General features: G+C 39.2%; 3 long non-coding RNA genes across 5 annotated transcripts; 2 read left to right on the plus strand and 1 right to left on the minus strand.

Moving 5' to 3' along the window:
• Positions 1-23,136: 23,136 nt before the first annotated feature.
• On the minus strand, positions 23,137-26,991 carry LOC128632661 (uncharacterized). 2 transcript variants are annotated; one of them, XR_008396187.1, is made up of 3 exons: positions 26,528-26,991; positions 25,695-25,861; positions 23,137-23,656 (listed from the first exon to the last, which is right to left on the minus strand). It is a non-coding gene; the product is annotated as an uncharacterized LOC128632661 (long non-coding RNA). The 2 variants fall into 2 exon arrangements; XR_008396186.1 differs by having other exon boundaries at positions 23,139-23,656; positions 25,695-25,840; positions 26,528-26,979.
• A 2,317-nt stretch (positions 26,992-29,308) lies between these two features.
• Positions 29,309-34,743, plus strand: LOC128632662 (uncharacterized). Its single transcript, XR_008396188.1, has 5 exons — positions 29,309-29,601; positions 30,104-32,596; positions 33,095-33,379; positions 33,504-33,695; positions 34,659-34,743. It is a non-coding gene; the product is annotated as an uncharacterized LOC128632662 (long non-coding RNA).
• Positions 34,744-34,959: 216 nt separating this feature from the next.
• On the plus strand, positions 34,960-39,819 carry LOC108261308 (uncharacterized). 2 transcript variants are annotated; one of them, XR_008396189.1, is made up of 5 exons: positions 34,960-35,346; positions 37,518-37,645; positions 37,762-37,849; positions 38,658-38,786; positions 39,154-39,819. It is a non-coding gene; the product is annotated as an uncharacterized LOC108261308 (long non-coding RNA). The 2 variants fall into 2 exon arrangements; XR_001811438.3 differs by lacking the exons at positions 34,960-35,346; positions 37,518-37,645; positions 37,762-37,849 and adding an exon at positions 37,868-37,927.
• Positions 39,820-54,866: the final 15,047 nt, after the last annotated feature.

A 54,866-nucleotide genomic window follows, 5' to 3' on the forward strand; every position in this document is an offset into this window, starting at 1 on the left:
AGCTATCAGAGATAACAGAAATCACATCATATAACTGATGCATGTACAAAGAGACTTAACTGTTCTTTCGCTAGGATTGAATTCGTTCTATTCATACTTTATGTATGGGTTTTCTGTATGAAATTTTATGGTAAACGAGTGCTTCAGTTAAATAATGAGCGTTGTAGATCTTAAAAAAAAAAATATCGGATCATGACACTTCTAGTCGATAGTCAAATGAAACTGTTTTATTTTTTTAATTAATTTTTTTAAATTGAATGTTTAAGGATATTGCTGTTTGATTTTCTTTGTTAAAGTCGTTTCACCTTTTGTGATGTGACACACAGTGTAGTGCAACTGCTTCTATGTGATTTTTGTCACAGTATATCCTTTTACGGTCTAAGCATACGGCATAAGATAATTTCAGATTTACTGCCTCAGTCTACAGATTACCATTACTTCTTGTTCTGAAGCACTCACTTTAAATCATGTGTGTAGAGGTGGTTGTGATCCTGTTAGCCAACCGTAAGGATAAATACGATTGCGTGAAGAAGTACCTGTGTGTGGACTGTCCCACTCCAAGCCAGTGTGTGGTGGCTCGCACCCTCAGCAGACCTCAGACCCTCATGACCATAGCCACAAAGATCTCCTTGCAGATGAGCTGCAAGATGAAGGAGAGCCGTGGAGCGTCGAGATCCCGTACGGTTCTGTTCTTCAAGCACTGGGAGTTTTTCAAGTAACTGAAATATATCCGGCATTGGGATTTCAACTACAACCAAATCATCACTAAAAGCATATCTGATCTTGTAACTGATCAACAGTGGCACCTCTAACCCTGATGTTATTCTATTAACATTGTTTTAGTGACTTCTCCTGCTCTTTCAGTTGAAGCACCTGATGATGTTGGTATCGATGCTACCATGACAGTGCCGCAGGAAAGAGATCCATCGGTGCACTGGTGGCCAGCCAGCCTCAACCCTGGCATGTCCAGGTACTTAAAGCATGACTTGTGTGTGGACTCTGTAAACAGCTTAAGAGGTTGTGTTTAATGAACTAGATTTTAGATTTGAACTTTTCCACCAGTCTTCAGAAGAGAGGGCATTACCCTTTGTGGTTCATCGTAACTTTAGGAGAGAGAAAAAGTACAATACGTTCTTTTAAAATGATTAAAATGGTTCTCTTAATCTCACACACTGTTCTCTGTATTTCCATTTCCTTCCGGTTGAAGGACAGAATCACAATTTTTAGTCTGAATCCTCTGAACGTTGTTTTCCTCGCTGCTACCGCCACCTTCATCTTCCTCATAAAGGGTCTGGGCCATGCTCTGTATGCTATGTGCTCTGTATGCTATGTGCCACTGCTCTGTAACCATGAAGCACCGTCCTTCTCTCAGGTGGTTTTCAAAGTGTGCAGGGTATGAAATGCCTCTGGGAGGAACATCATGCTCACAAATGACCTCGTTACACTGCAGTCTCTTTGAATTCCGACTTTACACTCAGGATGAAATACTCACGCTGCAGTCTGATGGAACGTTGGAGAAAAGCGAGCAATTTTAGAATTGTCGCTTCATTTAAGAAGTGCATTAAGACATGGCTTTTTGTTTTGATTTCTTTTCCTCAGCTGCGCTGAAGGCCTACTTCAAATACAACGAATGTTTGCCGTCACGCATCGTGGTGTGGGCGACGGCGTGCTGCTGAGCGTAGTCGACTACAAAGTGCCTCAGTTCACGCAGTCCATCAAGGCCATGGGTGAAGATTACGCGTCTTTCTGATCGCAGCTTCAGGTTGCGTTCGGTGTGTTTTAAACGCTGATGGCTTGATTTGTCAGGTACAACTTCTTCCACGTGAGTCACAAAGCGCGCTTCGGCGTGTGGCCCCCACTCACTACAACACATGGTGTACGACAGCAGTGTCCTCAAACCAGACCACATGCAGAGACTCCCTACAAACTCTGCCACATGTATTACAACTGGCAGGTAAAAGCCACACACACACACACACACACACGTGTTCATACAAGCCCGCTTTCTACACAACCCCAGATCATGCTGATTGATGATGTAAGGATTGAGGATGTGGTCATTTTCTTAATCGCACGTCTATCATTAGAGAATCCGCATCGTGTGATCAAAAACGGAGAACGCGCATGAATTTGTTATAGAATTTGTCCAAGATTTTATTGGAATGTTTCGTACAGTGTTGACGATCTAAATAGCTTAATTTAGCTTAAAACCATGTAATTGCAGGGTTAAGATACGAGCTATACGAGATCAAGCCTGCGATCGGAGCGTCCGTATACTCGATGTTTACAAAACCGCAAGAACGGAAGCGAAATGCTATCGTCAAACAGTCAGTTAATGTATTGTTCTGATGGCTGAAGGAAATTTTACTTAACGGTTCTATCTTAAGGGTGAGCTGAGGTTGTGTATAATTAGTTTAGTAGAGAGAGAGTGAGTGATGTAGAAAAAGGAAATAAAGAATTAACAGGTGTTGTGAATTGAGGATGTGTAGAAAAAGTATATTTAAAGCAGATGAATGAATGTATTAGAAGCCGGGAAAGGTGAGGTTTCCTTCACGTGTTTCCTGGAGGATGCAGTAGAGTGTGTGTGTGTGTGTGTGTATGTTTGTATACATGTATACGGTTGTGTGTAGTTTTAGAAACATCTGGGACTTGAATTTTCAGTGTGCACATGATAGATGTGCTATATAATGTAATTTAGAAACAGGTGGATTTCACGAATATTTTACACTAAATATGAAACTTATTCACTTCGACTGAACATTAAATGAATCTCAGAACTGAGACAGTATTAAACAGTCAGTAACAGAGGCCCCTGTGAGAATCAGAACCTCAGGTTTAATCAGTGTTGTGGAATGTGATATGATCAAATCAACAAGTTAGTATATTTTACTTGTACTCAGCACTTTCCTTTAACTGGAGCTGAAACTTGTTGTTAAAGCGTTTTTGGCCTTTTGTCAACCTACAGTTCTCTGTTCACGTTTTCCTACAAAATGTCACCTCCTGTAATAACACGAGCACTGCTTTTTATTTATTTAAATATTTTACATATACGGATTATATACTTTATGTACGTTTACAAAAGGCTGATGTAGATTTAAAACGCTCTGAAAGTTTTCACCAAAGGAACAGAAATTATTATTAATTTTTTAAACCGTTTTATGATGCTCGTGAGTGTGGCTCTGTGACATTTAACACCTTCAGCAAGACTTTAACGCGAACACGCTTTAAACCGGTATTTCCCGTCGCAGCACGCGCACAGGTTTGTTTAAGATTAGCACGCGCACACTTATAATATCGTCACTACAGAGCCCATGGAAATTAATGCTACTTTTAAATGGTTTTACTCTTCACCTTATAAATCTGAATTTCCTGCAGACGATACTAAAGTGAATGCATTTCTTCAAGACCTTTGTAACCCTGTTATTGATTTGAATACTGCCATGCAACTGGACTCCCCACTCTCTCTTGAAGAAATTTGAAATTCAGTTAAAACTATGCAGTGTAACAAAGCTCCTGGCCCGGACGGGTTCCGATTGAATTGTTTAAAAGCATCTATTGGAAAATTAGCTCCACTGCTTTTATCTGTGTTCAACGAATCCTTGGAATGTGGGTCTTTGCCTCCAGCTCTCACAAGCCACGATAGCTCTCCTTCTTAAGGAGGGTAAGGATCCGTCCTCCTGCGGTTCTTATAGGCCGCTGTCTCTGCTTAATGCAGATGTAAAGGTGTTGGTGAAAGTAATGGCATCTCGTTTAGAGAACGTTATCCTTATATCTGAAGAGCAAACTTCTTTTATAAAGGGACATCAGTTGTTTTTCAATACCCGTACGCTCTTTAAATTATTCAAAGCATTCGGCTGAGATTGTGATTTCTTTAGATGCTGAAAAAGCATTTGACAGGGTTGAGTGGGTTCAATCCACATCAGAGAGGAATGATTTCTAGGATTTATGATTTTATTCTGCGTTAGGTAGTGAGGCAAGTACCAAATTAAGAATGCGTGGGAAATGGAGTTAGGAGTACAGATAAGTGAGGAGTGTTGGGAACGTGCTATTGGTAGGATACAGTCTACCACTTCCTGTGCTCGTCTTGGACTCATCCAGTTCAAAGTTTTACACAGAGTCCATCTGTCTAAGTCGAGACTTTCTGTAATATATCCAGAAGTAGAGGACAAGTGTGATAAATGCCATGGCTCTCCCTGTCATCTTGGCCATATGTTTTTTCTTTGCCCTGATCTCCATGGTTTTTGGACTGGTTTCTTTACCATCATGTCCACTATTCTCAGAGTAGATTTAAAACCTTGCATTCCATTGCTACATTTGGGATTCCTGATGCCTCAGTTCTATTACGCTGTGTACAAAAAGATATTATCACTTTCACATCCCTAATAGCAAGACGTTCCTGCGACTGGTTCATGTAAATAACTCGTACAGTCAGGCAGGTGTTGGTTGTTTAAAGAAACCTTTAACAAAAAACAAAATAAAAATCAGCTCCTCAATCTTCCACCTCCTTCTGAAAACACACAGATGAAATAGAAATCACACGCTGCAAGGACACAGCCAGGTTCTCTTTTACACACACCTGAGAGGAGATAAACCAGCTGAACTTTCTAATCTTACATTAAACATCCAACAAGCAGCTTTCGGGTCACAGTGAGATATTAATGACAAGTTCCTGTAACGCTTCTTCTGCGCTAAACTCGAACTGAGGGGATGACGCCATCTCAAACTAAAACACTTCTATCTACATGCTACAGTGCAGAAGAGTTACTCTGACCGGGGTGGAGTATTTCAGTGTAGTACCTTCTGATCGGCGATCAGCCTGCCATCATGCAGCTCACCTTCCGTCAGCTTCTCTGGCTGCACGTTAAATGCAGTCAGTGAAACGGTGCGTAATGAACCTGTAGAGAGAGAGAATGACAGTGAATAGTTCAGATGTTACTTGAACACATCTGTGATCTGAGTGCCTTGACCTCAGACATGATCTGCCTGCGAGGTAGGAACTGTGAGGTTAAACGCTGTGACTGTAAATACACTTGAACAGGTGTTGACTACAAGTGTGCGCTTACCCTATGCGCTGAAGTTGCTGCCTTAGATCACGGATGATTGCAATCAGAGTCGCTCGTCTCTGCGCCTGAGCTGCCAACACCTACAGGAACACAGCTGCTGGAATAACATATTGATCCTATTGATCAGATGGTTACGTCTCGCCAACACCTACAGGAACACACAGATCTTTTAAACTCACGCATGTTGTTTTACATCTAAACCGTTATCCATGGACAGAACACACACTCTCCCCAAACAATATAAACACAGTAAAATAAAACTCAAGTGATCGAGTCACCGATGAATCGTTAGCAGAGTGGTTGAACGTAGTTAAAAAAAAAAAAAGGACAAGTTTTAATTAGCTGAATTGTGCATCCTTACTGCCGGGTCTGGAGCTGCAGCCTGTTGGCCGTGCCCTACGCCACGGTATGGCGCATTTCCTTCACCCTGTCCTCCTTCTCGACTGCACATGAAGTGTGAGTTTAAACACTGTGACTGTAAATAAACACTGAAACAGGTGTTGACTTACCCTAACTGAACTTCCAGCCTTAGACTATTGATCCGAGCGATCAGAGCCGCACGTCTCGCCCGCTGAGCTGCCAACAACTACAGGAACACACGGGTCTTTTAAACTCACGCACTTCGTTTTACATCTCCATCAGAAGACGCAGTAGGCCTAATCAAAGGCCAGATAGAGTCATCTAGTCCAGATACCTTGTTGTTCACTATTGACTGAACAACAATAAACAAATAAATATTATTTTAATTCATTTAAGATCTGTTGCACTTTTATTATTATTATTATTATTATATTATTATTATTATTATTATTAAATTATTCAACTGTTGGTTAAAGGCGCAAAAAAAGGAATCCACAATGCAATTAATGATTAACCACTTTAAATCGAATACATGTATTTTCTAGTATTTCCCCCAGAAGTTTATGTAAAATAAATAAAAGCTTCTCATTGTTGCCAGATTGAACAATCGAGTGCAATTTGAAACGTTTTTTTTCTTCTGTGCATTAATTAGTTCATTATCAATTTAATCACAGTTTGCTGATTTATTCCTAAATAATTTATTACTAAAATAAAAAAGGAAATCCAGTAGGCAGTGATGTCAATAATTAATACATTTAATATTAAAATTATATAAAACTATTTTAGTATTTTCCTCCAGATATTGTACACTTAAAAAGTAAAAGACAAAGAAAACACAGCTTCTCATTGTTGCCAGATTGAGAGACTGAATGCAAATTACATATAATAATTTTATTAGCTCATTATTTGGTTATACTTTGTTCTGATTTATTCCCAATGGAAAGGAATTTCCCTGCTGAAAAAACAAAACAAAAATCAATCACAACAAAACCCTCATAGAATCTGTAATGTCCCTGTAGGTCTGCTGGTAATTTGTTGCTTTGGTGGCATGTTGTGTCTAGTGGATACCATTAAGAACCAATAATGGCACTGGTTTTAATGGTTAACAAATTAACACGCGTTCTCCGTTTTTGATCACACGATGCGGATTCTCTAATGATAGACGTGCGATTAAAGAAAATGACCACATCCTCAATCCTTACATCATCAATCAGCATGATCCGGGTTGTGTAGAAAGCGGGCTTGTATGAACACAGTGTGTGGTGTGTGTGTGAGTGATGTGGGTCCACGCTGCTGAAGTGCACTTTGTGACTCACGATGAAGTCGTACCTGACAAATCAAGCCACAGCGTTTTAAACACACCGAACGCAACCTGAAGCTGCGATCAGAAAGACCGCCAGAGAAAGAGAAAAGATGAAACTATGCCTGAACACACCACTCGGGTCACGTGACTTCGCCGTCGATGACCGTTCCGGAGGAGGGTTGCTATCATCAGGATTTTCATTATCGATTTTATCAACTATTATGGATTAGTTGTTGCAGCTCTATTTACAACACATTATACTAAGAATTGTGTGGTATTTGAAGATGTATGTTCAAGAATGCAGTTAATACCCATTGCAGTTCTTTATACTTCGGGGTTATTACTCGGATTATAATGTATTTGAGTGAGGACATTTATCACCTGTGTGCTTTTTCTGCATTGTTATTAGTGTATGTACTGTATGATTTAGTAAATAATCATTAGCCACGTTGTGAAGCTGTGCAGTAGCTGATGTGAAAGTACATTTTATGTGGTGGCGAGGTGGAAATATGATCCATACGTATTATGAATGAGATAAGAATGATCTGAGACAACTTCAGACTGTGGAGTGTTACAATATTTTCTATATTTAATCCGTACTATGAGGTCAAGAGTGTGACCACCATTATGAGTAGGTCCGATTACGTTCTGATTGACCTCTACTGAATCTAAGATGGACACAACCGCTGTTCTCAGAGGGTCTTCTGGTTTATCAAGTGAATACTAAAATCACACGACGATTAATGCTTTATCTACAGACACAACCAGGTTTGAGATAAAGTCTGTAAATTCACTAAGAAATTCAGCATATGGCCCTGGGGGTCTGTAAATAATAATTAGAGGAATTGACTTATTTTTGTGGCTACATAAGTTATGCTGGTATAAAGAATTTCAAAAGAATTAAATTTATGACTAGTTTTTGTGTGACGACTAGATTTTGACTATGGATGAGACCAACACCTCCTCCTCTACCAGTTGAACGAGGCTGATGTACATAACTGTATCCAGGAGGACTGGCTTCATTTAAAGCTATGTACTCGTTTGGTTTAATCCAAGTTTCCGTTAAACACATTAATTACATTCCTGATCAGTAATGATGTCGTTAACAATAAGAGCCTTAGACGCAAGAGATCTAATGTTTAATAGTCCTAGCTTCAGATTAAAGGTGCTGGATGTGCATTCAGTATGATCTAATTTTAGGTTAATTAGGTTACTAAAACAAACATTCTGAAATTGTCTATGTATTTGTATAGCTCGGGAACAGACACAGTCTCTATAGTATGTACTACAGGTGTTGGACTATTAATTGAACATTGCTTATGATGAACGTTGTTATTGTAGATGATGTGCTTACTGTAGTCACTTGGTGTGTAGCGTCTTGGAGATGTTGTCAGACAGCAGTTCCGCTCCGAGGCTGCTGGAGTGCAGGCCATCAGGACAAACAACCTAGGACGCTCAGAACAGATTCCAGTTATTACAAACAGCAGATTCTGTTCATTACACTGTGAGGGAAATTATTCATTTTTACTTTGAAATAGTTTTGTTCTTGTTCTGTTTCATTCTCATGTGAGGATAACGACTCAGAAGGCCATGTGATGTCACTGAGATCAGAATGTTTATCTGCTTAAAGAGACACAAACATGTTCTTCTGTTCAATGTTCGTCTAAACATCATCTAAGATCCTAAAACAAAGCCTGTTTGAACTGCCTCAAACTGCTTCTTATCGGTACACAGAATGATGTCATGCTCTGAGTTTCGTGTGTGTGTGTGTATGTATGTTTATATATATATATATATATATATATATATTATATATATATATATAATATATATATATATATATATATTATAGTAGTGGTTAGTACAAGGACTTCAGAGCGCTTTCATTATTCTATCCTGCTTTATTCTATCCTGTATTAACCGTCTGAGAGAGGGGGCGTCGCTGCAGGGGTCCCGGCTCAGGAGTATGGGGGCGCTTGCAGGTCTTTAGTTTATTTATCGAAAACATTGGATTTGGTGTCACAAGGATCGCCAGCACGTTTGCATGCCATGGCTCGAGCTGCTCTCTTAGTGCAGATCACTGGGAAATTGCTCTCACACATTGATCTTACACTCATCACACCAGGTCACTTCTATTTTGAATTAGATCCACATGCAACACGACAGCTCATCAAAGAACAGGATATGAAGTTATTCTATGTCACCCAAAATTTAATATTAAACCTAATTAGTGTGTCTAATACACCAACTGTAGTGTTGTATTGCCTAATTAATTCTGTGGAGCCAGTCACTGAGAACACTCACGATTGCCTAGCCGAAATTCATATTTCTCGAGTTAAAGTTTGAACTTTTTAGACGTTCCATCTGGAAGATTTTGTGAGCACCCTGTTCTGCCAATTGGCCGAATTAAAAGCTATCACTACAGAGTGCGAACTGGTTACGGTAGAATTGCTAATATATACACTGACTCTGATTATGCCCATGGATAGCGTCATCCGTTTGGAGCTGTTTGAATGCAGTGAGGTTTTAGTAAAAGTGCTGGAACGCCACTTTAACATACCGAGCAAATAGTTTAATTGAATTCTGATTGTACCTACTGCACTTCTCACTGTATGAATTTCAGATGCACATGGTTTTAAACAGTGCGCGAGGGGGTTATGGGAAAAGATAAAACAGCAAGAGGACTGGTCTCTGTACTTACAGGCAATTATGGATAATTATTATTATTTTTTTAAACTTCCAGGCAATGGTGAATAATAACCTGAGTGTGAAATTTATGCTCAAAACAATGTCAGAAAGGGAAAATCAGTATCGACAGGGCTCATATCAATGCTAGAAGGACCGTTTAAGCACCTGGTGATAGACAGGTTTAGCAGATGGAGGGAGGCAATACAATCAGCAGACTAAACTGCTGGAACAATGATTCAATTTTTAACCAGAGAGGTAATTCCTAGAGACGGCATACCATCTCAGATTAGCTCTGACAATGGCTCAGCGTTCGTTTAAAAAACAGTGTTACAGTAACTGTGATTAAATTAAAATTTTGATGTGTTTATCACCCTTAGTCACAGGGAATAGTGGAAAAGGTAAGTGGTACCTTTAAGGCTAAGTTTAACGCAATTTGTGCTGACTCTGAACTCTTTTCGGTAGATGCTCTACCTCCTGCACTAATGACCTATCGCATGCAGACTAACAGAAATATGCATCTAACACCGCATGAAATGCCTATGGGCCAACCCATGTCTGTGTCATACCTGAGAGGTCCTTATGAAGAACTGCTGCTGAAGTAATTACAGATGGAACTAAGAGCATATATGCGATAACTAACTGCTATGTATGAAGCTATCTATTCACAGGACCAGAGCTGGGGACTGAGAGAGGAGACAGAAGTTCCTTGTCCTGTGACTCCTGGAGAACAGGTGTACCTAGTGGTATTCCAGCCCAGAAGGGAAAGGCCGTACAAAGTGAGCACTTAGATTAAGACCTAGGAGAAAGGAAGATCAGCTGATCGAAGGGGACGATCCAGTGGTTGACATTGCAGAAGAAAGAACAAGACAAGACGTGAGAGAGGGTCTAAATGAAGATAAAGGAGAATGGCAGTCTCAGGTGATGGCAAAGAAGAAGGTCTGTCAGGGGTCGTACCAACAGAGCAGGAGGAAAGAAGGGCTCCTGCTGCTGAGAGCGGTTCTGACGAGCCTGATACACCTGCTGAAGGAGAAAGAGGCCCAAGCAGACGTTCTTTACAGGACAACTTTTCCATAATTGACTTTTCAGCCCTTGACTAGTCTCCAAAACAGTACTGAACTAGAACTGAATGAGACAATCAGTGAGCCAGATTGGAACTCTGATCGGCTGCAACAGGATGGAACAGATTCCAGTTCCTCCTGTGAGGACGAAGAAGTAGTATGATGAGCCATGCCATGGGTGTAAGTGCTAGTTTGACCTCTCCTCAAGGGTGGTCCCCGCGATATGCAAAGTATCTGGGTCGAAGACAAACATTAACACATCCCCTGAAAAAGGATGTGATGGAGTTTTTATTTTTTGCTTTTTCCATTTTTCTATTTTTAAATTTTTACATTTTCTATTACAATATAAAGTGTGATTAAGAGACAGGGTGATCACTGTCATGATTAATCAAACTGAGAAAATTTGATTCGTATTCATGTTTATTAGTCTATACTTGTATCAGCTATATGTGCTTAATCAACTGTGTACTCTACATAACGATGACAACCACAGGCAAGTGCTGAACCAAACGCATGCTCACGCTTACAAACAATGTCTTGATTTTTGTGGGTAGGGAAAGAGACAGAATCTTTACTCCTTTCTAGCCAATGGGAGATGTTTGTTTCTGGTCTCCAGAGAGTGGTTTCAGGATTTGGTCATTGGTAGAAGGCTGACGTGGTCATACATTGATCACTAGTTAGTGTAAATGAAGGGACTGGATTGTGAGATTACTCTCTCTAGCTAGATGGGGCTTAGTTAGCCCCAGAGGGGGAGAATATATGGAAAATATCTGAAGTGCAAACAATATGTGTAACTGACATCTGGATATGTTAATGAAGTGAATTCAATATGTAACCAACATTTAGAATTATTACTTGAGCATTATCATATAATCAATATTGGTTAAAAAACATAATCTATATGTATAATCAATGGTTAGAAGCATAATCTAAATCCATAGAACAATGTTTGATCAGGTTATATTCTGAGTGGATTTGAGTGGAATGAACTCTGTGTTTCAGTGCACAACAATTGTTCTTCTGTATTAGCTGTCTCCTGTCTCCACAGCAATAAAAATTGGCAGTAGATATTCGCATGCGTGAGTAAATAACTTTGAGGCAGATACAAAGTAGGGATTAAAAGAGATTAGAGAAATTAGAGAGGGCCTCGGGAAAGGAGGTAGATATCAGCGGGGAAAACCGATAGAGACAGACAGATGCTCATTGAGGCCTAAGAAGGGAGTCAAGGTAAAGACACACAAGCCTGTGTGAAACCTTTTTTTGTAAAAGAAACCTTGTGCTCATGAAACCTTTTCAATAAAAACAACTAACTGCGCATGTTCCACAAATTTAAGATAACGCATAGACATGAATATTTAATTGTGGCAAAAGAAGATTGGTCTATTTTCAACGAGGAAAAGCAAAACCTTACCTACAGAGACTATGCTGTGGAGATAGGTATATAAAGACATGTTTGTGTATGCATAATCCGGACACTCTGCAGACTGTCACACTTTATTGATTTCCAATAAAGTTTATTTACTTTTTGACATCTACTAAACTCTCTGTCTCTGAAGTTTTTGACCTAGGCTAAAAGGTTGATTTTATTCACGACACTCGCAGGCCACAATGGGTTCTACAATTTGACAGAGGGGCCGGGCCAGGAACAGACGGATGGAGTGTTTGTGTGAACTAATATAAATGACATGTAAAAGCCATTACATGAAAGGATTTGGCCTTTAACAGGTAGCAAAGCATGAATATGCAAGGCTCATTGTACCAATTGTTTTTGAAAATGCATCAATTTGATAACACAGTAGAGAAACCCGCATCCAGTTTCAGAGGGAACAGTGTTGTTGATCTCCCTTTTTTGCCAGTGCATCAACTCTGGAGTTAGTTTTGTTGTGGCAATTCTCAGGATAGATCCGAGGTGTTGGTCAGTTAACCTGGATCTGTGAGGGGCTTTGTTGATGTTCATGACGCTGAATGTCTGCTCACATACATAGGTCGAGCCAAACCATGTCAGCATCTTCTGTGCCGTCCTCTGGAGGTTTGGAAACGTCCTCTTCATTAAGTGAAGCATAAAAGTCATTCAGTTTAAGAGAGTTGAACTTCTCCTTTAAGACGGATAGTCAGACTGAAGATCGATCAGTACCAATTGCAGCTCCTGTGGTGCTGTTTCAGGGTCTTGTGACAGGGGACAGGACACCAGCTGAACCGACGGCAGAATTCTCTGTGCAGGTCGCCCAGTGATCTGTATTTCTTCACGTTTCGGGACGCCTCTTTCTCCATGGCTAGTGTGGGGGAATGAGAAGAGAGATTTGTTTGAAATTTGACTGGAGAATAAAGTCAGCTTGGATTTGAAGGCTCTAACATTTGTGTACATGTCGTGCACAAACTGCTCTTTCCCCTGTAGCTTGACGTTCAGCTCATTCGTGTGTGTCCACAGCAAACGCAAAGTCAGCAAAGCCAGTTGTTGTCGCTTAGCTCAGGAAATTCGTCGGATTTCCAAAATAACTCCAAAAATGCGATAACTTCCTCTTTTAGCTCCCACACTCGTTGAAACACTTTTCCCAAACTTAACCAGCGGACACGAGAGTGGTAGAGGAGTCCTGGTGATCCGCATCAGTTTCCTCCAGGAACGTAAGAAACTGACGATGCTGAAGTCCCCTTGCTCGTATAAAGTTAACAAGTTTTATGACCGGATTCACGACATGATTAAGCTGCAATATAGACTTACACAGAGATTCCTGATGAATTCAGAGATTCCAGTGAAGGAAAATAACATCCTGCTCAGGGTTTTCCTCCTTCACTTTGTCCTGGATTCTTTTCAACACCCCAACGTTTTTTCCAGTTAAATTTGCGGATCCATCCGTGGTGACATTGGCAAGTTTACTCCAAGGTATCTTCATTCTCTCGATGACAGCAGACACCTGGTTATACAAGTCCTCTCCCCGTCTTTTTCCTTTCAGGGACTCCATGGTCAAAAACTCCTCCGTTATCTCAAAACTGTCGTTAATCCCTCAGGATAAAATTAGGAGCTGAGCAGTGTCTTTTATGTCGTTACTTTCATCCAGTGCTCGTGAATATAACTTAAAGACTCCGCCTTTTTGTTCAATTCGCTGGTGATATCTTCGTCAATTAGTTCCACACGGCGAGTCACAGTCCTGTGTGATGAACTGATTTTTTCAAAATTGCCTTTGCTCTCCGGACACAGGAGACCTGCTGTCTCTACCATGCATTCTTTCAAAAACTCGCCTTCGGAGAAAGGCTTGCTAGCCTTTGCTAATTTGAATGCCAGCAAAACACTTTCCTTGGTACTTGACTCCTGAATCGCAGCTTGTCGGTGAAAATTTTTTTGCTGAGTCTGTAAATTATCCATCAACCTCTGAGCCGTAGCCGCCCGTTCTTGCGTTGACTGCTTGCTAGCATAGTTGGCATGCTTCGTGGCAAAGTGACGGCTTGATATTGTATTCTTTGAAAACCGCAACAGTTTCTTGGCATATCAGGCATACAACCATTGATCGGACTTCAGTGGAAAAATATTTTGTTGTCCACTCCTTATTAAACACTCGGCACTCACTGTCCACTTTTCTTTTCTTTGGTCCACTCATTTTTACAGAAGGGCTCAAAGGGCAAAGCGAAAAAGTGAAGTAGAGAGTAATACACCACACTGAGGTTTAATAATATAATTTGGACAAGTTCGGATTAAAGCCGGATTAAAAATCCCAACGGGCCGTATATGGCCCTCAGGCCGTAGTTTGCCCATGCCTGTCTAAACATACATGCATCGACAGCTCTGTGTCAATAACACGATTTCCTACCACAAAAACGTGAGCGACTGCAAGCAAATATGACTCATTTGATCTACAGCTACTGTGCGGCTAGAAAGTTTAACGTTTACAGTTTTCTGTATTTCTCCATACATTTGACCTGAAACCTGATCAGATCTTCATCTAAGTCCTTAAACTAGGTAAAAGAGAACCCGGTTAACAACAGATGCAAAAAAAAAAAAAACAGTAGTTTTTACAGTTATTTATTAAGCAAAAATGATCCAGAGTTAAATATCTTTGTAGGAGAAGGAATGTGAAGTCTAGGAGTACGAGTTCATTTAAATGGGGCTGATTGAAGTCAGGCGTTTCAATCAAGGGAATGGCAATTAGGCCCGCCCATGTTTCAAGGACATTAACTTGGGTCTTCACCTTCAAAGTCTGGTCTTCACCTCACAGGTTTATGGAAGTGTGCCTTGCCTCGATCAAAGGACATTCCTGAGGACCTCAGAAAAAGAGAGTTGTCAATGCTCACCGGCTTGGAAAGGATTACAGAGCCATTTCTAAAGAGTTTGGCTTCCACCAATCCACTGTGAGGTAAATGACATACAGATGCAGGAAATTCAGCACCACTGTTACTCTCCCAAGGACTGGGCGTCCAGCAAAAAAGATTACTCCAAGGGTGTGGTGAGTAATATCACAGTAAGTCATATAGGACCCCAGGGTAACATCTGAGAACCTACAGGCCACTACTTTCCATAAAAGAACACTGCTGCCTGTCTGAAGTTTGCTCACAACCATGTGGAAATGCCAGGAGCCTACTGGAAGAATGTTCTGTGGACAGATGAGTCCAAAATAGAACTTCTTGCTTTAATTGAAAATCATTGTTCGATACAAACCGAAAATAGCATCCCAACATAAGAACTTCATCCCAACCGTGAAGCATGGGGGTGGCAGCATTATGGTTTGGGGCTCCTTTGGGTCCGAACCAGCTGGCGATTATTGATGGACCTATGAATCCTAGATTGTACCAGGAGAATGTCAGGGTATCTGTCTGTGAACTCAAGCTTAACAGTAAGTGGGCCTTGCAGCAGAGACAACAACCTTAAGCACACAAGTACGTCTACAGAGAAATGGTTAAAGCAGAAGAAATTGAACATTTTGGAATGGCCAAGTCAGACCTTAACCCAATAGAAATGTTGTGGAGGACCTAAAAAGAGCAGTTCGTGCAAAGAAGTCTGCCGGCATCATTGAGTTGAAGCAGGAGGAGTGAGCCAAAATTCCTCAAACCCATTGTGCAGGATTGAGTGAGTCATCGGAAATGTTTGCTTCAAGTTATTGCTGCTCGAACGTCTCACACCGGTTACTGAAATCAAAAGTTTACATACTTTTTTCAGCAAAGGTGTTTAATGTTGGGTAATTGTGCTCAGTGAATAAATGTGAAAACTATAATGCATTTGTTTAATTGGGTTCTCTTTATCTAGTTTTAGGGCTTGGATGGAAGTTCTGTTCACATTTCAGGTCAAATGAATTTAATTTTATACTTGTTTGCATTCTTTTTTGATTTTGGCTATACAATCATCATATTTTTATCTTTCATATATTTTCTGGATTGTTCTGGTAAAGTCTTTAAATTGCTGCTCCTGAAATCAAAACTGGTGTTTCGAGATGTTTTTGTATCTGTTATGGCCTCCAATACCATAGTTAAAAAAAAAATTAAAAAGTCACTTCTGGGGAAAAATGATACAATATTAATGCTTCAGCATGCACCAGACTTGTGTTTGTCCAATTAAATGCTCTCTAGAATGTGTAGGAATGTGTGGGTCTTGAGGCGGGTCTTGCTCAACAGTAGCAGCTCATTAGCATCAATGTTCTTCAGAGCTGGGCGTATCCCAAACACTGTTAGCTGTTGTGTAACACTTCAACATGCCACCACTCTTATTTCCTGTTTCAAAAAGAAATACGTCGTCATACAGAATCAAATCACAGCTCTCAAAGTTGTTTTGTGGGGACTGTAAAGTAAAAAAAATGAGCGCATTGTTCATCTTCCTTTAAAAGGTGCAATAATTTTATTTATTTATTTATTTTTCACTTGTACAAATAACCTTGGAGATATGTAAAACATGATAAAAATAATGGATTAAGTTGTGGCCTTAGCAAAAGTGCATCAAGTCACTTAGAAAACCTGTTTAAAAAAAGACTTCTGGTCTGGAAAGCTTGTTTGTGTTTGGATGTGCCTCCTGTCAATCATTTTAGAGACACTCTATGGGCAACCATAGATCCTGGGCTGGAGCTTTGTGAACATGAGCGGGAAACATTCAAATGTCAAAGTTACTATTCCATCAGCTCTGCATGACATGACATTAATTAAATGTGCTAGAGCTCTGCTTCTCTGCACTTCTCCTTACAGTTTAGTCATTATGATGTAGTTCAACGCTACAAAAGGTTTGAGCAAACAGTAATGCCCTTCCTCAAACTGGGTTGCCTTGCAGAATGTTGTCAAGTTGCCTGGTAACTTTTAGATTAAATATCCGTGCAGTTAAAAGGACGTTAAACGGTTTTGTCCCTGTGAGCCTTTACTCTTTCAATTTTGACTCCAGCATGAGCCAGTCTAGTGTTTCTGACAACAGCTGAGTACCAGTAACAAGTAACAATAGTCTTCACAACACTGACACTGCAAATCTGCAGTTTGACCAAGCATGTGGCCTGAACGACTGCGAGTTCAAATCCTGTTTGGTTCCCGAAGATCCATAATCACTAATATCCCTCCAACTATGTGCTAAACGTTCATCACCTGTCAGTTACTTTGAAACAAAAAGTTTCTGCTGAATATATGGTTTGTACAGTATGTAAGATGTACCTTTTTATAAGTCCTGATTCTTTTTTTATTTTAAAGTGCACCTATTATATTTAAAAGTTTCAAAAATCAAAGCGAACGACAAACGGGTTTATTAACCCACAAAAGAAGGAACCGATTCTCAAGAGCTGAAACGAGTCGTTAGTAATTCCAGACTTACTTCCTGTACTAACCTACATAGGTTTGTAATAAAAATCCCTGGATCTGGTCTTCATCGGCTGCTCGGGAACAGACTGAGCTGAAACTCGTTATGGTAGTGGGCGTTTCCTTTTCGACACGCTGACAGCGGTAGACCAATCACAACAGACTGGGACACCTGACCAATCAGAACAGCGTATGCTCTCTGAAAGGAGGACTTTAGAGTGAATCTTTTAGAATGAATCATTTAACGGGTCGTTTTTGACGCTGGGTTGAAAAAAGGTAATGTTGCAATTTAAATCATGATGACATTAAACCCTCACCCTATATATATATATATATATAACCTTGGATGCATATAAATCTATTGTACAAGACCTTTTTATAACAAAATTAGGCACGTTTCAAAGCCATAATGGGTGCGGTTTAATTTTCTGTAAGATCAACTCATACAGTAATGATGGCTTGAAGGGAATTGCAGGTTTATATTCACAGGCTCATAAAAAGTATGATGTATTGTTCTTTAATTATTGTAGGGCTGCAACTAACGATTATTTTTATAATTGATTAATCGGACGATTATTTTTTCTTATTAATCTGATTTTTTTTTTAACTAAACTTTTTTTTCAATTAGATTTTGTTTATTATAATAAAATAAACCCCCAATACCCTCAGGGTATTTGTGTTTGGACTTTTAAAAAAATGCAAAAGGCACATACAGTTTTACTAATATAATCTTTCATTTTTACATTTAAACCTTTCAAATGTTGGTCATTTGTCTACAGTTTGTCCAGTTTTAAGCAGCAAAACTTTAAATAATACCCAAACTATAAATAATCAAAAACAAAGGTAAAAATTTTGTTTTAGTGCATGGGGGATTTCTCCTCCGAACAAATTCACTCATGGAGAGCTGTTTCTTTCTGAAATAAATAAATTAAAAAAACAGCAATTGAGTATGCAAGAAGCAATTTATATGTAAATTAATATTTTCATTGTTTAGAATGTTAATTGCTGATGGCAACCGTGATTAATATAAGAAATCTAAATAATATATAATTAATACAATTTTTGTTAAATTTCTTTTACACAGACATGCTGTACTTCAGATGTGACAATATAAACCAAAAATATCTCAAATATAAATTCATTCTGTTAATGTATATAACATAGTAGAGCCGCAGTAGATGGCATTTGAAACACAGATCAAAGTTAACTGTAGCAGACACACAGAGAAACGCAGCAAGCTAACAGGCTTGTTTAAAAGGACAGGAACAATTATACACTAACACATAAGCATTCGATGAAAACCACTACAGTGACTACAAAATCTTTTACTGCTGCTGTTATCAGCTGCCTTTACATTCACTGCTTGACTTTGTTCACACCGTGTTTAACTGAACCTGTTTCTGTGGTAGCGCGATTTTAATCCATCAATATGCTGCACAACCTGATGCTCGAGACAAAATACATCTAGTGTGACTGTCCCGAAGTTAGTAAACAAAGCTTTTTACACAATAGCATGGAATTAAACTAGACTATACCATTTTCACATCTTCATATAATGTGGATATACTCAGGTTTTTGCTTACCGTGCTGATGTTCCACCTTCGTCCGTGACACCAACGTGTTTTCGTTTCATGTGCTCGTACATCACTGTGGTAGTCCCGCGTCACACAAACTCCACTTTGAAGAACATGCACATTACCATCTTCTTTGCTGCATTTAATGTAAAATGCTCCCACGCCTTAGATGACTTGGGATGCACACTTTTTTTTACCGCCAGGTTATCTGTTTTGCACCTGTGTTTTCATGAAAGCGACATCATACGTAAACGCCACCCGTGACGTCAGCAGACTAATTAATCGATAATGGCATTCATTGCCGAAGGTTTTCATAATTGATTATTATCGATTAGTTGTTGCACATGCCAATCAGCCTACCATGCATGTGTTTGGACTGGGGGAGGAAACCGGAGTACCCGGAGGAAACCCCCGCAGCAAGGTCCATCGAGGAAAGGAATTCCATATTATAAGCTGATGTTTTCCGACTTCACTAACAAATTTAAAGATCTAAACATCGATTGGGTGGAAGACTCGAGCAAAGAAATATATCTTTTAATTGTTGATCGAGTTTATAGTAACCCTGTGGCTTTCAGAAATTTGGAGGAAGACCAAAACAAAGAATGTCTCCAAAACTTACAGAATAAAATCCTATCGGAACACCTGAGAGATACAACTTGTTTAGTCGCTGTAAGAAGGCTCCCAGTAAGAGCCAGTGTTAAATGGAGCTGTTTTGTAAAAACCAGTAGATGCCTGATGCCTAACTGTAATGAAGAGGAAACACTCGAACATTTCCTGTTAGAGTGTTATCGCTTTAAAGAAACATGGGCTAAATTAAAAATCGTTGGTCTCAATATAGAAATAAATATGAACTCAATTTTCTATGGCATTTTTAAAGAAAATTGTAGCAAGACTCAGCATGACTTCATTTGGTTCATAATATGTTTGACTAAATCTAAACTCTGGAAAACAAGAGCCAGAATGACTATAAATCAAACGTTTATATCCAGTGATGTTGTTCTCAAAGACATTCAAAAAGAGCTAAGAAGATTAAAAAGCAGCACATCTTAGTTTAAAGACTATTCAGTGTGGGACACTTTTTTCGTGTAATTGTACCTTGACTATGTAAGTTTTTTTTTTCTTTCTTTCTGAATATGACTTTGTCATATAGGGTGGTAAGGGACTCGGCAAAGGAGGCGCTAAGCATCACCGCAAGGTGCTTCGCGATAACATCCAGGGGATCACCAAGCCGGCTATTCGCCGTCTGGCTCGCCGTGGTGGTGTAAAGCGTATTTCTGGTCTGATCTATGAAGAGACTCGCGGTGTGCTGAAGTGTTTCTGGAGAACGTGATCCGCGACGCCGTCACCTACACCGAGCATGCCAAGAGAAAGACCGTGACCGCCATGGATGTGGTGTACGCCCTGAAACGCCAGGGACGCACTCTGTACGGCTTCGGCGGTTAAACGCTCTAACACCTGAACGACGCGAACACAGGCTAAAGCCACCACATTCTGAGCTGTTCGTGTGAAAGACACTTTTTCGTCACGATGCTCAGCTGTAGTACATGCTTCTATGTATACGTGTATTTTTGTCCTTCTTTTCTGTATGCATACTTATATTATAATGTGGTAACGAGTAACTGACCACAGCTGTCGTCACAATGTGCATCGCATAACATCAATACCAAGCGCTATGCCACTCTACCTGGAGTGTAAAAGCGTATTATCTATGAAACACTAGCTACAAGTATTGTTGAGAACATGATACTACACATGATACAGAGTGACAGCGACCGACATGTGAATATAAATAGATAATGACGCATACGTAGACTGATTAATATGTGATGTATTATAAAAGAGATCAGAATAGACGATACACATAACTATAAACATGTAACAGACATATAGACAATATATAAATACATATATATATATAAAAGAGATATATATATATGTATATACAGAATAATACTGATGATACATATTACACAATGATATGATATGTAAAAACATTATAAACGATACAAATATTATATATATATATCTCTACAGAATATATATATATATATATTATATATATATATATATATATATATATATTCACATTCATTCACTTAGCAGACGCTTTTATCCAAAGCGACTTACAAATGAGAAAGATACAAGCATACAAAGATAGAAAATTTTCTTGTGTGTACTTGCGCTTTCTATGAACATGTATGCACACTTTGATAGATGAACCACTGGTCTAGTGGTGTTTTATACTTGAACAAGCTTTGTTTGCTTGGCTCTAAATCACTAGTTTGACTTCATATGACCCACTGCTCCAAATGTTACAAGAACAATTTCAGCACATGGCCAAAACACAAGGTAAAATAGTTTTTCTCCAGCCAGGATATTAAAGAAGGCTCTATATGCCCTCTCTGTAGCTGGCATTATTGAGTTTTTGTGCAGTGCCTGATGAAACTGCTCTGTCTGGCAAGTCTCTGTAGTGTAATAATCCAAAGACCAAAGAGCCGAAGCTGAGTGCCGCCAAACGGATTGTGCCCGAGTGGTCCAGATACGATAGTGAGATCAAGCAGCTCCTGAAGCAGGTCAAAGGTCAGAAAGAGAGCACAAAGTCATCTGCCCCACAGACACAGTGTACAGGTGAGCCAGATCTAACATCTCCTCCTTTCATGACCAAAATGCTGTAACTTTGGTATGTATTTAGCTGCACGTTACTTTTCAAAATGTGTCCTCCATGCATCATGGTAACATTGCAGCTATTTTCAGAAGTGTGATTTGTCAGTTTCTACAGGCAGCCGTCGTGATGAACTTTAGCACCTTTTGAGAGGAAAGAGTGACGTTTGCAACTAAAACCCTCTTGTATAGCTCTACAAGTGCACAGAGAGATCCACAAACTGAACCAGGACATATTACACTGGCCTCGAACTCCGCAGAAGAGGAAGAAAAGAGACATTTTAAAAACATTTCAGTTTTCTATTTATGAATCTTGATGGCTGAAGTCTATATTTTAAAGGTACAATAGGTCACACTTTCTATCAGAACATGTAAGACTAATCCTTTTGTAACAGAACTGAAGGTAAAGAAGCCAGAACACCTTGTCTGTAGTGAACCAGTAATATTCAAAAGATTCAAACTGTGTATATTTAACCTTTTTTCTTTGTGTTATATGTCTGCTCTGCTGCACATAAAATAATGCCAAGTCTCTTAGGAAGGAAAGGTTAAGGATTGTGTTTTGTTGTCATCTTATGGTCAGTTTTGGAAAATTGCACTGTTGAGTATCTAGGGAAAATGCATCTGCACATTCCTCAGTAATTTCTTACGATACATTCTTGAATCATTCAACACTATAAGCTCACGAGGAGTTTGTCTGTTGCATCACTGTTAGATGTTTACACAAAAGGGGAGGTTTAAGTGAAATATTAATCAAGTTGTACATGATTTTTGTATCATGTGTAACTTGTTATTCCTCCATTACAGTGAAGAGGAAATGGAAAATCATTACAATATGATTGAACAAATCAGAGAGGATGTCCGAGTGGGGGAATATGTGTAAAAGTAACCCCAACACATGCACAAGATGTTCAATTTATTTATCCACATCATGAATTATTCCTGTGTTTCCATTTGATTTCAAGCCCTTTAAAGTGAAAAAGCCATGCTGTGTTTGTGACACTCCATGCTGATCTGGGTTTTTTTTTCTTCTTCTTTTTAAGCTTGGAAGTGGAAGGATGTGAATTTTCTCAGGAATAAAATGTTTATCATTCATCAGTGGTCGTCTGCTATGTCTGGAGTTATGTTATTGCATCAACGTGTACAGATATTAATCTGCTCTCCCTGATGATAGTGATTCTACCTGTTCCACCTACTCTTTATTATTTACATTTTTGTGCACAAAGGGCTAGCTTCAAGAGCAAGGTATAATCAGTAGTCTGATTTCACAATAAGCTAGAAACCAGAAAACACTTGATAGTGCAGATTTGTGCTTGCTAAAAACTGCTGCTGTACTCATCCTAGGATGTAGACACAAACACATTTGTTTGCCTTTTCCTCTATTACATCTGCATACTGGTAATGATTTGTAATCCCACTATCCAGTGTCAACAGGACCCTTTTGAGTTTGCTTCCTCTCTTAGGTTTCTTCTTCATGATGTCTCGGGGAGTTTTTCACCTCCAGCTTGCTCGATAGGGATCTAAATCTACATCTGTCAGTCCAGATGCTTTGTGACGATGTCTGTAAGTGCTATACAAAATGAAAAGTTCAACTAAAGGAATCCTCCAATAGTGATTTGCATTACAACAGCGAAATCGGAGAATAATGTCACTTTCTTTTTAATTAAATACGTAATATATTTAATTGTGTATTTACAATGCAGCATTATTTAACTGATAGAAAAATAGTGCAGTCTCCTATACACACACACACACACACACACACACACACACACACACACACACACAATAGTTTTAGGATAGTTGGTTGCTTGGGAATGAACCCCCACACTCTGATGGTCCCTGAAATAATTACTTTATGTAATACCACTTAGCTCAGCTTGGCAAGTCTGAGAATATTCAACAGCATATGATGCATCTTCATGCCACAGTGGCTTCTGTAGCCACATCTATGGCAGTTAGTGTCAAACAGGTTCAACAGGTTACACTTCTCGCTGGATGCCTGATGCTATATATTCAGATCAGACTGATGTCCTCCTGGATGATCTTAGTTAAAGTTGAATTTAAAATTGAACAGTCCAGAGCCAAAAGGGTTAAAGCCCTGGAAACTCTCCCAGGCCCCGTGGAAATGGTGATGGCCTTCTCCGTGCTTGCTCTCAGGGTCCATTGGGTCTTCACCCTTGTCAAATGAACTCCTCGTTTCTGCACAAGAACAGAGAAAAGGTGTCAGATATACCAGCATCTTTCGAGACTCGTGTTTTATATTACCAGAGGTGCAAGCAGCTACAGTTTTCCCCCTTTTACAGTGATATAGGAGACACCTGAAAACTGCTTTTCTGCTATTTCAAAGTGCTCAAGCCAAACAGGAATAAAATTAGCCAATTCTCAAAGAATGTGGTACATGAACGACACATTCACTTCTACAAGAGGTTAATTATTTATAACCCTCACACCGAACCAGTGATTGATTAATTTTTTTAACCGTTCCATCTGGGGAAAAACAATACCATTACATCCAATCTAATATACTGTTGATCGATGCACCTTGACATTTAGTCTACATGCTGCCCAAAAAAATTAAAGTCTGTCTGGACCTCTGGAAATTCTGCAATGTCAGTATAATAATAAAAGAATAGGATTTGCAGTGACCCACCATTAAATTTTCTTTTCAGTATTGTAGGCTGTACTTTTTAATTACTAAAATGAAAGGAAAATTCATTTTACAGACATACAAACAAGAAAGTGTTAATCAACAGTCAATATATTTTATTAAGGTCAGAATCAGCCAGCCGTCCATTGTCTGTACCCCTTATCCTACACAGGGTGGCGGGGAGCCTAGAGTCTGGGCTGGGATGCCAAACCAACGCAGTGCGCAATTGCACACACACACACCCATTCACACACTACGGACAATTTAGAGATGCCAATCAGGTTACAACACATTTCTCTGGACTGGGCGGGGGGACCCGGAGTATCCAGAGGAAACCCCCAAAGCACGAGGAGAACATGCAAACTCTGTGCACACAGGGCAGAGGCGAGAATCGAACCCCTAACCCTTGAGGTGTGAGGCAAACGTGATCACCAGTCAGCCATAGTGCATGCAGTATCACATGGTCTAATTATGCTTGCAATTAGAGTTCATAATTGTTCTAAAAATACTAACAATACATGCAGGCCTGACATACACTTATGTTAATTTTGTAATAACTGTATAAAGTAAACTTATACTGTATGTGTCGCGACAGACCGACAGCCGGCGCACAAGGAACTAAAATCGCTCCTCCCGCGACTGCCGCGCTGGCGCTGAAGAGACAGCCCCGCTTCAATGTTTTGGACAGTCGGAAAGCACGTGGAGGTGGGGCGGAGCCGCAGACACACCCTCTGGTGATGAATGGCGCGCCGCACGTGAAAATTCCACCATCCAGCAGACGAAGGGAGAGTATAAAAGGCCGCTTTTCCGCTCGAAAGGAGAGAATTCTCTCACATGAAGTGTGCCTGGATTACTGCCAGTTATCTGTATTGTTTGTATTGTTTGTATTGTTTGTATTGTTTGTATTGTTTGTATTGTTTGTATTGTTTGTCCCTAGCTACAAACGCGGCGTTGCCTGACGTCTGAGAAGAGCCCCTGTTTCACCGGAAAGCCCCGGAGCGACTCTGGCAACCCCGCAATACACTGACCTCTCACCACACGCTGTCACGCCCACACGCGAGCACACACACACACACTCCAGAACGTTATAAATAAAAATAAAAATAAATCTCACTTGTTAACGTTACGACGGCCTCCCGTGTGTCTGTCTCCACCCACCGCTGGGTAATTTCCCTATATATGATATCATAATATTTCTGCAGATTACAGTTAAATATCAGTTCAACCAATACAATTAACCGTTTATGCTGCAAGCATGGATCCGATCCGTCCTTTCCAACAAAATGCATGTTTATTTCTCTTTGACTGTTAGTTATTTTGGCAGATCTGTATTAGCAAAAAAATCAAAAACATATCACAGACTGTGTTCAACATCCCCACTAATCACCAAGTCACAACCATAATTTCTGTTAATTTGATCTGAATTCCAATCTGATTCATCCTTCTTTATCTGCAGCTGTACTTACATACTTATATACTGTATTCCTCATCTATGTAAAACTATTCAAGCATGGGACACAAAAACCAACATCAAAAAACGGCTTAGCTTGGTATTTTTATATTAGCAGACAAAACTGATTGAGGGTTTACCTGGCTCAGTGAGCACTTCCTTGGCCTGTGCGATGTCTATGAACTTCTTCTCAGCCTTGTTCTTCTCTTCAGGATCCTGGACGTTGTCTGGGTGTCACTGCTGTGAGAACTTCCTGTAGGCTTTAATGAGCTTCTTCTGGGCTATCCTAGTGTTCACACAAGCCCAGCTGTTTAGAACACATTAAAACATGACACACTTCAATATCAACCTAAGAAGCCAAAGGGTAGGTGACAGTCATTCTCGCTGTACTCCTTAGCACTTTCAAAGTCCTTAATGGCTGCATAGATGTGATGAACTCTGATTCAGGGGATCAGTCCCAGCTCTAATTTAGTCTAGGCCATCTACGGCAGTTAATTCAGCTAATAAAGACTCGTATGAAGCTGTGCTTGATTAGGGATGATTAGAAACTAGACTCTTTATGGGGAGGGAGCTCAGGGGGAAATCTACAGATAGCAATTTTACTGTCACCAATATTAGCATGTTGTCAAACTTGATTGTGGGCAATACAAGAAACCAAAGTGAAAAATGACCAACAGGTCAATGAAAGAAGTCTAAACTAAAAAAGTAAACTCAAAATTTTCACTACAAAATGAATCCTGGATGCCACCTGTTAATTATAAAGATCAATATGCAAGTTGTTCATGGTGGATTTTTCCTTTAATGACTTAATTTTCCTTTAATGACTTAATTTTCCTTTAATGACAAGTCAAAGAGTTACAGTAGGCTCCCTCTCTGAAGTCTTGCCTGTGACAAATCACCTGTTACCACCAACTCTTTTCAACATGATGCATGTCAATCTTCTTTTCATGTCTTATCATGGAGTAAAACTCACCGATGTGAAATCAGGTTTAACTCGATGTCACGTATCGTGACGGAGCGGAGATAGGACGGATGCAATTGCAGTATGAACAGTTGTTTATTTTAAAAGAGAGACAGGCAGACAAATCCAAAACATAATCCAAAACAGGCGAAGGTCAGGCGATCGGCAAACAGGCATACACAGGGTTAAACATGAATCAAGGTCGTGTCACGGAAAACAGGGTCGATAAACTAAACGAGAAACATGAACTATGACGAGGAACTGGGAGCGGATAATCCAGCGTGAACGAACTCTAAACATGGACCGTGACTATGACTACTAAACAAACCAATCTAACTCTAGGATAATCTTCCGCGTTGTGTGCTGGGAGGCGCGCGGTATATATGTGGACATGATCAGCGTCTAAACTGATCAGCCTCTAAACTTGCTGAGGGCAAAATACAGACACACGTGAAATCCCAGCCAATGACAGAACAGGGAGGAGACGTGACAGAAACATAAACAAAACACACGTGTCCAGATGTCACTACTGTGAACAACGGAAAAGCAGGTGCTCGCGCATTCGCGCTTAGAGCACGCTGCTTCAAGGGGAAATCATGACACTCGATGACTTTGCTTAGATCCGGTAAAGCGGATTTAGACTTGTCCGTGGCCAGGTAGACGGTGGCTCTTCTGTAGTAGGCCAAGTATTTTTTCGGGTCACCGTCTACACACGGATGTCAGAAAGTGGTCGGTTAAGATTCAGACAGAATATTTTTTTTTGCAGAAATAAAGAAATGATTGCTGGTGACTTTCTGAGAAAAGCTCACCGACTCCTGCGTGGAAATGGGAAAGTGCGTCGGCCAGCTGTCCGGCAGCCAGGAGCTTCTTCCCCATCTCCAGGTGCTTCTCGACACTGTTCTCACTGCTGCATAGCACTCCTTTAATCAAAAGTAAACTCCGGCCAGGATATAGTAAAGTAAAAATATAGTGACAAATGGTTGGGTAGAATAATACCATTGATTTCACTATGCTTGCAATTATTATTATTATTATTATTATTATTATTATTATTATTGATAAAAGACATGGACACTAATTTTCCTGTGTCATTTTTTAAATACAAAGCACACATCATTATCTTGGACTTTATCATAATCATCAGCACAGAGAGGTCTCATTATCAAGTCACATCTCTTTAGAGTCTATAGAAAAGCTTGGCTTTGTATGTAGAGTACTACTTAGTGCACTAGAAGAAACTTGTGAGATTCATTCCTTAAGACTAGTGAGGTCTAATGAAAAATATATCTGTAGGATCTGTACAGCTGTGTGACAGTTCAGTTTCCACACTATCTATCCAGTATATGAAGTCAGTACCTTCTTACCTTCGTATCGAAGATCCAGCAGCACAAGCACAAAGGGCACATAATTTACTAGTTTGTATGCGACTGGTGTTATAGTTACCAAGATATAATGTTTTTTTTTTGTTTTTTTTTTGTAAACTCAGGTGTAGGAATATGAAGGCTTGGCTACAATGATGTTTAAAGAAGATAACCACAGCGCAGGACATGGTTTCCTCACATGCATATGATAAAATCAGCTGCTGATTTGGTCTTTTTAATGTGTTCTCAATGAACATGAGACTAGTTAAGCAATGAAGGCAATACATCCCAGACCATAATATTTTCTGGACACGGCTTGGACACACTTTATTTGAACTTCCAATACACCAGGCACATGAACAGTTTATTTCCAGAGGGTTAGGGTTAGTTCCTTCATTCATGGCCCTTAAAGAGTATTCTTAATCTTCAATACAATGTCACTGTGACCTGTGATATACATATCAGTTATTGTATAAACGATTACAATTATTTATTATACATATTTTTTTGCATTTAGCAATTTCATTCTTTACATATAAGTCATATATTACAAGTAACAACTCCAATTTGTTGTTGTTTTGTTGTGTTTATCGAGGCTAGTTAATATTAACTATGTAAACACAACAAAACAACAACAACCATAAATTGGTTATAGATATTGCGATAAATTAGGTCACAATACACTTTTCTATGATGATGTAGGTAAGGTGATATCCATCCATCCATCCATCCATCCATCCATCTTCAATACCACTTATCCTTCAGGGTCACGGGGAACCTGGCGCCTATCCCAGGGAGTATCGGGCACAAGTATATCCTGGACAGGCCAATCCATTACGGCATAATCACACACACACTCACACACTACGGACACTTTTAGACATGCCAATCAGCCTACCATGCAGGTCTTTGGACTGGGGGAGGAAACCGGAGTACCCGGAGGAAACCCCCACAGCACGGGGAGAACATGAAAACTCCGCACACACAGGGCCGCAGTGGGAATCGAGCCCCCGACCCTGGAGTGAGGCGAACGTGCTAACCACTAAGCCACTGTCCGCCTGGTATTGTGATATCTTTTTTTAGTAATTACAAAATAAATAGAATTGAATGGAAGCAGCTAATTATATGTAAATTTGCTGGGGTTTTAAAAAGCCTAATCTTTCAAATATCTCCCTCCTTTTTAAAAAAAACAAATTTTCAGTGTTAGAATTTAGTTTTTGTAGGAATGAAATAAATAAAATATCATCTAACTCAGTTGAACAGTTCTTACTTGTTACTACTGGTACTACTTGTATTGTTCTCTGCTAGATATATATCGCTTTGCTTGTATTTTTCTCATTTGTTAGTCGCTTTGGATAAAAGCATCCGCTAAGTGAATAAATGTAATGTACTTTAAATCTATTCATTTATTTTACATCCCCCCCCCCCCCCCCACATCTGTTTACATGTTTTCACATCAAGGCTACTTTGGTGACAGTTTGTTAGCTAAATTATATAGCATGATACATATCCCTGCTTGAGTGTGCGGGCATACTTGGCTAATAAAACTGATTCTGAATCTGATTCAGAAAAATGGCAGTGATCCGTACGAAAGCCGAAGGAATCGACTCTTATTGAAGAGCTGAGCCAAAGGATTCGGTTCACTTAAAAGAGCCAGTGCTTTCCATCACTGAAGGAAGTGAAGTGCGCGGTGAAAAAGCATCATAATGGACGCTACAGTGGCATGTAATAATTGTGGCTTACCGTACACATTGTCTGGTAAAAAAAAATAAAAATGTTTTAAACAAATTCTCTGTATTTACTTATACAAGTATTTTCCGGACGCATCTTGGTTACACACTGCTGAATGCGCTGAATGCAATGTGGGTTCAGAACACACCTAATTAACCTAATTAGCTAGTGAACCTTTGACAATTAGCAGACTACATCCTCAAAGGGAGCGTTTTAAAGCTAAACAATGAGACTTAATTGATAAACATGGCCTTCAAGTTAGCTTGAGTTTAGTTGGCTAGCTAGCTAACGTCTTGCATTAAAGCTTAATTTTTTATTAAAAAAATTTTTTTTTTTTGCAGTGTGGTTTCTTAAAAATGATAAATAACCAAATTCCACACAGCAAATGTTAGCCATGTGAAATGTTAAGAGCAGTGGGGGAAATTTCCCCATGTGATGTTTAGCTTCATAAATAAGTGAACTTGATGTTTTTTGGTGGTTTTATTGCTGTTTACAGAGGGTGAGGTTGTGGGGAGGCTGCCCCATGTGCTCTTCTGTGTGGAGTGTCTCTGCTCTCTGGAGTGTCCTCAGGACTCCATCTCTGTCCCCTCAGCTGTCCCGACTGTAGGGTGAGCACTGTTCACAACTCCTGTCCATGCAGCCATCACTCCCTTACTGCGCTACAGCAGGTCAACCAGCTTTCACAACTCTTTTTATGGGAAAGTAGCTAAAGCATGCTCAATTTGTCACCAGATGACACCATAGACTATTTTTAAAAAAAAAATTACTTATGATATGGCAATGAATATTACTAACTAGTTTTTAAAAAGAAAGCGAGGCAGATAGGGTGCCGATACTTGTAGAGTTGCATAGATATATCATGAACATGCACATTTTTTAACGTGTTTACAAATGAAGACGGCAGGCAAAGTCGTGAAAGGTGAGTAGTCTGAAGGAAATGGTTACTCGTTTGTAAGTATCAACAAGAAAAGTGTTTAAAATGAAGAACTATGGGACAGTAAAGTTATTAAAACATAACTTTCTCAGAATTACTAAGTAGATAACACTAGTTGGTCATTACTACACCCCATAACGTTAGATAAGTATGTCTGAGTTTAGTATTTATGCAGACCTTTTATATATTTTTTTATTCCTCCACCACTAAGTCTGTCCATCCATTTAAGGTTTTCGTTAATGCAATATCTCAAGAACCAGTGGTTGAATGTTTGTAGGAATTCTATAGACTATATAGTTGTTGTAACTAGCAGATGACTCGATTATTATTTGGAATTGATCCAAAAATAAACGAGGTCACAGCAGTTTCATGTTTAGGAACTCAAGGCCCTTTATTGTTTTTTTTTGGCTAGCTACGGTTTTGCCATCATTCCATGCTTCTGTGCGTCCTTGCTTTTGCATGAGATTCTTGTTTAGTGTGACATCTCAAGAACGAAAGGTTGAATGTTTTATAGTGTAGCAGCAGCGGCAGGTGGAACACAGACAGAGTGAGACTGGTTAAGAGAGCTTTTATTTTGTAGCATGGGAGTGCAGAAGGATTATGGGACACTCTGTCCTGGGGAAGCAGTCTGTGAGGGAGGTGTTAGAGAGGAGTGTGGTCGCTATGGGCCAGGCAGAGCGGTGTAGGCTGGTAGCAGAGTGCGAAGGCAGCGTAGGTAGTGGGGGTGAGGGCTCTTGGGGGGGAGAGACTTGCTGTCGTCATCGTCATCTGCAAGACATAGAACAGAATTGATCAGCATAGACATGTAGACAAAAGCTGCTCAAGCTGCTGAGGTTGTGATGCCTTTTTATCCTCTCCAGTCTTCTCTGAGAGGGTGAGGAGTTGCAGTGTTAATCTACCGCAAGTTGTGCTCTATTTCCCCACCTCATGCTCTGCGGCAGTCGACAACAGTGATGCTGAAATGACTGTCTGTTCAGCACCCAGGTGGCAGTAGTGTGAGGAGCATTTTTCACCTCTTCAACAGGTTCATGTGGTTCCTGTACGTTTCTGCTCGCTTATCGGCTGCTGCAGGCGTTATCGTCAGCTGCTGGAGGCTGGCCTCCATTAGTTGCTGCAGCATGGAATCCATGTTTTTATTTTTAAATTTTTTATTATTATTATATTTTTTTTCCTTTATTTTTTTATTTGGCCAGGTCTGTGCTCATTCCCGCATCCTTCACCAGACTTACAAATGAGAAAATACAAAATACAAGCAAAGCAATATATCAAGCAGAGAACACTGCAAGTAGTGCTACAATAGAAGATTTTTAATTGAGTTCTAGAAGATGCAAAAATGTAATCAGCCCTGAGATTCTAACCAGCGACCTTGGCGTTCTTAACACCACGCACTAACTAACTGAGCTACATTGCCACATATATAATATATCATAATAGTTTCGAAGAGAATTTTTAAGCGAATATTTGTAAGTGTCCAAAATTATATGGAGGGAGCTCTGTGCAGCGGGGAAAGCACTCAAACATTGCCCGGGGAGGGAGCGTCATGTCGCACAGACTCTGGCCAGCTCCAGGCCGATCATCGCTGATTTTTTCCCAGGGCGTTGAAGAGTTACCATTGATGAAATTGTTACTTTACATTTATTTGGTAAAAAGCTTAGACTTTTCCGGAACATTCAGCCTTTAGGGGCGATTAAGAGTTCCCGGATAGCAAGCACATTAGGCCGATTCTGGTAGAAATGCGCGACTGTCGGCTCAATGCCGGTATCGGTGAAAAGGTAATTGCCCAGAGCCCTGCTGACCGTTCACACCACTTCTCGTTGACAGACGGTTTTTGCTATGTGGGCCAATCTCGGCTGAAAGCAGGTGTAATTGCGGCAGGTCCATACTCGGTGTAGCGGTGTGTATCTGCTTTTTCGAGTTCGTTAAGTCACAGACGGGCCACAGCTAAAATTAAGGAGCTCAGCCGCCTGGAAAAAACTTTTGACGGTTAAATCAGTTAGGATACTCGAGGCTGCAGTCATTCTTCATTTTCAAGAGGAATCTTTTCAGCTGAAGAAGGTAAGTAATTTAATTGAGTAATTTCAGTCTACAATATTGTTTGATATTTAAAATGTCAGGGAGAAAATGTTTTTTAAAAATCTTTTCAACGGTATGTGTGATTGTGACAAGAACATCAGACGGTATCCTAGCAGCTAGCTAGCCGGCTAGCTAATTTAGCTTAAGTTAAGAGGCAGCTCGACACTTTTTTATAAAGCTTTTTTAATTGCTCTACAAATAAGATAAACTCCTAGTTTATTCCTTCCCTTTCCTGTTTTACTACTTTTTATTTAACTTTTTTAATATGTTGTGTCAGAAAACCCACACAGTTTGCAGCATGCTGTGTCCCGTTATTAGATTATATTGTCCACTGGGCAGTATAACAGACCTGTTGTTTGGCTCAACACTGTATTTCTTATGTGCAATTCTTAGCCATAGTCTAGCAATATACTAATTTTTTGTCTCATTGAGTGATCCTGAAGGGATTGAATAAAGTTTAAATGCAACTGTATTTTACAGACAGTGATAAAGAGGGCAGGACCCGGTCAGACCTCCAGTCAGACGTCGAAGTGTCTGGGTAAAGACCATCAAGGTGTAAAACATGCAGATATTTGTTCAGCACATCGCTATTGCTATTCCTTGATGCTTTGAGAGCATATTCAAAGTTGTATTTTTCATGAAACATTGTAGAATTTGGCAATATAGTCAATATTTTACACTCTTACAGAGATTCTGCAGAACTGGCAGCCGATGGACGATATGCCGTGTGAGCGTATTCTTCTGCTTTCTGATTGACTTTCTTTGGTAGGAATTAATTAACCGTGATTTCCACTCAGCCATCTTACTGGAATTGTGTAGGTTAGGAATAAGACTGAGGATGGAGTTGTATAGTTGTATAACAAAATATATTTTATTTTCTTTATCATAGCCATGCTGAGGGAGGTGTTGACTAAATTAGAGATGGTGCTGGACCAACAAATCACTGAGATTGCTTCAACTACAGGAGGTCCAGCTGCAGCCTTTGGATATTGATGAAGATTTACTGCCCCTGCAAGACCTTCCTCAACTGCGTAGTCTGGAGCGAAGGATGCAACAGAGCCCAGATTACAAGCAAGATCTGGTGAGAATTTTTTTCTCTCTCTCTTTTTTTTTTTTTGTTAACAACTACTTGCACAATTACACAGCGACTGAGAGCATTTCTGTTTTCTCAAGGTGACAGACTCGTACTCAAAGCACAATGTTCAACACCACTTTGATATGAGGGAACAGTTATGACCTACTCTTTAGTAGAGATGGAAAACATGGAAAACACAAGCCGTGGTAATCCACGGCTAGATGTGCATTAAACGATTTTAATGCCTGATGTGGAGGAAATTAACCACTCGTTCAAATCGTTTAATGCACACCTAGCCATGGATTACCCCGCGTATACCATGGTCTTTCGACAATTAATAACGTTAAAGCTGTCATTGGTTTAGAAGCACAAACTTTGATTAGAAGTTTAAAATGATCGTTAATTTTTATTAGTTAAGTCATTAGATCTGGAATTTTGCCCGATATAAATCAGACACAGAGATAAAGTAGTATGATAAGATTACATTTATTCGAATGAATTGACAGATATCTATCAGAGAGAGAGAGAGAGATTAAGCGTGTATGAATTACCTGCATCATGTGTGCCTCTCAGCAGTCAGTGTTGCGCAACAGTAGTGTAGTAAAACTGAGAGTTGAATTACTTCAGAAACAGTGATCTTGCCACCTCGTTGCTGAGAAATATCATGTAGCTTTTCACCAGCAAAGCTATTTTTATTGTTAAAGTTGCAGACAGCGCTGGCAAGAGGTGTCTGTTCATATGAATGTCTCTGTATGCTCGAGTGTCTGTGCGTGTGTGTGCATGTAGGCTGCGCATTGACCAAGAAATGATTACGGTGATCAATCTGACGGGAACTACCTGTGCAATAAACGGTTATAATGCACACCTTCCAGCCAATCAGAATCCAGTATTCACAGTGACCATGGTATAAGCATAGTTAATGCTTAAGATTCATAATGACTGTATGATATGTATTGCTTTATTCCAAAGTTCATAGAAACCTCTTTACGCCTAAAGCTGCAGCGATGGAGGTCGAGGGGACCATGAAGAGGTGGCTCCAGCTGGCATCAGATCAAGAGTGTCGGTGCAAGAGAAGTCTTTTGCAAAAAGAAGGTATGTAGAGTGTTTTAACTGTGGTGTTTTTGTGGTATTTGTTAAAATGTTCATACTGTAGTCTATTTTTAATTGTTCATAAAAAATGTTTTTAAAAAAAATCCTTGCTCTTTTTAAGCGGTTGAATTAGTGTGCGTGTTTGTTGGTAGCTGGGTGGGTACACAGTTGAGGTCGGAAGTTTACATACCCCTTGCAGAATCTACAAAATATTAATACTCTTAACAAAATAAGATTGATCCTGTGTGATCGTTGGGAACTCCATTGTGCGAAACGTCCGCGTCGCTTCAACAAGGGGTAAGGTGCATACACAGTTTTTCTTTTGTTTGTGTCCTTGATGTCGCTGAGCAGCTACCAGGAATCCTGAAGAAGGACTAGCGCATTGGAGCGGTCGTGCTGCACGTGGGGGAAAACATCAGGTCAGTAGACTTCTTGCTTTGAATGACTGTTTAGTTTCTTGGTGTAATGAACAGAATCTGCTGTTTGTTAATAACTGGAATCTGTTCTGGGATCGGAACTGCTGTCAGACAACATCTCCAAGATGCTACAGACCAAGTGACTGTCTACCGTAAGCACATTTCCTACAATAACAAAGTTCATCATAAGCAATGTTCAGTTAATAGTCCAACACCTGTAGTACATTCTATAGAGACTGTGTCTGTTCCCCGAGCTATACAATTACATAGACAATTTCAGAATGTTTGTTTTAGTAACCTAATTAGCCTAAAATTAGATCATACATTCAGCACCTTTAATCTGAAGCTAGGACTATTAAGCATTAGATCTCTTGCGTCTAAGGCTCTTATTGTTAACGACATCATTACTGATCAGGAATGTAATTTAATGTGTTTAACGGAAACTTGGATTAAACCAAACGAGTACATGGCATTAAATGAAGCCAGTCCTCCTGGATACAGTTATGTACATCAGCCTCGTTCAGCTGGTAGAGGAGGAGGTGTTGGACTCATCCATAGTCAAAATCTAGCCGTCACACAAAAACCTAGTAATAAATTTAATTCTTTTGAAATTCTTTATACCAGCATAACTTATGTAGCCACTAAAAATAAGTCAATTCCTCTAATTATTATTTACAGGCCCCCAGGGCCATATACTGAATTTCTTAGTGAATTTGCAAACTTTATCTCAAACCTGGTTGTGTCTGTAGATAAAGCATTAATCGTCTGTGATTTTAATATTCACTTTGATATCCAGAAGACCCTCTGAGAACAGCGGTTGTGTCCATCTTAGATTCAGTAGGGATTAATCAGAACGTAATCGGACCTACTTATAATGGTGGTCACACTCTTGACCTCATACTAACATACGGATTAAATATAGAAAATATTATAATTTTTCCGCAGTCTGAAGTTGTCTCAGACCATTATCTTATCTCGTTCATAATACGAATTGATCATAATATTTCCACCTCGCCTTGCTACCGCATAAAGCGTGCTTTCACATCAGCTACTGCACCGAGCTTCATAAATAACCTCCCAGAGACATCAATTATATTTGGATCACCGTCTGATCCGATAGAACTCGATTAGGTGACTGAAAGCTTACAGTCAACACTCCGCTACATGCTAGATAGAGTGGCTCTACTCAAAAGAAAAATAATTAGAGAGAAAAAGCTAGCACCCTGGTATAACGATCAAACACGAACCTTAAAACAGACAACTCGACAATTAGAACGTAAATGGCGTCAAACCAAACTGGTGATATTTCAAACAGCATGGAAGGAGAACCTACTGAAATATAGGAAATCTCTTAGCGATGCTAGAAAAGTCTCTCCACCTTAATAGGAGACAACAAAAACAATTCTAGATTCCTTTTCAACACAGTAGCAAAATTTACTAGGAATAAAACCACCACAGAGAGAAACACTCAATCACAATCATTACATAGCGGTGAAGATTTCATGGAACTTTTTATTGGTAAAGTTGAAAATATTAGATGTGAAATTCAGGCTATTAAATTAAAACCAGACAGTATTATAACTAACCTTGTAGACGATGATATAGCAATATCGGATTAATGTTTAGAATGTTTTACTCCCCTTTGAGAGACCGAACTAGCTTCATTAATCTCTTCAGCAAATTCATCAACTTGCATACTAGATCCCGTACCTACATGTCTATTTAAACAGATTTGTCCTGGAGTAATTGAACCATTTTTAAATATAATCAACTCTTCCCTTAGCACTTGCCATGTACCTAAATCATTTAAATTAGCAGTTATTAAACCCCTGATTAAAAAACCTGACCTTGACCCCTCTCAACTGTCCAGCTATAGACCAATATCTAATTTCCCCTTCATCTCCAAGATCTTAGAAAAAGTTGTACACAGCAGTTATGCTCGTACTTACATAGGAATAACATTCATGAAATGTATCAGTCAGGACGTAGACCTCATCATAGCACAGAGACAACGTTAGTTAAAGTAGTAAATGACCTTCTACTGACCTCTGATCAGGGTTTGTCTTGTTGCTTGTGTTACTTGACCTTAGTGCAGCTTTTGATACTATAGATCACACTATTCTCCTTGATAGATTAGAAAATGTTGGCATTAAGGGAACAGTCCTCTCCTGCCTCAGGTCTTATTAGACCGATCGTTATCAGTTCAGTTTGTAGATGTAAATGGAGACTTCTCCATGAATACCGAGGTTAAATTTGGTGTTCCACAAGGTTCTGTTTGAGGCCCACTGCTTTTTATTTTGTATATGCTACCTGTATATGCTAGGTCAAATTATTCATAAACATGGAATGAATTTCCACTGTTATGCTGATGATACAGAGCTGTATGTTTGCAACTGAACAATAACAACAATAAACAACAACTGAAGAATAGCGAAAAACTTCAACTGTTTTGTAAGTCAAACTTTTTAATGTTCACCTGGAATTTGACTCCTATGTGACTAAATGATGGAATTGTATCTTATGTTGGACCATGTATTCCATAGATTTTTTATTTGAATTTCTTGTAGCGTGCTTACTTGAAGACGATGAGGCAGAGCAGCATCGGAGAGACAGTTCGCTCCATTCTCCAAAGAATCGTGGAGAACAGTCTGTAATGTATGTTTTCGTTGAAAGTGTCAAAAGGTGGGAAGCTGGCTTTGACTGATCAGGATGAAGTGTATCGCCTTGTACACTGTGAATATGAAGGATAAAAAATGTATACCGTAATTTTCGGACTATTGAGCGCACCTGAATATAAGCCGCACCCACTAACTTTAAAAAGGAAAAAAAAAATTGTACATATATAGGCCGCACTTGTCTGTAAGCTGCAGGTGTCCACGTTGTAACGTGAGATATTTACACAGAAAGATGTTACACAGATAGATTTTTTTAACTTTTAATTAAATACATACCGTAAATGCTTTTTTTCCTGAACAGTGCATGCCAAGCTTACGTGCAGCAGCTCTATTTCCTTCTTCAACAGCCAGATCGATTGCCTTTAACTTGAAAGCTGCATCAAATGCATTTCTTCGTGTGTTTTCCATGATGAGGGTGTGTGCATGAAGCGTAAAATGACTGATCTGAAGAATTTAGTGTGAGTGTGTTTGATTTAATTTGAACAATTTCATTGGTCCACTGTGACCTGTTCTGTAATTTCATTGGTCCGATGTGACGAGGCTAAATGTTTTGGCGGCATGAAGCTCGTTAACCCGTAAAAATCCATAAATTAGCCGCATCATTGTTTAAGCCGCAGTGTTCAAAGCGTGTGAAAAAAGTAGCGGCTTATAGTCTGGAAATTACGGTACATGACAGTATATGCCTCCTTTGCAAACTCTTGAAAAGAAAGTCTTGCCTTCAGAAATTGGACATTTTCTCTGTTATTGCATTCCAAGACTTAATATTTTTGTTGATATTTATGTTACAGATATTGCCGAACAAGCACATGGACGTGAATATACTGTTGCCGGTTGCAGAGAGGCCATCGGCAGCTACCTAAAAAATGCCCCAGGCAGGAAAAGTGGCAAGAAACATATTATGAGTGTTTATGATGAAGGTTAGAATTTAAATCTACAACTTCTGTGATTCTTTTTCTTTTCTCGTTCATACAAATGTGCCATTGTGTAACACTGTTGACTGACTCATTAGTTTTTATATCCATTTGAAAAGCAAAAACCTTTCCACTATGCATATAACTGAAAGTGCATACATGCTCCAAACCTTTTGTGAATATTGATGATTGATTTGGAGGTTTCAAATTATGAATGAATTGTGGTTCACTTTCTTGCGATCAGGAATGTGTAGCTAATGTCTGTAGTTTTACTGTTTCCGAAATTGTTGGTTCAGACTGCATCATATAGTACATGTATATAACAATGAAATGAAATGCCATATATTCAGATATATCCACTGTCTGTTCACAGCAGAGCTACGTGGGATCTCCAGTGCGTCCTGCAAGAATTGGGCCTGAGTCCAGTTCAGATTCAATTTTGTAATCTCATTCCTCTCCCTTGCGTGACAGCCTCCAAACAGTACAATTCTAATGAGCTTGAATATACGGGGAATTCCATTGGGTTTGATGTCTGACTAATTAAAGACCCACCTCTTCTATGAACACCTAACCAACTCATAATAAAAAAAAAATATAAAAAAAAAAAAATGCACTTACACCTCTAGTCTGCACTTTGCTTCTTCTAGAATTCAATGAATAGATCTTGTATGGTAGCTGCTCTTGTATTGTTCTCTGCTTGATATATCGCTTTGCTTGTATCTTTCTTATTTGTAAGTCGCTTTGGATAAAAGCGTCTGCTAAGTGAATGTAATGTAAATGTAATAAATTGTTTTCTTTGATTAGCAATACATATGTACTATATCTGGCTGTTTTGTGTGTTACAATATTGAATGTCATTTTTCAGCTATTCACTTTGTCTGCATTTACTAAAATTCATGCATGTTTATTAAAAATATTCACGGAGTTTGTTAAACTATATAATTGTTGTCTATCATTCATAAGATTCGTCATGGGAATTCCATAGACCAGAATCTAACATCCACATTATTGAAGCATTGTTTAATTACGGATTTTTTTAAGCATGCGGTATGTTATATACTTTAATTGTATCTTGCCACATAATGTTGGAAAATGAGTACTTGTGTACTTTTCAAGAAATTAGATACGAAAAGGATTACACATATCTGATTAGAAAAAATAGCATCGTAATGTGTGTAACTTTGTGTATAAATATTTGTGTAGTGTATTTACACCACATTATGAGGTGTGTGTATATACAGGCAATTACAAAATACTATGTGCATGTTGAGTTTTTCTGGAATTCCATATCCCAGTTTTACTGTTTTATAAAGCACTGAATGGTTTGGGTCCAATATATATTTCTGATGTACTGGTACATTATGAACCATCCAGACCTCTGAGGACATAAATATGAGATTCCATGAGATACTTGGAAATCTAACACTATATATATATATATATATATATATATATATATATATATATATATATATATAATATAATATAATGTCCCCTTCTCTCTGTACCACGTTCTAAATTTTCAAACTGCCCAAGAAAGAAAATTTGCTGTTTTCTGAGACGATGAAGTGGCTCTTAAAAGAGCCTTTGTGTATATTAGATGGAGTTGTCGTTTACGAGCGCTCTCCGCGAATACGCCGGGCCAGCTGAATATCCTTGGGCATGATGGTCACTCTCTTGGCCTGCGTTGTCTAGATTTGACATATCAAAAACAATACACGGCGCTTCTGAACTGTTTAACAGCATTATTATTATTATTATTATTATTATTATTATTATTACATTTTTAAAGAACATACCCTCGATTCTTGACATGGAAATGTTGTTTGTAAGTTTACATTGAAATAATATATCCAGATATCTGTACAGCTGCTTTGTGACAATGTCCATTATTAAAAAACGCTACATAAACTAACAAAATGCAAACGTTAGATACAGCAATGATTTAATACAACTCCGTTCAAATGCATACAGAGGCCTGCTCAGACACCACAGCGTTTAAAAACTCGACATTCGCGGCGTCATAAACGGGGAAAATGGTCACGCATACCACCAGGATAGGTCTAGAACTCTGAACGCTGCTCCGATTTCACTATATATGTGCGCGCGCTGGCCAGACAGACGGAAAGAGACACGGTATACAGACAGCACACCATCACATTTAAAGCATATTCACACATGATGATGATGATGATGATGATGATGATGATAAATAGTTTGATATTTCTGTAAAGCTGCTTTGAGACAATGTCTATTGTAAAAGCGCTGTACAAATAAATAAAAATTGAATTGATAAATATACTGCTATGTATATTATATAATGTTAAAGTACACAAATTGATTTGTAATATGAAAATATTAATGTATTTCTAATGTTAGTAGAAATTTCATTCTCACCACTGCTTCATGTGTTCCCTACGTGGCCTCATCTATCCACAAATAGGGAAGAACATTACAAAGATAGGTAAAGTATACAATAATTATCATGAACAGGTTAAAAAAAGGGGAGAGAGAGTATGTTGGATAAAAAGTATCTCAGGTTATGTCTTTCAGTCGTCCTCCGTCAGCCTTCAGCCTTTACTTCTCTTAACTCTTAGTTCTGTGCTAGGAGCGAGAAAGTGTGGTTGACCGCAGAGCGTTCAGGCCTGGAGAGTGTGAATGAACACACACTGACGCATGCTGCTCACAGAGACATCCACCAACCACAGGTCACTTCTAAAACACTTTGGTCCCCATGGAGAAGCTTTGGCAGCAGCCACAGGAGTACCGAAGCTGGGGAAGTCCTCGGAGCTATTCATATCAGAGGCCTTCTCACTGCTGGTAGCCCAGGGTGCCTCCCTCACCACAAATCCATTGGAGGGCCCACGGGGTTCCTCAGGTTTGGCTGCTGCAGTGCCAGATGGCTTCATGTAGGCCATCTTGGCCTCATCTTCCACCACATCAGCCATACATTCCTCTTCCAAGTTCAGGAGATGATCTATGGCTTCATCAACCATCTCTGGACGGCCAGTTACAGTAACCAAATTGGGATCTGCAGCTCCGCTCTGAGGAAACCGAAGATCAACTTTAAATTCATCCATGATTTTGCGGATACCCTTGGTACGAGCACCAATAATGCGAGCATGAACTCTGCTGTCCAAGGTAATGTCCTCAGATATAATTTCCTCCAGTTCATCAACAATGCCTTGGATAGCATCACGTGCTGCTATAGCATTCTGCTCATAGCCGGTGATGCTGAGCTGGTCATGGTTCTCGTCATTTTTCTCAGGGAACTGGATGTTGACATCATGGTCAGTATGGATCTGGGTGATTATGGCACCCTTGCGAGCAATGATCTTGAGATGATATTTGGGATCCACAGTGATGGTCAACTTGAAGCTCCTGAGAGCCCGATCCTCCAGTTCAGCCTGCAGCCCTTTGATGCGCTCAAGAAGCCCTTCTTTAGGTCCAGGTGAGTGGCAAGGCCTGTAATGGAAATTATGTCGGACTGGAGCTCAGGAGCAGGCACTTGAATATTGACCTCAAATTCATCCATCATTTTGCGAATGCCACTTCCTTTCTGCCCAGGGATGTAGCGATGAAGCTCAAAAGGCACTTCTCCTTCAATGCTCACATGTACCAGAACCTTCAGGGCTTCCACTGCAGCCTCACGTCTCCATGTAATATTTCTTGGCCAACTACCACAAACTTGGAACAGAGTACCCCTTCTGGGAAACTGCCGTTCCCGAGTTTGGACACACGAGGGCAGTCAAGCTCCATCCAGCACAACGCCGCCTGAAACAGAAGGTAGATTTGGGCTATTTTACACTGACGCAGCTCATCAGCGTTATTACTGTGCATTGTCTAGTTTTCACATATCAAGGACAATACACGGAGCTTCTGAACTGTTTAACAGCATCATCATTATGATTTAATTTTTAAAGAACGCACCCTCTTCTCTAGACATGGAAATGTTGGGGTTTTTTAAGTTTACATTGTCACACAGCAGCTGTACACATATCTGGATATATTATTTCAGTGTCCATTCTTAAACACAGATGAACAAACAAAGAAACTAACCACATGAAAAGGTTAGATAGACCAATGATTAAATACTACTCCGTTCAAATGAATACAGACGCCTGCTCAGATACCACAAAGTTTAAAAACCTCGACATTCGCGGCGTCATAAAGGGAACAACCGTCAAGCATACCATCAGGGAACTTATAGAACTCTGAACGTGACGTCATAACAGATCTTATGGCTCGCTGCTCCGATTTGACTATACATGTCTGTGCGCGCGCACGGAGACTGACCTAGACACGGTATAAGGACAGCACACAAACACATTTAAAACATATTAACACATTAACATTATATCATGTACATAGCAGTATAGTTATCGTAATAAAGTACACAAATTTACTGCTAATATTAACATTATTAATGTCTTTCTAATCTTATTAGTCATTTCATTCTCATCACTGCTCCTACATAACTTCATGTGTTCCCTAGGTGGCCTCGTCTATTTCACTCGAGAATATCCACAAATAGGGAAGAACATTACAGAGATAAAGGCTTAAAATAGCTTGGATGATAAAAAGTCAATAAATACGAAATCACTAAATAACTTTAAAGGGTTTATTTTCTACAGAACATGAATACAATCCTTTCACTCAAAATAGGACTCCCCGCTGCAGACGTTTTCAAAAAAGCTCCTAGCGTCATATCTAGCGACTTTTTAGCCAAACCTTAGCTACTTTCTGTAGAAGAGAATGGCCAGTACTGCCCGGTGAGTGTGAGGTCCTGCTTTCCCCCCGGAGACACACCTCTCTCTGCGGCTACTCTGTTCAGTGAGGGGCAGAGAGGAGCAGCACATTCATTCACCTCTAACTTTCTCTCTGAGAGATTATTTACATGGAAATATAGCACGAAATCACAGTGCACTCGTTGTCTTTAACTTATGTGTGTGGTGGTTTAGTCAGATGACATCACGGTTATAAAATCAGGATTTTAACAGTGTAGATCAGCAGCTTGGAAAAGGTTTGAAAGTGACTGCTGGTGAACATGTAGTCTCTTGTTGGGCCGTGGTTCAGTCACTATTTCATACTCGTCCTGTTGTCTGACAACAGAAACAGAAAAATACGTAAATGAAAACAGCTTTATTGGGAATTTGGCTGTAAAGGGCTGACTTTAGGCAGAATGAAAATACGATGTAATGATGTAATGAATATGCTAATTAGTGCATGACATCATCTAGAAACGTGTGGACACAGTGCTCCTGTCACTCACTTGGAGTATTTTAACATTATAGTGAAGATGAATCAGTGCCTGGGAAATACAAATTTAGTCCATCACGGCTGGGAAAAGGAGCTATATTAAAATTGGCTGTGTTTTTATTATTATTATTATTAATAATAATATCTTTTGGAATTTAAAAAGAAGAAATAAAGAATATGTTTGAATGACATCTCTTGTATAGTCCGTGAAAACAAAAGCATACACAGTATTTGAAAAGTGCTTGAAAGTCCTGGAATTTCATTATGAAGCATCTGTACAGACCCTGTTATATGTACTATGTGATTGATGTATTAAACATGCCTCTTGATTTCTGGGTTTAGCATAGTTATACCTCGGTTTGAGTTTAAAACAATAGCTAGATTTACTGGTAGAATATTGCTAGTTAAGTTTCTCTCAGAAATATTATTGAGTAGATAAAGTATATTCAGTAGCTTTTCTGGGATAGTGAGAATTTAGGTTAATATAGTAGAAAACAAAACACTCAGATTATCCTGGTTGTAAGAACTGCTCATTCATCTGTACACCTTTACAGTTTTCACTGCAGATATATCATCAGCTTTATTGAACAATACTCAGAATCCTTGTCACCTCCCAGCCAATCAGTCATCAGTCATGATGAATTTTTGTATGGTTGGAAGCATGTTTAAAACACAGAAAGTGCTGAGATCATGTAAGAATGAGGTTTTACTCACTGGCATAAATGTGTTCACTTTAAACTTTGCTCCTTCCCTTAAACACTTACCTGCTTGAGAATTTCCAATGTTTGTAGAATGATGATTCTCAGTACAGCACATTACCAAATATTAATGGGATTTTAATTTATTTATTTATTTGTGACAATTATGGGATTTTTTAATTTATATAATATGCGAACATTTTATTATTATTTTTTTTTACATGATTTTACACCTTATCTTATTTGGCTCATCAAGGTTCAGAGCATTCCATTCTCTTAAATCAACATTTCCCATTGTTAGTATCAGAATCTTATTTAACATGCAACATATTCAATAATCTGTAACTAAGACTCAATAAAGAAATTCTCATTACACAGTGTCCAGAATGTCTCTGAAACACTTCAGCCTATGATTAGCCATGGATTCCTGGGAGGACACTGTAGCAGTCTCTGAGGATTTCTTCTTATCACTTCACTGTAAAAACAAACAAAATAAAAAAAAATAAAAATAAAAAAAAAAACAACCCCAAACCATTAAATGCTGGCTTCATCTTCTTTTAATTTGATTGTCAGTGCTCAACTCAAACCAACAACAGTATTATTAATAATATCAGGAATGATTGTGTCTAAAATCAACCACTGATTATATCCCACTTGTTTGTTTCTAGATTGTATGATTTATTTAGCCAAATCTAAACTCACCTCTCCATTTGTGTAACTGGATACTCAGGATAATAAAATTTCACTCTGTTTTCCATCCACCCCCCCTTCCATTTTCTGCATCTCCTATCATACAGGAACCTTGAGCCTATCCCAGAGATCATAGGGCACTGGACAGGGTACACCCTGGACAGAGTACCAGTCCATCGCAAGGCACACTCACATACACATTCGCACACCCATTCATACACTACAGACACTTTGGACATGCCAATCAGCCTACCATGCATGTCCTTGGACAGGGGTCATGCAGCAGGCCAACAACCCTAAGCACAAAAAGCACATATGGGTCCACCAAAGTATGGTTAAAAGAGAATAAAATTCATGTTTCTGAATTTGCCAAGTCAATGTCCTGACCTTAATCCAATAGAAATGTTGTGGAAGGACCGCAAACAAGCAGGTCATGTCAGGAAAATCACCAGCATTCCAGAGTTGAAGCTGTTCTGTACTGAGAAACGAGCTAAAATTCTTACAAGCCGATGTGCAGGACTGATCAACAGTAAAAACAGGGAAAATGTTTAGTTTCGGTTACTTCTGACCAAGGGGTTCACACCATATGCTGAAAGCAAAGGTTCACATAGGATCACATAATAGAAAGAAAACATTCTACACACCGTTATACCACCAGCAGCAGTCTGGACTGTTGACACAAGGCATTTTCATGCTGCTGATGCCAATGTCTGACCCTATCATCTACATGTCACAACAGAAATCAAGATTCATCAAATCAGGCAATGTTTTTCCATGCTTCAACTGTCCAGTTCCAGTGAGTCCACGCCCACTCTAGCCTCAGGTTCCTGTTCTTGGCTCACAGACAGGAGTGGAACCTAATATGGTTGTAGCTTATCCACCTCATTTGGTTAGACGTATTGTATGTTGCAAGAGGGTTTTCTGCTCCCCACACATGTAAAGAATTATCATTACCATAGCCTTCCTGTCAGCTCGAACCAGTCTGTCCATTCTCCTCTGTCCTCTCTCATCAACAAGGTGTTTGTTTTTCTCCATCATTCTGTGTAAACTCAAGAGATTGCTGTCTGTGAAAATCCCAGATCAGCCTCTAAAATTCTCAAACCAGCTCGTCTGGCACCAACATTCATACCATCATCACTGAGATCACTGAGATTCTGATGTTTGGTGTGAACATTAACTGAAGCTTACTGAAATACTTACCTGTATCTGCAGGATTTTATGCATTGCGCAGCTGCCACATGAATTAGTTAAGTTCTTTTTCAAACACATCCTGCAGAAGCAAATAAGATCGGCACTCCATCTGCTTTGAGTAGCCTAATGCAAAATGTATTCAAAATACTATTTTTAAGAACTCCAAAACACCTGAAACTGGATTCAAGGCACAGTATACAGTGTTACCACCATTGAAATCACCATTTAATTACATATGCTTCAACAGTTAAAATATATCATAAATAAATAAATACATTATTATTATTATTATTATTATTATTATTATTATTATTATTATTATTATTATTAATAATAATAATAATAATAATAATAATATGTGTAATTTATATAGCTCCTTACTCATAACCAGTGTCGCTTTACAATTACAATATTTCAACAAAACATGGAACATGCGGTAGACTAGATTTGAGAAAAAATATGATTTATAGTTTACAAAGAAATATTAAATTTCTCATCAAAACATGATTACACTGCTTATGCTAAGCTTAATTTACACAAGTTTCTAATTACAAGATTGAATTATATAAAGTGTGTGCGATCAATTCATGTAGTATTAATGTAAACCCATTACATTATGAAATCTTGTGGGGATGTTGGCACTGACAGGTACTATAACTATAGTATTTAAATTAACATGATTCAAAGGTGTGTGATAGAATAGCACAGTGTTTTAATAAATTCAATGCTATTGAATATTATGTGCTATTATTAATTAATATCATCCTGGTGTCTAATTTTTTGAGAACAGTTTCATATTAAAATACAATGAATCTGCACATTTTAACAGTTCAGATGGAGAAGTTATTAATGTTTTGTCACAGTAATGATTCTGTGTCTCATTGCCAAAAATGAAAACCTCTTAACTCTGAAAGTCAATTAAACAATGTTTGAAGGAGAATCTATAATAAATGCATCATCAGATGACTAAAGGGAATGCTGGATGATCCGTCACATCAGTTTTAGCCTGACATTTTTGCTTTTGTTTCACACATTTGTACAACAGTTTTGATGAATCAGACATTGATTGATTCATAAATCAATTATCTTGCTGGATAAAACCTATACCTATATTATATATGTATATATTTAAGTATGTATAAAATGTAAATGGAAGGTTTTTGCTTCATGTTTTTTTAAACTTTGCTGTTGACTGTCGTTTGAGTCAAACTTATTTGCATTTGAAGAACACAAAGTGCATTTGCCTTTTAAATAAACTAAATAACCATTTAGTGATACACCAAGTGGACAGCTCAGAGTTTAAAGGGTCAAAGAGAGGACTTTCTGATCTATGTCGAAGAAGGTAAGAAACCTCTCTAAACTGTGCCTTTATTTTGGCACAATGAATGATATATTTGTTATATGATGCACTTCATATAATTTGATGTGCACAGTTAAAGTCTGATTATTAAGTGGTGAATGGTACATTGCTTCCTCAATTGGCTATTTTCTTTTTAATCCTTGAGTGCTCTTGTAAATTGTCTAAAGTTGGTATCTTTCTAGTTAAGCAGAAAATGGAGAATTCACAGAGGCCCATGCCTTTTCTTTTACTTGAAACTCTGATTTCAAGTATCAAACTGATTTCAAGTATTTTAAAAAATCTCATTTTACAGTACACTATGATTGATTTAATATCACTTGTAAATTGTCATAATTTAAAAAGACAATACCTTTTATAGATTAAAAACACAACCTATCAAATGTTCCTATAATGTATATATTTTTTTACGCAGTGATATGCATTTTCTCATTGCAGTCGATTCTGACCCCATCAGCAAGGTAAGAATACAGTATAGTAGAATACAGAAATACACACACACACACACACACACACACACACACACACTCACACACACACAAATGTCTGAGACCACATTGAAAATCTGGATTTTTTTTCTCTTTTACATTTTGAAATAAATAGGTTTTAGAATTTTTTAATATTTAAAAGAAAGAAAGTAAATGTTTAATATTTTGGATATTTAATTTTTTAAATTCTGCAACTGTAAACATTAAGAAACTCTGAATATCTTGTAAATATTTTAAAGGTTCTACTTTTTTTTTTTTTTACTGAAGTTGTAGTCAATAATACAATTTCGATTGAAAATTATAAAATTAAATAAGAAAAAAAATGTAAAATAGAAACATTTTCCACTATTGCTCTCAGACTTTTGGCCCCGACTGTGTGTGTGTGTGTGTGTGTGTGTGTGTGTGTGTGTGTGTGTGTGTGTGTGTGCGTGTGCATGTGTGTGTGTGTGTCTGTGTGTATGTAAACAAACTATTAATGAAAATAAGATTTTGTGTAAGATAAATGAATGAATAAATATGTTCTCTTCTCCCATCCAGTCGATGTGGCCTTAGGAGGAATAGCAATACAATCTTCTTTACACTAACAATTATCCTGCTTACTTTGCTATCGATGACAACAAAGCATCTAACATGAATTTCGACTCATGTACTGCTACAAATCCTCAGTATAATCCATGGTGGAGGGTGGATTGTTGGCGGTGTATGATATTAGCAGTGTAATCGTCACTAACAGAGGCGACTGCTGTTCAGAACGGATAAATGGTGCTGAGATTCACACTGGCAACTCCTTGGTCAACAACAACCCCAGGTGAAATATTTAAAAAAATTATTTATATAAAAATATCGGCCTAAATGAGTAAGAGTTTATTTATAGAATTTTATTAACATTTTAAAAAGCTTGCTGAATATAAGGCTTTGCAATTTGGTAACAAAGATTTGTATATATTTACAACTCTAATGAGGCATTACAACATTCCAGTAAAATTGTTCTTTATGTAATATACATAATTATAAAGCACTTTAAGACTTAATAAATATATTGTGAAATATTTTCAATGATTATTATTATAAATGATAATTAATTAATGCTTAAATATTCACTCATAAGTTTACTGTAGTATTGCTCATTTAGTACTGTACACTTTATTTTACTGAAGTATAACTCAGCAACATTTAAACAAACTTATTACAGAAAATGTAGGTAAAATATATTACTGCAGATCTTTATCTGATTGGCAAGGACATTTTTAATTGTATAAATTGTGTAATTCTGACATGTAAATTTACAAGGAATGAATTACTACTTACTGAAAGTAGTTCTGGCTACATGCCAAATTGCAGGTTTAAATGAATGCTCTCACTGTAACATGTTAGTCCTATAATTAAAACTTATACAAGGACATGGATGGATATTAGAATACTGCAGTATGTCTCTCTCTCTCTCTCTCTCTCTCTCTCTCTCTCTCTCTCTCTCTCTCTGTGTGTGTGTGTGTGTGTGTGTGTGTGTGTGTGTGTGTGTGCTATACAGTAACTACATAGTAACTTAACTACATAATAAATTTTCTCATCTTCCCTCCAGTCAATGGGGAATCCATCTATTTCTTAGAAGGAATAGTGACACAGTGCCCTGCGATGGACTGGCACCCTGTCCAGGGTGTACCCCGCCCTGTGCCCGATGCTCCCTGGGATAGGCTCCAGGTTCCCCGTGACCCTGAAAAGGAGTAAGTGGTTGAAGATGGATGGATGGATGAATAGTGACACAGTATGAAGCACAGAAGGGTTTAATTGGGAAGGTTTTTATTTAATTTTATTTTCCTTTCCTGGGAAATTCTTTAGAATGGAGGGCTGCATTTTTCTTATTAACTTTGTGGGAGAGAAAAAATAGAAGGTGGTGCATGAATGACTGTCTATAGCTGCTATAATGTAAGGGATAACAGGAACTAACTTGTCTCACAGGTGTTCTGTAACATTAGACATGACTATAAACTGAGAAAAAGTATGATGTGTCATTCTTTAATAAAATAAGAAATTCTTCTGCACACTCTGGTATGAAAATAATCAACTTCAGGGTGGTGACAGATTTATTAAACATTATTAACTTTGGGTTTAACTTAATATGTAAAACTAAATAGAGTTCCCCTCATTTCTCTCTCTCTCTCTCTCTCTCTCTCTCTCTGTGTGTGTGTGTGTGTGTGTGTGTGTGTGTGTGTGTGTGTGTGTGTGTGCGCGCATGCGTGAGTACAGTGGAGTAAGTGAAGCGTGTTGGTGAGAGCGGTGCGTGGAAGACTGAGGTTTTTGTCACTTTCTTTCTCTTATTTTCCCCTTCTACAGTATCTCACAAAAGTGAGTACACCCCTCACATTTTTGAAAATATTTGATTATATCTTTTCATGTGACAGCACTAAAGAAATGACACTGTGCTACAATGTAAAGTAGTGAGTGTACAGCTTGTGTAACAGTGTAAATTTGCCATCCCCTCAAAATAACTCGACACACAGCCATTAATGTCTAAACCGCTGGCAACAAAAGTGAGTACACCCCTAAGTGAAAATGTCCAAATTGGGCCCAATTAGCCATTTTCCCTCCCTGGTATCATGTGACTTGTTAGTGTTACAAGGTCTCAGGTGTGAATGGGGAGCAGGTGTGTTAAATTTGGTGTCATCGCTCTCACACTCCCTCATACTGGTCACTGGAAGTTCAACATGGCACCTCATGGCAAAGAACTCTCTGAGGATCTGAAAAAAAGAATTGTTGCTCTACATAAAGATGGCCTAGGCTATAAGAAGATTGCTACTACGAGAAATAAGCTCATAGCAACACTGATGAAATACACATTTTTTTTTACATCTGCACATAATTATTAGTTTAGCAGCTTTTTTAGAATAAAAAAGTCATGTATAAGTCTATATAATGAGTCTTTACTGGTCACATATACAGTGAAATTGTTTTCTTCACATACTCCAACATGTCAGGAGGCTGGGGTCAGAGTGCAGGGTCATGATATGGCACCCCAGGAGCAGAGAGGGTTAAGGACCTTGCTCAGTGGGCAGCTTGACAGGATTGAACCCCCAACCTACTGATCAGTAAGCAAGAACATTAACTGCTAAGCCACCACTGCCCCAGTGTGTGGGAGTGAGAGGGGGTATAGTGTGAGAGATGAGAGAGAGAGCGCAAGCGAGAGAGAGAGAGAGTGTGTGTGTGTGTGTGTGTGTGTGTGTGTGTGTGTGTGTGTGTGTGTGTGTGTGTGTGTGTGTGTGTGTGTGTGTGTGTGTGTGTGTGTGTGTGTGTGTGTGTGTGTGTGTGAGTGAGTTTTCATAGCATCTACTACTTCTTACCCCACTGTTTTCTAACTACTACAAATATAGACTTCTGAACACCGCCAATAAAAGCTTAATAACAGAATACAGCAATTTTTGGGAAATTGCCGTTCCCGAGTTTGGCCACACGAGGGCAGTCATGTCCCATCCGGCACAACACACGACGCCGCCTAAAACAGAAGGTAGGTTGTAGGTATTGTACTACTACTACTGATTCTAGTAATGACCTCAATCGAAGTAATTAAATACGTAATGAAAGGTGTTGTCTACCATCAGAATCCCAGTTCATAATTGTGTTTGATTGGCCAAGTAGAATAAAGTGTCCGTTTCTTTTTGAGCTTATTGGACATATCACATTGCTGTAACTATCTCATTGGCACTACTTAATTGCTCATAGTTTATTTGACGAATGCAACTGCTGTGACATATTTTGCCAATCTTAAATTCAGCTGTTATTCTGGAGGTGCAGTTTTGGTTGATGCATCACATTTAGGTTCAAACACAGTGCGTATGGGAAAAGAGAAGGCCAGTGATTAGACAGTGTGAAGGCTGACTTTGTATTCCTACTTGTGTGTGATGTGTGTTATGTTAGTTTCTCTTGCACAACTGTCGAAGTGCATATGCTTTCCTTGTGAGTGACACTTTTTAAGAATGAGATAAGGGTTTGAGACAATGTAGCTAATTTCAACATTCGAGAGTCCATTATATCGTGCATTTGCGAGAGCTGATAAAGCAAGGCCTGATAGTTGTGTTTGCATTCCTTTCTGTGGTGCTTGTAAGTTAGTGAAGTACTTGTGTGGTAGAATGTGGACTGGGTTCAAAGTGAACATAGACATTGGTGCTGATCCGCTGAATGCTGGGCCTACTAATAAAGGCTTGTGCTGCTATGTGTGACCTGTAGTTGCAGTGGACGTAGGACTGTAGTATATATGGGCCTTGAGTCCAAAAGGACGTGCTCAAAAGGAACGTCTTGTGTTTGAAACAGTAATGTCAATGTTGTACAAACACAGACGGCTTTTTCTAACCTCCTTACGCTGATGAGTGTTTGGCTGTATGCTTTACTATGTATGTTGTACCCAAAGTTCCTGACTATTGTGTTGTACTACTACTACTACTACTACTGCTACTAATGAAAACATTAGTACTGATAATACTAATAATGTTTTGCATCTGTGTGTGTGTATTTAGAGAGAGAGACAGAGAGAATGGGGAAGAAGAAGACGTTAGCAGGTGAAAAGCAGTGCCTAGTGATTGTTTTCGAAAAAGAGAGCCATTGTGTGACTGTTGGTGTAAGGCCCGCCTCCTCGCCTGTTCTCAACTAGGTCCTGTCGAGTGTGGATAAATAGGTGGGCGCTGCGCGAGAACTTTTATTGAGTGGTTTGACTTCGAGAGCAGCATCATGTCTGGCAGAGGCAAGGGTGGTAAAGGACTCGGCAAAGGAGGCGCAAAGCGTCACCGTAAGGTGCTTCGCGATAACATCCAGGGGATCACCAAGCCAGCTATTCGCCGTCTGGCTCGCCGTGGTGGTGTAAAGCGTATTTCTGGTCTGATCTATGAAGAGACTCGCGGCGTGCTGAAAGTGTTCCTGGAGAACGTGATCCGCGACGCCGTCACCTACACCGAGCATGCCAAGAGAAAGACCGTGACCGCCATGGATGTGGTGTACGCCCTGAAACGCCAGGGACGCACCCTGTATGGCTTCGGCGGTTAAACGCTCTAACACCGAACGACGTGAACACAACGGCTCTTTTAAGAGCCACCCACATGTCTAGAAAAAGAGCTGTTCCGTATGGGGGGGAAAAGGCTTTTTCTTTCATGAAACATAAGGTATCAAACGCTGTACAGAGGTAGCGTAAGTGGTAGATCTATTTGTATTTTTTGTAATAAACTATATATATATATATATATATATATATATATATATGTGTGCACAGTATTCAATATTATAAACTGTTTGATTAATACGATTTAGAAAATGATTTTAGTATAAACTTACTTCTATATTTCTCTCTCTGTCTCATACACGCGCATACATGCATATATAATATAAAACGATTTTTTCTCAAGCCAATTGTTTTTTCATAGTGCACGTTGTCCTGAAAGTACAAGGGCGGGAAGGGAAACAAAGCGTATCGGAGGAAGCATGGAGGGAGGGAGGAAACAGAGTGCAGTAGGAGGCGCCATGCAGGGGGAGGTATCGAATTGTGTCCAATCCAAAAAAAGGTGTCTTGTCTGGGCGTCATTAGCATGTGGGTCTGTAAAATAGAGCGGGCGCGAGGCGGGCGCTAGTCATTTACTGTTCGTATACTTGAGGAGCAGCATCATGCCCGATCCAGCCAAGACCGCGCCCAAGAAGGGCTCAAAGAAAGCCGTGACCAAGACGGCCGGCAAAGGAGGCAAGAAGCGCAGAAAGTCCAGGAAGGAGAGCTACGCCATCTACGTGTACAAGGTCCTGAAGCAGGTGCATCCTGACACCGGCATCTCATCCAAGGCCATGGGCATCATGAATTCTTTCGTGAATGATATTTTTGAGCGCATCGCCGGTGAGTCTTCTCGTCTGGCTCATTATAACAAGCGCTCCACCATTATCTCCAGGGAGATCCAGACCGCCGTGCGCCTGTTGCTTCCCGGGGAGCTGGCCAAGCACGCCGTGTCCGAAGGCACAAAGGCCGTGACCAAGTACACCAGCTCAAGGAAAGCGCGTTAAGCCGTCTTCATCAACCCAACGGCTCTTTTAAGAGCCACCCACTTTTCATACAAAGAGTAATTTTCTCTCTTTCGCTTTCTCTCTCGCTGTGTGTGTGTGTGTGTGTGTGTTGTGTGTGGTGTGAGAGAGAGAGAGAGAGGAGGGGAGTTCTGAAGCGCTGCACTCCCGCGGATGTTCAGGCTTTTGGGTAATTCCAGCAGTCTGCTAAATGCAGAGATGAGTAAATCTAAACGGTTATAGCACGGTTTCGGGGGTTGTATAATCTGAGCAATGCAAAATGGGACTTTGTGCTGCTAAAGTTATTCGTATTAAGATTGTAGCAACAGGAAGTAGTTGAAAATGGTTTTCTAATAGCACATAATCATTCTAAATCACGGGT

The sequence above is a fragment of the Ictalurus punctatus genome, unplaced genomic scaffold (assembly GCF_001660625.3).
Source record: "Ictalurus punctatus breed USDA103 unplaced genomic scaffold, Coco_2.0 tig00163701, whole genome shotgun sequence".
NCBI lineage: Eukaryota > Metazoa > Chordata > Actinopteri > Siluriformes > Ictaluridae > Ictalurus > Ictalurus punctatus.